The sequence below is a fragment of the Dipodomys merriami genome, unplaced genomic scaffold (genome assembly GCF_024711535.1).
Source record: "Dipodomys merriami isolate MVZ:Mamm:240054 unplaced genomic scaffold, mDipMer1.0.p SCAF_352, whole genome shotgun sequence".
Lineage (NCBI taxonomy): Eukaryota > Metazoa > Chordata > Mammalia > Rodentia > Heteromyidae > Dipodomys > Dipodomys merriami.
This window is the reverse complement of record NW_027205071.1, coordinates 345,829-417,917: the sequence shown is the minus strand read 5'-3', so window position 1 is coordinate 417,917 and position 72,089 is coordinate 345,829. Positions and strand designations below refer to the sequence as shown.

The following is a 72,089-nucleotide window of genomic DNA, read 5'->3' as shown; positions in this document are numbered from 1 at the left end:
ATGGAAACAAATAATTAAAATTAAATAGGAATTAAACGAATTAGCATTTTAAAAAAATCCATAGAAAGAATCCACAAAACAAATCGTTGGTTCTTCAAAAAAATTAAGTAAACTGAAACACCATTAGCAAATCTTATCAGAACAAGAAGAGAACACACCCAAATAAATAAATTCAGAGATGAGAATGGAAACATCACCACAGAAACAACAAGATTCAGAGCATTATAAGGGAATGCTTCTCAAACCTTTATATTAATAAGTTTGAGAACTTGGCATAAATGGACCTTTTCCTAGCAAATATGGAAATGCCAAAAATAAACTAAAATGAGATAAGCCATCTTAACAGGCCCATATCAAGGATTGAAACAGAAACAGCAATAAGAGTCCTCCCATCGAAGAAAAGCCCAGGATCAGATGGATTTACAGCAGAATTCTACAAGTCCTTCAAAGCAGAGCTTATACCAATACTCCTCCAACTTTTCAATGAAATTTAAAAGGAAAATTCACTACAGAACTCATTCTATGAATCCATAATAACCCTTATTCCAAAAACAGGCAGGGAGTCATTAAATAAAGAGAACTATAGGCCCATTTCTCTGATGAATATTGACACAAAACTTCTCCACAAAATTTTGGTCAATAAACTTCAAAAATTCATCCAAAAAATCATACATCACAATCTAACAGGTTTCATTTCAGGGATGCAAAGCTGGTTCAATATACACAATCAATTAATATAACTCAAACCACATGGTTATCTCAACAGATGGAGAAAAAGCATTTGACAAGATCCATCAAACCCTTTATGATGATGGGTCTGAAAAAATTAGGAATCCAGGAATCATTATTCAATACAAAGAAAGCTGTACATGACAAACCTACAGCCAGCATTATACTTAATGTTGGAAAAATAAAGCCATTTCCTCTTAACTCAAGAATGAGACAAGGATATCCATTCTCTCCACTTCTCTTCAACTTAGTATAAGAATGCCTAGCTACCGCAATAAGACAAGATGTAAACCCAAAGGGGTTCCAAATGGGGAAAGATGAAGTAAAACTATTTACAGATGACATGATTTTCTATTTAAAGAATCCAACTGCCTCCACTTCCAAATTACTGAAGCTGATTCAAAACTTTGGTAAAGAAGCAGGGTATAAAATTAACCCTCAATAAACAATGGCTTATCTTTATGACAACACTGAGTAAAGACTGGGTGAAATCAGGAAGGCAACTCCATTCAAAATAGCCACACAAAATTTAAAATACGTAGAAATTTACTTAATCAAAGAAGTGAAGAATTTTTATGACGAAAAGTTTACAAACCTGAAAAAGGAAATCAAAGCAGAACTTAGGAAGTGGAAAAACCTCCCATGCTCCTGGATTTGAAGGATCAACATCTTGAAAATGGCAATACCTCCCAAAGCTATATACAAATTCAATGCGATACCTATCAAAATTCCAACCTTATTCTTCCACGAAATAGAAAAGGAAATCCAAAAATTCATATGGAACAATAAACGACCCCGAATAACTAAAATGATCCTCAACAGAAAGATCACTGCAAGAGGAATATCAATACCAAATTTCAAACACTACTACAAAGCCATAGTAATCAAAAGAGCTTGGTACTGACACAAGAACAGACCTCAGGACCAATGGAATAGATTTGAAAACTCAGAAATGAACTCACAGACCTATAGCAACTTAATCCACGGTAAGGGAGCTAAAAAACTAGAATGGAAGTACGACAGCCTCTTCAGTAAATGGTGGAGGCAAAATTGGTTAACTACTTGTAAAAAGCTAAAGCTAGATCCTTATATATCACCCTTCAGCAGAATCAACTACAAATGGTTCAAAGACCTCGGGGTCAAAGCAGAAACTCTGAAAACATTACAGGACAGATTAGGAGCTACCCTAGGTCTCCTTAGCACAGGCCGAAATTTTCTTAATAGATACCCAGAAACACAACAATTCAAGTAAATGTTGTACAAATGGGATTACATGAAATTGCAGAGCTTCTGCATGGCAAAGAACCTAGCTAGAAAGATCAAGAGAAAGCCCACGGATTGGAAGATCTTCACTAGCCATACAACGGACAAGGGTCTCATATCTAAGATATATTTGGAACTCAAAAAATTGAATTCCCCAACAACACATCTTCAAAGAAACAACTGCCCAATAAATAAGTGAGCTAAAGTCTTTTTTTTTCTTTTTTTAAAATTGGTTTTTATTGTGAAAATACTGTAAAGAGTGGTTACAGTTACATGAACAAGGTAATGAGTACATTTCTTTTTCTTTTTTGGTTATTATTTTCTTTCTTTCTTTCTTTCTTCTTTCTTTCTTTTTGTTGTGAGAATACCGTACAGAGGATTTACAATTACATGGGCAAGATAACGGTTCCTTTCTTATCAAGCATTGTTGCCTCCTGTTTGTTTCTGCTTCCCATCCATTCCCATAGTCCCCCTACCTCCCCCAACCCGATTTTTACCCCACCCCAACTACCCCCCGCCAAAGTTGTAAAGTTTGTTTTTTGACATAACCACTAATGTCTCTCCCCCACGGTATAACCCATGCTTTCACTGTATTTGATGTTGGTATAATTTGTAGAGGGGAAAGACAAAAACTATCAACCTAAAGTCTTAAAGAGAAACTTCTGTAAAGAGAAAAGAAGGATGCCCAATTGACACATGAAGAAATACTCAACCTCCCTAGCCATAAAAGAAATTCAAACCAAAACAATATTGAGATACCACCTCACCCAGTTAGAATGGCTATATCAAGAACTCTAATAAGAACAGATGCTGCAGGGGATGTGGAGAGAAGGGAACCTTGCAGCATTCTTGGTGGGAGTGTAAACTTGTTCAACCACTTTGGAAAGTAGTATGGAGGTTCCTCAAAAGACTCCACATAGAGCTCACCTATGACCCAGCAATCCCACTTTTGGGCATTTACCCAAATGTTCACAAACAAAGCTATAAGCACTACCATGTTTATCGCAGATTTATTTACCAAAGGTAATATATGGAACCAACCCAGATGCCCCTCAGAAGATGAATGGATCAAGAAAACGTGGTATAAAAATGGAATTCTATGCCCCCATCAGAAAGAATGACATTGCCCCACTTGTTAGGAAGTGGAAAGACTTGGAAAAAATTGAATTAAGTGAATTAAGCCGGGCCCAAAGAAATGGAAGTCCCATGGTTTCCCTTATTTGCAGTAACTAATTTATGTCTAAGACCAGCAGAAATGGTCAGTTAAGTTGATGTTATGCGAAATGAACCCCAAGATAAGGATTCAATTTTTTTCTTTCTTGTGATTGTTCCTAACATACTATAAGATGATTTCTTTGTTGCTTTGTATATCCATCCCCCTCGGTATATCCCCTGCTTTCACTGTATTTGATGTTGGTATAATTTGTGGAGGTGTGTGAAAATAGAGATTGTTTAAATAGGGATACAGATGGACCCATTGGAACAATGAGATGTACAAGATTTTATTTCAAAAACTGAAATGTACAACTTTGCTGGGAGGGATGAGGGGGAGATGGGAAGGGTTGGAAAGGGGAAACAAAGGAGGAGGCAACAATGCTTAATAAGAAATGTACTCATTACCTTGCCCGTGTAATTGTAACCCCTATGTAAGGTACTTTCACAATTTAAAAAAAAGAGAGACAAAAAAATCACCTGTATGATTTCCTATGAAAAGAAAGCAGAATACAGTCTGTTCCTCAAGGAAATTGACCCATAACTGGCAGTAATATCACTTTCATAAATAATGTAAGAAGACAAGAACAAATTTCAACTCAAACTGCCTGATATAAAATTTACTTTGTCCCCTGTAAACAACCTTTCAATTCTATGTCTTGTTCCCAAAATGATTCGTATTTTATTTTTATCGTATTTTTTAATTAACATTAAGTAGTTGAATGGGAATTGCTGTTTGACAAAGCAGTTTATGAATAGTGTAAAGTGAGTTTTTTGTCTTTTTTCACTCCTGAGGTTTGAACTCTGGGTCTAGGCATTGTCCCTGAGCTCCTTTGGATGAACACCAGAACTCTATCACTTGAGGCACAGAAGCAATTTCAGATTTTTCTGATATTTAATTGGATATAAGAATCTCACAGACTTTCCTGCCAGCGTTGGCTTCAAACCTCCATCCTGAGCCTCCTGAGTATCTAGGAAAACAAGCATGAGCCTCTAGTGCCTGGCTTAATACGATGCATCTTTTTTATTTTTGGCTAATCCTGGGGCTTGAACTCAGGGCCTTGGCAATGTCCTTGCAATTCTTTTCCTCATGCTAGCACTCTACGACTTGTGTCATAGTGCCAATTCCAGCTTTTTTTGTTTATGTATTACTGAGGAATCAGACCCAGGGCTTCATACATTCAAAGCAAACAGTCTAACACTAAGACACATTTCATGGATAATACAATGCACCTTGAGGTTCATCATCCCTCATTCCTCCCAATCCTATTTCATCCCTCAGTTTACATAATTTTGCAGAATATTCACTGGTTAGCAATGTCACACATAGTCACTCAGAGGATATGTTACAGATAATATTTTATTGATAGTCTTATTCATCAACATACTAAACTCATTTATTACAGAATTCTCTGATTTTAAATTCTAAATTATCACTCAGGTTCACCCACTACTATCCTAAAATTTTTCCTAAAGTTAATGTAAATGCAATCTGAAATTCTTTGATAAAATACAATGATTCATAGAATGTCTAAAGTTGGACTATGAACATCACCTTCAGTTCTAGAACATTTTATCATCACTGCCTTCTCAAAATACTCCAATATTTAGTAGTAGTCACTTCCTGTCATCATTTTAAAATACCCTCTACTTGACCAACCATTACTTCATAATCTACCACTAGAGATGTGCCAATTTAAAAAGCTCATATAATTAGAAAACGTAGTCTAGGGCTGGGAAGAATGCTCAGTGGTAGAGCGCTTGCCTTGCATGCATGAGTCCCTGGGTTCGATTCCTCAGCACCACATAAGCAAAAAGAAAAAAGCTGAAAGTGGGGCTGTGGCTCAAGTGGTCGAGCACTAGCCTTGAGCTGAAGAGCTGAGGGATAGCGCCCAGGCCAGAGTTCAGGCCCCACGACTGGACCCCCCCCCCAAAAAAAAAGTACTTGTTAGATTCTTATCTCTATTTAACCACTAAAAATGGGAATTAGCTCTGTGCCTCAAGTTGTAGAATGCTGGCATTGAGCCTAAAACGGCTTAGCGATAATGCACAGGCCTTGCAAACAACGACAACAACAAAAATATATCACATTAATTTCACAAAAGCACCTTTTAAATGCTGTGAACATTTCTTAGAAACATGAATATATGTCCCTGAAAAATGTTGAGTTAAAAAGTATAGAATATTTAGGTTTATGTTAAAGACATGACTATTTAGTTTGTTTAAGATATTTAAGCTATATGATTAGGAATTAAGAATAATGATAATACATTGGGACTGGTTTTTTATTCTATTTTACTATAATAATAAAATTATATTTGTAATGATTATATAAAAATACTCTTGTTTGGTATTTGTGTTATATTAAATAATAAACATTCTTAATTGATTTCCATAGGGAAAAAATCATTTTCTTCATGGTATAAATTCTTTTGTAATTTCAAACAATTAAGAAAATTAGTCCAAGGCTGGTTTGCTCTCAGAGTATATTTGTTTTCTTGTTCTAGTTTTTATATGTTGGTAGAAATTAAAATTTAAAAAATTCAATGGATATTAGCATTCAGGAACAGATTCATAGGTACTAATATTGGAGTCGCTTAAGTGGAATTGTTTTATTTCATTTCATAGTTTCACAAATAAATCAAGATGATTATGTATTTTGTTTTTTTTCACTGCTATTGGCTCTTACATTGAGAATAATTTTTTTCCTAGCGAAGTAGAGAAAAGCAATTGGATTGACTAAGTAACATATGACTTTCATAAAATGCAGATGCATAGATTTGGGTCTCCTGTCATTTGCTAAAAGTTTCTTCCAGAAAAGGTTATCAATTACTTATTAGTGATGCATAATTCCTAGATATTGCAGTTATTACATCCAATTTTTGTTTGAGTAATCTCTGTATAAACTCAAAAAAAAAAAGACCAAAAAAACTCAAATTACACAGAAAACACATCTTTGTTTTAAACGCTGTAGTTTACAATGAATTTTTAGCCAACACTGAAAACATCTTTTTAGGTATTCTGCAATTTGTGTGAAGTATTTTTAACAATAGTTTTCTTTATTTGCTGACATGAAATTCACATGCAATATATAATCTCCTTTTATTGTATATATTTTAGTGCTTCGGAAGTAAATTGGACAATAATAGGTTTTCCAAGCATAATTTTAACAAACTTGCATTTCTTCAAATAGAAATGTTGTAAATTTTAGAACAGACATTAAAGTAGATATAAAATTCTGTTACAGGAATATTTCCAGCATACATCCTCTATAGGGTGTCTTTTCAAAATTGGTTTTTGGGGATTATTTCCAGTGTCTCACACATACTATTCAAGTGCACTGTCAATGAACTACATTCCCTGTCCAAACAAGTTTTTTACTTCTCTTTAATACATACATAGAAGTGTAATGGCTGGATCATCTACAATTGTCTTTGACCTTTTGAAGACTTGAATCTCGCTTGCTAAAATGATCACAGTATTATACAAATCATTCTCCTATATAGAGGTTATCAATTTCTCCACAAATGCATTACTATATTTTGTGTCATCTTTTTATATTAGGGTCATAGTAGTGAGTTTTCTTTTTCTTTTTTCTTAGATACTAAAGAGGAGCTTATTTCATATGCTCCTCCTATTGACTTAATTTACATAAGTTCTTTAAAGAATTATCATATCAGGAAAAATTTACATAGAATTAGAAGATATAAAAATACTTAAGATTCAGACTCATTGTAGCATTAACACTGTAGGATTAACAAATATGTTCCCTGTATCTGTTCGATATGTTTTAATTGGATATGTTTTAACTTTGGTTATAGTGTCCTTTGAATTATGAAAGGCTATCACTTGATACAATCCAGTTTATTCTTGCTTTCTTTAGCCACTAATGCTTTCCATGTCAAATTTTTAGAAACCTTTACTGATGCAATGTCATTTACATTTATGTTTTATAGGTTTTCACATCTCACATTTAGTTTGATAATCATTTTTTATTTTAAATTTTAGTATTAGGATGGAGGTAAGACAGGTGCCTGAGACTCATAACTGTAATCCTAGCTACTGAGAAGTCTGAGATCTGAAGATCACAGTTTAAAGCCATCCCGAGCAGGAACGTCCATGAGAATCTTATATCCAATAAACCACTAGAAAACCAGATCTGGTGCTGTGGCTCAAGCGGTAGGGCACTCACGTTGAGCTGAAGAGCACACGGACAGCCCCTAAGCCCAGAGTTCAAGCCCCATGAATGACAAAAAACAAAACAAAACAAAAAAGGATTGAGGTAGTAGTATAAGATCATTCTTTAAATCTTGAGAGACAATAGTGCAAATACACCGATTTTAGATTCTATTTTTAATTCATAAAGTCATAGGATAGATTTCAAAATCTATTGACCATAAAAATAAGAATTTTTTGACAAATCTGTTACATTCTTCTATGTGTCTGCTTTTGTACTAGAACTATTTTGTCTTCACTACTAACATGGTAATAAGATTCAAAGCTAGTATGAAGGTTCAAACTACACCATTTTACAAGGTTGTTCTGATTGACCTGTATTCCTTGAATTTACATACTAGTTTATTGAGCAGGTGGACCAATATTCTACAGAGATATCTAGATGTTTGATAGTCACTCATATTTGTACCTTGTACAAAACAAGACCCCAGATATTATATATAGAAAAATTTCTTTAGAGAATACATGAAACAACCAACTAAAATTAATTTAGGAATGAGTTAAGATTTAGATAATGCTGTAGCATAATAAATCTGAATGATAACAACTTGAGCTGTACAACAGACGAGAGTGAGAGGGGAAGGAATGATGGACCATGTAGGAGCTATATGTCATTGCTATTGTGTTTCAAAAAACAGAAAGACTTCAGAGAAGAGAAGGAGAAAACTAAAGTGTCGTGAGTCAAGTTTCCTTTTAATCCATCTAATAGTTTGGACCAAAAGTCAGCGAAAATGGGAAAAAATAAAATAGAAAATGAAGCATTGTATATACCTGTTACAAATGTAAGAATTTGTAATAAGAATATGATAATTCCCAAAGAAATAAGAGAAAGAAGAGTTAAACTCTAAAGGGAAAAGGAATGAAGAGAGAAAACAAGCAAAGTAAAACCTTTATCAATAACAAACACAAGAGTTTGGAAGTGGAAAGGCAGTGGGAATATTCTAAGTAACAATAACAATTGCTAGCGTGGATAGAATATGGAGCACATTTTATTGTATAATTTTGAAAAAACATACTAGGAATGAAAGTTTCAAAGTCATGATGTAAAACACTATTTGGATTATAATTAGGAAGCATAGCTCAGTGGTAAAACATTGGCCTAGCATGTGTGAAACAATGGTGTGATCTCCCAAACATTACAAAGTACACACAAAGCACACACATACAAAAACCACATAAACACACACATATACACCACATACACACATTTGGAATATTGATATAATTATATTAAACGGAGGAAATTATCACAGATAGTAAAAGTGTGTTAATATATGGAATCATGATATTGCACGTACTATTTACAAGTTTAGTAGAAATAAAATAGTCACAATATACTTGGATTTTAATAGATTAAGAAAACTGAAAATTAATAGGTGACATGAGAACCTTTAAAAATAAGTTGAAATAATAAACATTTGGAAACATGTATCCTTTTATTTTGACAAAAAATTGATGTTACTGATATTTTAACTCAAGATTTAGAATATGATAGCTAGGTGCTTTATATAACACTAGCGATGGTTATACCTCTAATCATTTCACTCTGAATAGTTTTATAATAAGGTCACAGCGTTTCTCAGTATCTCCCGAATTACAAATCCTATTTACACTTCCCACCATAGCTAGAAAATGGATGCCACAAATCACCATGCGGAGCTCAAACTTTTTTTTAATAGAAGTAAAAATATTTCCACAAAGTGACCAAGTAATGAAGCCTTTCTTAATAAAGTATGTACTTCTTGAAAATACAGTATTTGTTACCTGGACAAATATATTTGTAAGTGTAAGAAAAAATTATTTACAATTATTAATCATATAAAATTTAAGAAAATTTTTAATAGTCACATATTAAATATTATAAAAGCAAAATATATGTCTGAATAATTTACATGTGTAAATATCATGCAAAAATAAATTAACTAATCCTCTGAAAAAAAGAAATATCTTAAAGAAACAAAAGAAAACATTTAAGCCCAAAATTTGAAATTTAGAAAATAAAATGAAGTCTACACTTAATTAAGTGTAAACCCTCTGTATATCAATTTTATAATAAAAATGCATTAACAAAGAAAGCAAAAGAACCCATGGATCAATAGCAACAGCAAAATCATCAGTAGTTCTTGTTTTGAGTGTACAAAAGAATCGATGGAAGAGATAACAATGTTCCTTCCCTAAGAAATGTACTCATTACCTTACCTTATTTATGTAACTGTAACCCCTGTGTACATTACCATTAAAATAAAATTAAATTGAAATTAAAAATAAACCAAATAATATACCAGTTAAGAATTATTAGAAGCCATTGCTTAAAAACTTTGTAAAAAACTGCCTTAAGTACCCAAGGAATATATTTTGATGATACGATTTAAATACTTCAACCTCAGCAGAGAAGCAAAAATTTTAAAAACTGTTACAAAGTAAAGCAATAAATCAGAATAAATTACTATTAATAATAATCATAAGATTAATTTATAGTGGTAGTCAAAAATGTAAGAAATGAGGCAATATGCCATACATTTGAACTTAGTAAGTGAGAAAGAATTTTCTAGGTCTTTTTAAATTATCATAAGTTTAATTGAAACACTATTCTGTTACATCATATGATAATCAGATGAAGCTGATATTAGAGCAAAGAACAGATTGTACTAAATTCTTGAATGTTCATGTATATACTTATTTTGGTAGTGGGAAATTGTGGGTATTTCAACTTAGGGTATATTTTTCTTGCTAAGCTGGTGTCATATCAGTGGTTAATTTTAGGATAGGTGTTACCTTTCCACAAGAACATGCACCTAATCTGTCCTTTTAGCCTTCCCATCATCAGTGGCATCAGAGATGAATACCATCTTGTCTAACCTGCTACCTTGACTGGCCTGGGTCCGCAGTCTTTCCAATCTTAGTAACTAGATAGTGAAGGATGTTGGAAATGATCCAATGCACCCAGCTATAGAGTGAGAAGGAATTCCACTAACCTTTTGGCCTGGGTTCAGTTCTCAAGCCTCCTAAGTAGTTAAGAGTATCAATGGGAGCCCCTGGTGTCAAGCAGTAACAGTATTTTTAAAGCAATTAGACATATATGTGACTTAGGCTTGTGATTACCTCAGGAAAAGAATAAAAGAGCAGTGAAGCATAGAGGACATTCAGAATTTTAACTAGGTACTCAGAGGCTGAATAAGCTTAGCTAGCTTCTCAGGAGTATGAGATCTGATGACCACTGTTCAAAGCTAGTCCAATCATGAAAATACAAGAAATTATCTAAAAAAAGAAAAGAAGTGGCTGAAGTGGAAGACCACTATCCTTGCGTACAGATGCTTAGTAATAGTTCTTAGCCACTATCAAGCTTCAAGAATGATGAATGCATGCATGAGAACATGCACATTTGCGTTTGCATACTCGCATGGGCATGAACACACACACACACACTCACACACACACACACACACACACACACACACACACACACAAATGAGTATTTCAATGTGAAGTTCTTTATTCTTTTACTTTGCTGTACTTACAAAATTACAAAATCAGCTAAGGAACTATTTACATAAAATTCTTTATGTTTCTCTAAAATCTACTCTCTTTTTGGAAGCCTGCTTTTATTTGACCCAAAAGTAACTTATTCAGGAATTCAATTCATCACTCTGAATTTATAGTATTAGATGATTGTTTAGGTTCCTCCTAGCAATATGATTTTGTGAAATCCTGCATCAAGCAATATATTTCTTAAACTAAAAGGGAAGCCTCTGTCAAACAATTTATAATAAGTTTTTCTCCTCCTGGCATTCATCTGTATTTATATTATCTTCATACATTTAATGATCTGTCTGTGATGCCAAAGACTGCCTTGAAAGTAAAAACACCCTTCTCAGCCCTTAGCATTTGTGTACCATTCATAGATATGATGCTGTTTAAATGTTACTGAAATTGCTTTGGAATAAATAATATTCACCCTAATTATCTTGAGAAAGAAGAAATGGTTTCTCAGCACTATAGGTAAGAACTAGAAGGAAAGAAACAAAAGGAAAAGTGAGGAACAACTCAACACATAGATTCAAATGAAACAAAACAACCCAAGAAAACACAAATTAATTCAGTACTCAAGAACTTGCAGGAAATGAAAGATTTAAAAATAGTCAGCTATGACAAGCTTATGAAAATCCTGACTACATGGGAGTGCACTGTTGTGAGAACAGTGGCTAAAGCCCATACCAGAATGAAAGATCTGTACAAAATACCATGCACTTGTTATTCTAAATTCCAGGAAGAATAACATAAAGTGGAACGAGGCCAAGATCATACACAAGTAGGAAGCCAGTTTCTATCTGAAAATATAATCAGGATAATTTAGGGCTGGGCATAGGACAAAGTGGTAAGAACACCCAGTTAGTGGGCACAAGACACTGAATTCAAACTGTAATATTAGGTGTATTAAAGATAAAAGCTATGATTATAAATAATTGGAATAATTGTAACACTTGAGTATTTGAGTGGAGAAAAATCCATGAGAGTGATAGAATTAACCCACGTTCCAATGCTTTCTACTTTAGTGATAATGTTTATTGGTACTTCAGACAAAACACAGTTACCTTGCAAATGAGCATGGATGTGCATTTGGGTGATGGAAATATTCTCCTTTCACAGGTGTACATTAAATAGATTGTTTTGGGTAGATTGTAGTTCTTGAACTAAGAGCCTGGGTGATGTCCGTGAGCTTTTTTTCTCAAGGCTACCACTCTATTAGTTTGAGACACAGTTCCAATTCTGATTTTCTGTTGGTTGTTTGGAGATAAGAGGCTCATGGACTTTCCTGCCCAGGATGGCTTTAAACCATGTACATCAGATCTCAGTCTCCTGAGTAACCAGGATTCCAGGCATGAGCCGTTGATGTATTTAATAATTCAGTAATTGTATAGTTACAGAAGTTATAAATTATCATTGTAACCTGTGTTATATATGTGTATTTATATATCAATACATACGGATAGAAATATTTTAACATATTATTGTATCTACAGTAGATATATGAAATCATCCTTCATTATAAAATAAAATGGCAACAAAACTTAATAGGAGCAAAACAAAGGGAATTGTGACACGTTTCTTTTTGTTGAATAAATTATGAATCAGTTTGGGCAAACCATCTCTACTTTAACAAAATTTATAATTGCTATTAATTCCGATCCATCTATTTGCCCATATTGTGCATCCTCACACATGAGTGTCAAAAACAAAACACACTTTTTGCCTTTGTATTTAACTCATCTGTTATAATTTAGGCGATAGATGAAGTAATCAAATAAAGATTAAAATAATAATAAGTGAGGTTTTTAGTTAGAGTTGAAAAAGATTTTAAAAATGATAATAGCTAATTAAAATGCATATTTCTTATTTTACACTGTTGTTATGTCTCTAATTTCCACATTAGGAAAGTACATAGAAGGTTCTCACTAAATTATATGTACAATTATTAAAAATGTATTGAAAGAATATGGGCACAGTGTGGTTTTAGCTTATTGAGACCTGTATGGGGTAGTGTGTTTTTTCATCTTCATTACGTTGTAATGAAGATGAAGGGAGGGATGTACTTATTCTTTAAAACTGGCTAGAGGATTGCTCACAGAAAGATAGTGATGAATTCTTCCAAAAGGTTACAGTAAAATCACTTTCACAATCATATTCATTACTGTACTATTCACCATAACCAAGTTATGGAAACAGACAAGATGTCCTTTGGCAGAGGGATGGTTGGCAAAAGTGTGTCATATATACAGAATTGGATTGCACCTATCCATTATGGGGACTGTTACATTATTTGCAAAGAAATGGATAGATCTAAAAATATGTTAAGTAAACGAAGTCAGAGCCAGACACACAAAGGACCCATGTTCAATCTCATATTTGGAACCTAGAACTTTATACAAGTTTACAAAACAATAGTAACCAAATCATGCTATTTGCACAGGAGCATTTAAATGGTGTATTTTCTTATAAAATTGATCTTTTAATCCAACAAAATGAATACCGGGAAACTATCACTTTGAAGATGTGAGGGGAAGTCAAAGGGGAGGAATAAAGAGAGTTATGGAGTAAGAGTGAAGACATTATATTTAATGCAAATAATATGAAACTAGAAAAAATTGAAGTGTGGTGAGGTTTGGAAGGGCAGAGAAAAGTTATATAAAGATCCATTATAATTTAAAAAGTCATTTATTGAATGGAAATTCCCATGTACAACTAGTTAAGATAAGAAAAATATGATTAAAAACAATGGATGCATTTGATCTTAAACTGTGTTCTCTTAAACCATGAGTCAATATAATAGTTTCCTCCTCAGAAATTTTCTTTGAACTTTTTTTCCTCATAGTAACAGGAAAGTGATCAGTGCAATGAATATTAATACATGAAATTGCACATATAAAATCAACGTAAAAATGTTAGAATTCATCACATCGTAAAATAACAGGTAGAATGTACCAAATGCTAATTGATTGTTTTTCCAAGTACTTTACCTATTGTATCTAATTTAATCCTCACAATAATTGCATAAAGTGGAAGTACTTACATTTTTAATTCTCAGATGATGATATTGAAGTCTTCAGAGTTGTAATTACTACTACAACATTGCACATATTGTAAGTGTTAGCCTGAGGTTCATCTCCCACTGTCAATAAACCACATTCTATTTTATGACTAAAATACCAGCACTTAGTCTACAAATAATAGGAAAATTCCCCAGAATTATTGTGTACACTCATAATATTTCTCTTTAACATTGTTAGAAAATAGGGAACTGTAATATGAAAACTCAAAGTTCATATCAATGCATACCTCCCTGGTGAAATGAACTGCTAAAGTATAAGATTCATGATTTCTAGCTCAAAATAATTGAAATCATATTTTATCCCTTCACTCAACACTGCACTGCCTGGATCCTATCTCTGTTTAACACAGTCTTACTGAAAGAATGAACTCCCCAATTCCTGATGAAAACAGACTGCATGTCTTATGGACCAATCATTTCCACATTGTAGCTCAGCTAAATTGTTTATCATTTTAAATATTTTGATTGCTTTTTATATCCAATATTTTGAGAGAAAGGTACTACTTTAAAATGCAGTTAAAGCAAGACTGCTATAAAAATCACCTTTGACCCTAGATAAATATTTTACCTTTCCTATACCCAACAATGCACTCTGGCCTATCATTAATGTTAGGAACGAGAGGTTAAAAATCATAGACACCAAGACCTAAGCATGAATTAAAAACTTTCCAACTTCTGAATACAATTGGTTTAAAAAGACGTGAAGGGCTGGGAAGGTGGCTCAGCGGTAGAGCGCTAGATTTGCATGCATGAGGCCCTGGGTTTGATTCCTCAGCATCACACAAACAAAAAGAAACAAGCCGGAAGTGACGGTGTGGCTCAAGTGGTTGAGCACTAGCCTTGAGCTGAAGAGCTGAGGGACAACCCCCAGAGTTCAGGCCCCACTACCAGACTCCCTCCCCCCAAACAAAAGACATCAATACTACCACATTTTTCAAAATTTGTTATGATACTGAAGATTCAATTATAAACTATTATTATAAAAATAACTGAAGCACAGTGACACAAAAAATAATTTAACTGTATCATATACATTCAAAGACAGTGCTAATAGAAAACAAAATTATAAGGATGTTACCCAATTCACTTACATTATTTTATTCTATTTCTTTTAGTTTCGAAAAAACTGACTTTTAATAAAATGATGCAAAAAAAAAGCCTATATGCCCACTTACATTTTCAGCTCTTAACAATATTTGTTTCAGAAATATCTTTAGCTGTATAGTCAATGAACAAAATAATACTAATATTTAAAGGGTTTTCAGAAATTGCAAGACTCGCTCTGGGATATTATATTGGAAAAGATATTCAAAAAACATTATTTGTTAAAGTTGTGATAGTTACTCCCACAAAAAACTATTAATGAAGAAACTTTTGTATGTAAAAAACAACTACAAATGCATCCACAATCTGGAGGTGACACATGTTTTTTTGTTGATTTTTTTGAAATATATATCTAACAAGCAAAGCCACAATACTGATTTTCAGTCAATATGATGGGATATTCAAACCTAAAAAATATGGGGTTGATTATCTTAGTGTGAATAGATATGATCTTACAAAGAAAGTTACTTTCAACAGAAATCCGGAAAGAGTATATCCACCTTGAGTTTCACAGGAATAACCAGAGAGTAATAACTGTTTGGTCAAGTCAGTCAAAATCACTCCATGAGTATATCTTAAAAGTATGACCAATTTAAGAGGTCAAATACATATTTTGTACTGACAGTCATCTTATAGCAATAACTCATTACCTAGTTATATGTGTTTCTTTTTACCTAACATATACTAAGACCTGAAAATGATCTCTTATATCTAACTTAATTTTGTAAATGTTTTAATTATGATGATGTTATTATTTAACAAGTAAAATGTACAGAAGGGTGGTTCCACTGAAATGACAGGACAGAACACTGTTAAATAAAAAAAACTGCAACATAGCTCTTTTCAGCCTCTCTCTGTTCTTATTGGCAACCAACATTGCAACAACACACACACACACATATAAACACACATGTGTGCACATGTACACACACATATACACACATGCCAAATTCAGGGTTTATTGTTCAAATACAATATTAGTGATTAGGACAAATGATAATTTGCCTTATTACAAAATAATACATAATCCAGTCACCATGATTGTTACATTTTACCTGCCATTCCACACGTGACCACTTAATTTATTTTAGGTAATTAATTAGCTAATTCATTTCTTCATTAGTTTAGTACTAATATTAGAGCTTGAACTCAGGACCTGACTCTGTACCAGAATTTGTTCTTTGTTTTGTTTTAGTTTTCTCAAGGCTAGCATCTTACTGCTTGTACCAGAGCTCCATTTCTAGCTTTTGCTGGTTACTTTCAAACCAGAATCTAATGGACTTTTTTTTCTTGGTCTGGTTTCAAACCATAATTATCAGATTTCATCTTTCTGATTAGCTAGGATTAAAGACCTGAGCCACCCGTGTGGCTCCTACTTTTTCCTATACTTATCTAATGCACATACCCAGCTAATAATTTAAAACTGAGAGTATAGAAGCAAGATGTGCAGTGATTATATTGTCCTGCCAGAAACTCGTTAGTACTGTAAATTTCTTCTTAAGACCATACACAAAAATACTTAAGAAGAAATCTGATGAAGTGTGTGTTTATGTGTGTATGTGTGTGTGTGTGTGTGTGTGTGTGTGTGTGTGTGTGTGTGTGTGTGTGTGTGTGTGTGTGTGTGTGTGTGTGTTGTTGCAATATGTTCCACATATAAGCACTGTGCAGGGGTGTCCAGCCATTCACAGTAATTGAGTGCATATCTGCCATGAGCTACAAATTCATGGACAATGTCTCAGTGTCCACTCTCGGCTTCCCAATGAAGAGGGGTATACTCATCCTCATCCCTAGTATTCATATGAGTGGCCTTATTGGAAAGTGGCCTCTACACTATAGTAAGCTGCAAGGCATGCACTCTACCACTGAGTCACCTTCCCAGGCCAAGGATTAAGATACTTGTCTGTAATTTGGTCAAAGGTATGTTTCTTTATGTAGGCTACTAAAAATATATTTACTAATTTCAAGTAAATACATAAACTCTATTTCATCTCTTTAATCAAATAAAAAAATAAAATTGTTTGCTTTGTAAATTCATCAGAAACATGGATTTTCTGGCTAGCTAAGTCATTGCACATCGGTATCTCTCTTCCTCTCTCTCTTTCATGATTCTCACAGACAATATGGTTGCTCCATAATTATCCTAATCTATTTTGCTTTCATTTTTTTGGTTGCATCATTTCACTTTCTTCTCTGCCATTTCCCAAACCAGAACCACATAAACAGAACCATCCAGAAGTGGTTCTGTGGCTCAAGTGGTAGAGTGCTTGCCTTGATTTGAAGATCTCAAGGACGGTGCCCGCGCCCAGAGTTCAGGCCCCATAACTAATTTTTAAAAAAAGAATCTAATTCCTTGATAAATCTAGGAACAGATCTGACTGAAATCAGTTGAATCACACTTTTCCTGCACAATGAAGGAATAGGTTCAGGCTACGAAAGCAGCTAGAGAAGGCAGGCTGATTGTATCTATGACAAAACTTTGTGGAAAATGGTATCGAGGATTACTTACTAGTATTCCACTTGCACTGGAAGCATGATGCTGAACTGTTGATTGGTGATTCTGAACTATTGCTTTGATCATTATATTCTCCAAGAGGAAAAAATGAAACAATTGATATCAAAGGACTACTAACACATTTTGACTTGTCATTAAGCATCTTCAATCATCAAAATCAACAGAAGACAATAGACAGGCTTACTTTTTTAGATGAAAACAAATGTCTTTAAAAAAAACACGGAATTGGAAGATGGCAGAGGAGAAGATAGAAGCTAAACAAGCTCTAAAATAGAAAGCAGTTTTAGAGTTGCAGTGAATAGTCCTAAGCCAGAGAATCACATCAAGAATGCCTTCATAGGACAGAGAGTTAGGCCAGAGAGGGAAAATCCAGGCAAGGAGAAAGCTCTGAGCACTTGCCAGCAGCCGCTGCCTCGGAAGCAAAAGTGGCAGCAGTGGCCTCAGTCGCCATACCTAAATCACAGAGAGTCTGGGAAGAAGGAGCCAGACAGGGCGGGTGAGCAGATTCTACTCAACACCAGCAAGAACCGACAAGGAACAGACATCTTCAACCTGCAGTTTGCAGACCAGAGACAACCCAGGAACCAAGACTCAGCGTGAGTAGAAGCCTGACATCCTCACTCTCCAACTCAGGCCTTGGAAGAAATCTAGAGTCATTTAGCATGTCACAAGAAACTAACTGACCTGGCAGACTCAGCTCCACCCAGGGAAAAACACCCAGCTAGGGCACCAGCCCCAGGAGTGGCTTTCTTCACTGGATAATCAGAGCCATAGGCTGCTCCTCCCTTTAGCAGCCTTGATAATCAATTGAAATTCAGTAAACAGAAACTCTGAGAATGGCTCCAGGCTGAGTGCTGTGAGTTTCTCACAAACCAGCCCCTGGGAAAAGCTACTGTTTGCTGAGAGGCCTCAACTCTACCCAGAACCTAGCCTCATCGCAACATCTCAAAACATGAGGAAAAAGTCATATCCCTCTTTTGTGATACTCAAAGGAGATCTGCCTAACAATGAACTAACCTGGGAAGAGGATCACAAAACCCTGGGTAAGGCAGTGCATTTTTCTGCCTGTTCAAATTGACTTAATAAACTAACCAAAGAAGTGAAGGATCTCTATGATGAAAACTTTAAAAACTTTAAAAAGTTAATCAAAACAGAACTTAGAAAATGGCAAAAACTCCCATGCTCCGGGATTGGAAACATTAGCATCGTGAAAATGGCAATACTTTCCAAGGCTATCTACAAATTCAATGTGATACCTATCAAAATTCCAAACTTGTTCTTGAAGGAAATAGGAGTGGCAGTCCAAAAATTCATATGGAACAGTAAAAGACCCCAAATAGCAAAAACGCTCTTCAAAGGAAAGAACACTGCTGAAGGAATATCAATACCAAATTTCAAACTCTACTATAAAGCCATAGTAATCAAAACAGCTTGGTACTTGAACAAGAACAGACCTCAGGACCAATGGAATAGAATTGAGAACCCAGAAATGAACCTACACTCCTATAGCGAACTAATATTTCAAAAGACAACTAAAAAATTAGAATGGAAGAAAGACAGCCTCTTCAATAAATGGTGCTGGAAAAATTGGTTAACTACTTGTAGAAAACTAAAGCTAGAGCCTTATCTACCACCCTGCACCAGAATCAACTCCAAATGGATCAAAGACCTCGGAGTCAAAGCAGACACTCTGAAAACATTACAGGATGGAATAGGGGAAACCCTAGATCTCTTTGGCGCAGGCCTACATTTTCTTAATAGAGACCCAGAAACACAAGAAATCAAAGAAAGATTGAACAAATGGGATTGCATGAAGTTGCAGAGCTTCTGCATGGCAAAGGACATAGCCAGCAAGATCTATAGAAAGCCAACGGATTGGGAGAAGATCTTCACAAGCTATACAACGGACAAGGGTCTCATATCTAAAATATACTTGGAACTCAAAAAATTAAATCCCTCAAGAGCAAATCCTCAAAGAAACAAATGCCCAATAAATAAGTGGGCTAAAGACTTAAAGAGAAACTTCTCTGAAGAAGAAAGATGGATAGCCAATAGACACATGAAGAAATGCTCAACCTCCCTAGCCATAAAAGAAATGCAAATCAAAACAACATTGAGATACCACCTCACCCCAGTTAGAATGGCAAAAATCAAGAACTCTAACAACAACAGATGCTGGAGGGGGTGTGGACAGGAGGGAACCTTATTTCATTGATTGTGGGAGTGTAAACTTGTTCAACCACTTTGGAAATAGTATGGAGGTTCCTCAAAAGACTCCACATAGATCTCCCCTATGATACCCAGCAATCCCACTTTTGGGCATTTACCCAAATGTTTACAAACAAGACCACACTAAAGCTACCAGCACAACTATGTTTATTGCAGCATTATTTACCATAGCTAAGTTATTGAACCAACCCAGATGCCCCTCACTATATGATTGGATCAAGAAAATGTGATATATATACACAATGGAATTCTATGCCTCCATCAGAAGAATGACATTGCCCCATTTTTTAGGAAATGGAAAGACTTGGAAATAATTATATTAAGTGAAGTAATCCAAGCCCAAAGAAACATAGGTCCCATGGTTTCCCTTATTTGCAATATCTAGTATATGTATGAGTCAAGCAGAAAAGCTCAGATTAGGTGAAGTTAGGAAAATGAACCCTAAGATATGTATTTAAATGTTTATTTTTCTTTCATGCATTTGTTTTTAACGTATTTATAAGATTATTTCTTTGTTGCTTTGTATGTCCCTCCCCATAGTATAACCCCTGCTTTCACTGTATTTGATGTCAGTATCATTTGTGGAGGGAGAGGGGAAAAACAAGTCATTTAAATAAGGATACAAGTGGACCTGTTGCCACAATGAGAAGTACATGTTGTCACGTCGAAAATGAACTTTGCAACTTTAGTTGGGGGGGGGAAGGATTGGGTAGGGAGACTAGGGGAGACTGGGAAGGGATGGGAAATGTAAACAAAGGATGAGGCTACAATGCTTGATAAGAAATGTTATCACTATCTTCCCATGTAATTGTAAACCCTCTGTACAGTATTTTCACAATAAAAAAAAAGAAAAACAAAGCATTTAAGTAGTCATGCAAAGGACTTCTATTTTACTACTGCATTATACATTTTTTTCTAATGTTGAATACCAATAAATAATGGATGTATTAGAAAGCTCTTAAAGCTCATATATTGAATAGTAAGTTCTCTTACACTATATCATTGTATTTCCCAAATCATTTACATAGAAGGCATTGTTTCCTATTTTCTCATGCCTAGAATAAGCTGCACATGAAGATACCACTGGTCCTCATTTTCAGTCTGGGCATTTGAATACAGAGGAAAGTCTTTCCTCTGCTCTCTATCAATTCCCTACTCTCCAGTTAGAATAATTTAAAATAGTAAAAATGAAAAAACAGAAAATAAATCATGGTGAAAAAACATGCAGGAAATTCACCAGATTTTTCTGACCAGTTCAACCAACGTGAACTATTCAGGAAATACATGGACACCTCATTCCCACTGGTACTCAATGTCTCTTGTTAGGCAATTCTGATGAAGACCATCAACTAGATGAAAACGTGAGGAATGGTATCAATTGCAAGAAAATAATGGAGAAGAATGCAAGCAAATTTCTTCTTTGGGCTTACTGCAGTGCAGAGAATACTTTTCAAAAAGGCCACTCATATGAATACCAGGGATGAGGATAAGTATACCCCTCATCATCAGGAAGCCTAGAGTGGACATGTAGACATTGTCCATGAGTTGGTAGGTCAAGGCAGATATTCATGCAATAACTGTGAATGGTTTGGCACCCCTGCATAGTACTTATATATGGATTAATACCAGAATGGATTCTTTCTTAATTCATCATGATGCAGATACCAATCTCCAAACTAAAGGCCTCTTGACCCCCTTGCATCTTGCTGCTGGGAATAGAAATAGCAAGGATATGCTGTATCTCCTTCTGTTGAACCATTATTTCAAACCGGGTCTGAAGAACAACTTGGAAGAAACTGCAATTGTTATTGCCAAAAGGATAAGTATGTATCACTACCTCTTTGAAGTTATGGAAGGCTGTACAAATTATTCTCCTACGTAGTAATGGTTTGGTTAATTTCTTAAATTTCAAAAGTGCCATTCCATCTTTTGTGTCCCTACAAAATATTTTCATAATAAAAAGCAACAGCAATATCTTAATTTAAAAATTCATGGATTCCATGGTATTCTTCCATGTGAATTGCCTCACTTTGATGTCAAAATGTATTCAAGAGTTCTTTGTAAGCATCTATAATGATTTCTGCAGAGTTTGTGTTTTTTTTTTAATTTTACCTTATCTGTTGAAATGAATAGTATAGAAACTAAAGTTATTCCTGGTGCTTGTCTGAAAAAAAGTATATCAAAGTTTGTATAAAGTCCATAATCTATTTCATTATCTTCTAGATATAATACTTTAAAGTCTACATTTTTATAATATATAGGTTCATTAATAAATGTCTCCTTTCAGATTACATTCCATATAGAAAAAGTTAAGATTCCTTTTTTCCTAGGTCCTTATAGTATTTTATTTCTTTGGGATAAGATGATAATATTATCTAATTTCAAGTTTTGTAAAGGTTATGCTATGTAAGAGCCTTTGTAAAGTGAAGATTTAATACACTGATGTCAAACTAACCTTTAATTCTATGAATTACATGTATTGTTACACTTGTATTTTTGTAATCAACTTTTTAATAACTGCTTTTCATTTCTTTCATTTGAAGAATGAAAAATATGGAATAGTTCACGAATTTTTTATCATCCTTCTGCAAGTGCCATGTTAATCTCTGTATTGTTGTCATTTGGTTAGGCCTGCTGCTGAAGCTGTAGTATCCTCTAAATTTAAGTAGTTAATGATGCAATCTTTATACAGGCATATATCCTTGGTTGCCTATTTGTAACAAGGAGCCCTTATTGTTCCTAAAATGCTATTGATCTTATTTCTCTAAATTTCTGTGTATAGTGGGAAAAACTTACATTGTTTGGTCGATTGCTCACATTTGCAATTTTTGTCAATGACTATTTTGTTGTTTTCATTTTAAATTTGATCATATTTTGAAGTCTTTATAGCTAAGTCCAAAGGTGATGCTTTTTCAAGTACTCACTAATCAACTGAGTTAGCTTTGTGGAGCTAATGGATTCAAAGGAAGTCTTGCTTAAGAGCTACTTCTAAACTTCTGCAGCTTAAAAGTTCGCAAAGAAGTCTCACTGGCACAAATGTCTTCCTGACACTTTACCCTTCTCCCATGTAGAAACAAACCAACCAGAATATCTTACCCTGACAGCATAGATTGTCTTACTGGAACAAAACTAATCTTAGTTACAAGGGTATATAGAGCGATTAACAGTTCAGACCGAATTGTTCAGAATAGAAGGTATTTTATCAAAATACAATTGTTTATTATACCTATCATTTCAAAAGTAGCTAAAGCCAAGAAGGTGAAAAAATTGTTCGTATGCATGATTACCTAATATCCTGGTCTGTCTACCATCCAACCAGGCAGGAACTTACACTACTGACTTTCTATCACCAAATATTTCCATAAAACTTGGAGAAGTCCATAGGTTTCTCCTCGATATTAGGCTTAAATTATTAATGTTTTAATCACAGTATTTCCTCTTGCCTCCAGGCTTACAAATGGTAAAGTTTTAGGTCTAACTCTACCAAAAACTGAGGTAGAGATAATGGAATAATACTTTAAAACAGAGTTGCCATTGATACCCTAACCACAACAGAACAATGCATAACAATTTCCTATATTATAAGTACTTATATATTTTATATTTCTATGTGCTGATCTTAAATTTCTAGAATTGCTAGAATTAATTGATAATTTGACAAATAAATTGAAATTTATTCCCATAAACAAATTGGAATATAAATACTTAGGTTTAGAATATATATTAGAATAAAAAGTATCAAAGCAATGTCTTCGTTATAAACTTGTGATACCTTCTAAGTGTTCTAGGTCTTCTGAATTCACATTGTAAAAAAAAAACCAGTATTGTTTTCCTCTAATCTATAAGATATTTTACACTGCTGCTGTGTTTATTGTGTTAACTCGCTGGACCCAAAGTGTTTTTCTCCATATTTTTGAAGCATTCTTACTGATTATACCCAAATTTTGCTGATATGATGTGTAAAAACTATTATTCTTCTGTAGCACCCACAGGTTTGAGGATACCAAGTCCCAGTTATTTCATCATCATATAACAAGGGCAAGACTTCTGACTTTGGCCCATGCAACATGCTAACGGAAAGTAATTGAAGACCCATCTCAATTTCTAATTTCCTATAATATTTCAGGGCCCCAATTCCTTGTAGGAATTAGTAGTAAGCAATTGTGAAATGTAAGGCAACTTAAAATGAAAGATGAGATCACAAAATATAAGAGAATGTACTGTAGTTCAAACTTTCAATTTACAGATGACCAGCCCATATGAGTAAACAAATTCACAAATGTCACAAATTATTTTTATACCCTTCTCCTAATGATAAATGAAAGATTTCAGTCCAGCGTAAGTAGGCCAAAAATAATTACTGGAATGATAGATCCATAATTGTTCTACCAAGGCTAGGAAATCTTGACTTAGAAGTCAAATATAATTTAGAAAATCATTAACTGAGAAGATCCTTAGTGCTTCAAAACACTGGTACTTCAAGAAAACTTAGTTCTGTATTATAAAAATGTTGTCATTCTCAAACCAATGATAACCTACATTTAATCTTCTGAAAGTATATTCCTTTTCCAATAAACTTTTAAAAATGTTATTCACCAAAATAACACTTGACAAGTAGATAATAGTGACATTAAAAGTGTTTCAAGTGTAGGAATCAAGTTACAATAGAGATGATTTATTTACCCAGCATAAATGCCAAGTAAGTTCAACCATTCATTAAAGTGTAGAAATAGTATCTCCCACCATTTGCGTTGCTCAGTAGGTGCCTTCCAGAAATGTGTTAAATAGATCAGCCTTCCATGATTCAAACCCAAATATTAGCTAATAAAGTAAATTTCTTCACATAAGAACGTACATTTTAAAGTCACTAATAGTTGCCTTATCATGTGTTGCCTTATCATATGGTTTCCCTATCTGTCTAACATAGTAAGGAATATGACTTTAAGTTTTGCATATGGTTAATCATCAGAGATGTGACAAACATAAAATCTGTCTTCTATTTCTATCATATTCCTCTACTGTAGTAAAAATTAGTTTTTTTCTTTTTCCAAAACTTAGAGGTAGTAGAAAATATCATCCCATGTAAAATAAAATAATCACACACCATTGTACAAAGCCATTTATAAAAGCTGGTAGTTAGGTATAAATTCTAAACGATTTTTAAACTTTCTTGTTGACTAAAGATTAATCTTCCAAAAAGATGAGAATAAAATCATATCTAGGTGCTTCACGTCTCCAGTCTTGCAAATTGTTATTGCAGTTCAAGTACATGCAGGATTGAAACTCCATGGAATGTAGGAATGTATATAAACCTTTCAAATTCTAAACAGTTTAACAGAATGACTATCAGGAAGTTGAAACCAGAAAGGAATTATTATAAAGACATAAAATGAATGAAAAATGGAAAATGGGCAAGTACAGTTAGAATACTAATGTACACAAGTAATAAAGGAAGTTGTAAATCTGAAATAAATCTTGGAGAAAGGGTTGGTTCAGATTGATAGAAGGAATGACTCTGAACCAGGAGCATTTGATGGACATATTTAATTGTAACACACTTGCACAACCTTTTGAAATTCAGTTAAAAACACAACTACAAATAAAAACACACAATAATCACAACCAAACAACAATCTCTATAGTGTATGTATATGACCTCACAATATTTTAAGCAGTTAATGAAGGGCAGTCTTTGGAAAAGCAAACAAAGCTGTTCAAAGAATGCAGTTCGGGGTAGGGAAGAATTTTGAACAGATATAAATAGATTGTCAAAGGTTATAAATCATTTACAGGTGCTGCAAATATTTTCTTCTGTGAGTATTCTTTGTCTGAAGTGGTTACTCCAGTCCTCAGCCACACTTGATAGCTTGTGAATATAGAATGGAAGAAACAAGATCAAGAACCCATTACACCACTGGAGAGAAAACAGTCCTCTATGGTTTCTCTCATTTCTCTTCACTACTCTTTTCTCATACTTTTAATAAAGTGAAGTGATTTTGAATTATATCTTTCCTTCTTTTTCAGAGAATTACTGTTTGGTAATTAAATGACAATTCACAAATTTTGATGTCTTTTTTGTTTTTAAAGAACTTTGAATTTAAATTCCACTGCAACCTTGTTTCACACAGTGAGAGTCCATTTCCTGGGTAAGGACAATTCTCAAGGGAACCTAAAGGATTTACTGCAAGGTTTGTGAGATTTGTTTGTTTAGTGTGAAAATAAGCCATATTCACCCACATTGCTCCCTCTCAGCTAAGTCTCCATGGATTTCTTTGCATGAAAGCCTATTTTCCCAGGTAACTTTAAATTTTCTTGATAGGCTAAGTTGTTAAAAAGTTTGAACAATTAAAATTTACCTTTCATAAAATTTAAAACTCTTTTGAAATTCTTTTATCAGAATCGCGAATTCACCAATCCTAATTCCACCTTTACCATCAAAAACAGTTCGCATGTGTTTTCATGATATAGTGTCCATGAAACTATTATTTTCCAGTGGCTTTGTTATGCGTATATATGACCATATAAGTTGATGCTGAGCAAAATGAACTCCAAGATATGGAGAGATATTTATTTGTGGTTGTTGTTTTTGATGTACTACGTGATTTCTATTTTCTTTGAGATTTTCTCCTATGGTTTATCCCCTGCTGTGTTTGATTTTGATACCCTGTGTATTGTGTATACATTTACCTTAATTTGGGAAGGGGACAGGAACAACAAAATGGTGAAATAAAGGACAAAGGGCAAACCAATGCAATAGCAATACTCACAAGACAATAAGTTGGAAATGTACATTACAACTTGTGAGGGATATTGGGGTGAAGGAAAAATTGTGAGAAAAATTAGAGAGGGCATAACAAGTTTGAAAAGTTATGTATTCACTACCTTACAATGGCTGTAACCCCACAACACATCATTTTCACATTAAAATTAAATTATAAAATAAGCTGATGAAATAAAATTTCACTGTTTTGGTATTGTAAATATTATTCTTTATGTAGTATTTTTTAAAAAATAAGTATTATTTGGAATCTAATTTGAATTATTTACCTCTTCTTTATCAGAGGGTAATCAACTTGAATGATTTCCAACTAGATAATTTTTTCACAATATACTTGTCAATATTTTGAAAATAGAATAAATTTAGTACTTTCTTATAGTAAAACAGAAAACAGTTTAATTCTATGGAAACCTATAACTTTTAAAAATAAATAAGTTGTTAAGAGGACAGAATGTATGTGTTCTTCAAAATTCCTATGATTAATAACTACTCATTTTCAAATTCTGAACATTCCGTACCTGAGAGAGAGAGATTCAAAATTTACCTGTTTGCATGTTTTGTAATTCTGCAACAGATGCATTTTCCAATGGGGTGTTACAGACTGAGAAGTAAACAGAAAAAGAGCCACATTCTGGTATAGGATAAAACTATGAAGCATGTTATAATTAATTCTTCAAGCGTAGCAGTTCGTTCTCAGATTAAGCTATTATTTCTATGACCATCAATCACAAGATTTATGCCATAAAGTCATCCTAGAGCAACAGTTTCCAACTTGTAGGGTGCACCTCAAAATTCCCTTAATTCCCATCAAGAATAGCTAATCTCCATTGTGAGAATACACTGCACCTCTGCTAATGTGATGCCCTCCGTGTTCTGGAAAGAACACCACAATAAACTGTGTTGCATCATTTTTCCTCCACTGATATTCTTGCAAATATTATTTATATTCATACTTTTTTAACTATCATACATAATCAGGATGCTAAGGTTGGAAGATTACAGTTCAAAGCCCACTGAACTAGGCCCTGAGAGGAGACTCGAGCTGGGACAGCTTCTTTACAGTTTTTGTTTTTGTTTTAGGGATTATAGAAAAAGAACAAAATCCTTGGCTTCAACCAGCCCAGTTCTTGGAATGAAAAGAATGCCTCTAGGTCCCCCTCCCCTTAAGAACTTAACCCATGTTTGTTCTGTTAAGGACTAACCAGTTAAACAGATAGCCAGTAATCCAGCTCATCCTGGCATGCTGGCTACATCCCGAGTTTACTATATACAGTCTGCCTTTTTCACATACTTATGTTAAACTCCACTAAACTCCTTTGTGTATATTTACCTCAAGCTCCGCTTTATCATTGAATTCGTGAGTCATTTAAACCAAAAGTGATAGGCTGGTTTAAACAGCCATTATGTGACAAAGTGTAACTTCATTGGCCACCTGCATGTGGTCTGGTATGACTGCAATCGTTTGGGTGCATGAAAATCTCATTGGTCGCCTACTTGACCAGGCTTCACCTTGTGATTTTTGCCTTTAAAAACCTAAGCACGTGGGCCACTAGGGGTCGCAGTATCAGCTCCTGAGCCTGTGCTGCGGCCCTGGCTGGTCAGTGTAGGAACCTTCTCAATAAAGTTGCTTCTTTAATAACAACTTTGTTGCGGTGGGCTCAGTCACTCCGGACGACTAGGTGGGCTTGCCTGCCTGTGTAGGGGTCTTCCTACTACACCACTCAGGCAGGAAGGTTCCCTAGATTCTTTTCTCCAATAAAATTCTCAGCAAAAGCCAGACAAAAGTGAGCTGAGGTTGAAGTGGTAGGGCACGAGCCTTGAGAATAAACAGGCTCAGAGAGAGTGTCCAGTCCCAGAGTTCAAGCCCTAGGAAAAACCAATAAAACAAAAACAAAAATAAAACAAATCCCAAATCTAGCATTTTTCTCATTGTGTACAGAGGCACGTAATTAAGGAAATTGCTTCCTATGTTACATACAGGTTGAAGAAAGAAGATGTCACACAATTATTCTCTTCATACCATGTTATACCAAAGCCTCAAAAAATTACCCTTTTTCTAAATGTATAAATTAATTTCATCCATTTGTTGGCAACTCTGTCTACATTATTCACATTATCATTTTATACATGAGCTGTTGGAATTATCTATTAACTGAGTTCTAATTATAGAAACGACTTGTACATCTCATTGTTGCAATGGGTCCACCTGTAACCCTAGTTAAACAATTTGTTTTTAGAGAATATGTCCAGCAAAGAATCCACAACTTAACTCTACAAAAGTAGGTGCACTGAATCATTTTGGAATTAATTTTGTTTTCTTGGGAATTTTATCTTGTCGTTCCTTTTGGGTAAACTTAAAGTCATATTTCACTTTTTTATTGGTTGTGGGGCTTGAACTCTGATCCTGGGCACTGTCCCTCAGGTCTTCAGTTCAAGTTGAGCGCACTACCACTTTAGCTACAGCACCACTTCCGATTTTCTGGTGGTTAATTGAAGATTAGGGTCTCATGGACTTTCCTGACAAGGCTGGGTTTGAACCACAATCCTCTGGTCTCAACCTCCTGAGCAATTTGATTACAGGTGTAAACCACCAGCACCCATTTCATATTTGCATTTATGTGCACTGAATGACACTGTATAGGCAAAGAATGGAAATTTTAACCAAATGATGACATTGCAGCTTTTCAGAAAAATTGAGGTAGCAGTAAATATGTCCTCCTTTTCCATTTTGTTACATTAATGAGTCATGAGCTATGGGACTCTTACATTAGCATCCTGTGACATCTGTATAGGTGTATTTATAATCAGAAAATGTTCATAGAGAAATATAGAAAGACTAAGACTTTTAGAAAACAAAGGAGATAAGGTGTGAAAGAACAGCATAGAAGGAGATACATTTATCACGCAGAGATTAAGAACTAGCCTAAGAGACTTAGAAAAGCCTAGGTGACAACTAGTTCTTCAATAACCAAAAATGGTTCTCTAGACCAGTTTCTGGTATACATTAGTTACTATCGTTTATTCCTTCCATCTGGAGTTATTCCTTATTTTCTTTCACAACTATTAATTAGCCTCTGCCTTTATGGTGCCAAAACTGACCAAAAAGATTTCAAAATCACACTTAGACAATTTTTCACTTCGTGATTAGCAGTGATGGCAGAAAATCTTGGAATCCTTGAATTTCCAGAATTAATCTTCAGCTGACATCTAAGCACACTCCTGCCATTAATTGCTGTGACTTAAAGAACAAAATTTTTTCAACACAGTATCGTAACATAGGTATAGTACATGAATTAGGGTCTATTTTCAGGTGTCAGTATGGAAGGAGCAATTATATATTTCAAGTATGCATTCTTTATTTTCCATTTAATAATTTTTTTTGGCCAGTCCAGGGGCTTAAACTCAAGGGTAAGTAATTATTCCTGAGCTATTTTTTTCTCAAGGCTAGTGCTCTACCACTTGCATTCCTTCCAGTGTTTTTCTTTTTTATGTATTACTGAGGAATTGAACCCAGGGTTTCATGCATGCTAGTCAATCACTGTATCATGAAGCCACATTCCCAGAGCCCTAAATGACTTTCTTAATTAGGCATTACATTTACATTCCATAACTATGTATCATAAGTTTAGCCAGGTGCTAGAAAATCATGTAGAAAGCAATACAATACAATAAGTCCAGTAAGCTGGATGGAAAATATATTTAATGGTCTAGCCAGGGCACAGTGGGGCTTACCTCAGGGAGCTGTTTCAAAAGTCTGAGCGAAATAGCTCCTGACCCACAGCCCACCTCCAGAATGAGAGGGTCACCTTGGATTCCAGCCACATGATAATGCTAGGCCCCCTTCTCCAGTACCCATTCAACCAGTTCTTGTGAAAGAGAGAGAGAAAAGTCAGAATTACAATATGTCGGGTGCCGATGGCTCAGAACTCTAATCCTAACTACACAGGAGGCTGAGATATGAGGATCATGGTTCATAGCCAGCCCCGGCAGGAACGTCTATGAGACTATTATTTCCAAAGAACCACCAGAAAACAAGAAGTGGTGTTGTGGGCTCAAGTGGTAGAGCACTAGCTTTTTTCTGAGGAGCTCAAGAACAGCGCCCATGCCTAGGCTTCAAGCCACACAACTGACAAGAAGTGGACTACCTGTCACAAGAAGTGGATTGAATAGCCTCCATTTTCCTAGGGAGGATGGTAGTGAAGTCATGCCGAACTTCCTGTGAAGTTGAAGTCATAAGTACTTCCCCTGGCTTCTCTGTACCTCGGCTTCCCCAGCTGCAAATCTCAGCACAGTGAAGCATCCCCTTCCTCATGGGGATAGGGTGATGATGAGAGAAATGTTTTGTTTCATAATCCCCACCTGTTGCACAATTAATAACTGGCCCCACCTGAACCCTTTCCGGGTATCTTCCTATCATTTGCTCACAGAATTGCTGAGAAACTTCTCTGAAGGCCTCTCCCTCTGTGCCAAGCCCTGCTCCAGGGTTCCTTCTGTTTAAATCCCTTGTTTCCTCAAAACTATTCTGTGAGGAGAATGAGGTCTGATGGTTGCGGCCCTACCCAGAGCTTCACCTCTGATCAAGAATGGGCTGCTGTGGACTAAAATTTTGGGATAATCCATCTAAATTGATAACTGAGCATGGCGCTACTTGTCTACCATCCCAACTACACGGGACCAGGCGTGGTGGAGCATACCTGTCCCAGATAGGAGGACCTCGATCCAGTCCAGCCAGAGCATATATTGAGTATCTGCTTCAGAAATGCCCAAGACAGAAAGGTGGCTCCTCAGAGCCAGGGAGAGGAAACAAGCAGGTGGTCATGGTGCCCCCAGAGGGGTGTCTGACCCCGGGTAGTGGTGATTTGGGGGCAGCCATTCACCTGTGCTGCTGGGAGAAGGTGCTGGAGGCTGCTCCAGGTGGGTCAAGCAGCAATGGCATCGGCATTGCAAACACATAGTAAGAGCAGAGAACCAGGGCCAGGGACCAGGTCAGGGCTTTAGGCGGGCTTGCAGTGCACCATTGGCTGAGGTTTGAAATCCCACACCTTGAGAAGGGGGGAAGGAAGCCGGGGTGAGGGCAGGCATCTCAATTTCCTACTCCAAAGTCGCTTGAGTCTCTTCTTCACCACTCAGCCACCTCTCCCTTCCTCAACTGCTTTTGAGTGTTGTAAACTAACAGAGGGAATCCCGGGTGCTACTGGGCAGGATGGAATGTGGGCGTAGCTACCATTCTTGTATCCCATTGGTCAGAAAGAACCATGAAAGAATGGGAGTGTGGCCAGAATCCTGTGGTGAAAGCAGCATGGACGGAGACACGAAGAATTTCCCAGGGACCAATGTCCAATTTAGTTGGAGACGAGAGGGTGATCTGTTTTAGCTGGATGGCTGCACAGATTGTTGTGTCTGTCTGTGTGTTGCCAGAACTGGACCTTGAACTCAGGATCTGGGCACAGTCTGTGAGCTGCTTTTTCTCAAGGCTCGCCCTCCACACTGGAACCCAGGGCTTCTGGCTTTGTTGACACTGAAGTTGGACAGGCGACTCAAGGACATTCCTGCCTAAGATGAGTTTGAACATGATCCTCCCATCACAGGTTGTAAGTATCAAGAAGGACTGCTGAGAGCCACGGTTGCCTGCCTAATCATTGGTCTTGCTGATATTCTTGGACAGACTGGTGAGTACCCTATCCCTAGGTTGAAGTGGTGGGAGCTGGAGCCCACAGTTGGAATCCTGGTCCTGCCACCTCCAAATGGCAGGAGATCCTAAGGAACTCATTCCTATCCATATGAATACCAATGGAATGTGATGTATGTCATGATTGAATGGACAGTTCTTGAATGATTCTAGGATAAAATTATACACAATTATATTATAGGACACTGATTGATTTTAGTTAATTCTTTATTAAGCATTTAAAAATCACATTCATAAAATGGAGGCATAATGAAATATTGAAGAATTGGGTCTCACATACTGCAAAGGTGCCATTTTTCTGCCAGGACTGGGATTGGAACTCATGGTCTTGGTAACTCTGTTGCAGTGTGTGGGAATGGGAAGCTGGCCTCCTTGAAGTCAAGAAATTCAGGTCTGCTCCTTGGGCCTGAAATAGATCCCCACCACTAGAAAACATCCTATTCATGTACAATTTACATATATGATTTACATATATATATTTATATGTTGACTCTATATTGCATTCAGTGTAGTTATTTTATTTTTTTGTTTTATTCATGTACTGACCTGTTATTTTATTGACTATTATTGAGCATAAAACATTGATTACATTGATTACACGGGATATATGTCTGCATATGTATTCCACTTCATACCTGACACCCAGGACTTTCACAGAAAAGGAAAAAATGTCACCATCATCTTCTTACTCCACGATTCATTTTTGGGAGTGCTGGCATCTGAACTCAAGGCATACAACCTATAAAGCCCAATTCATGAATGGGTCTTAGCATGCCATCCTGGGGCAAATTGAGCTGACAGGCTGTTCCCAGGACCTCAGATCAAGCACCAAGGGTTACCAAAATAAGAAAAGATTGACATGCAGATGGAAGTACGCTAATAAATATATATCTTTATAGAGTGTCAGAGATGCCTTTACATTATTAATTATATAGACCACATTCTTACCAATTCCTGGGTATTAATACTCCGTCCATGTAATTAATGTAATTTAATTAATTAATTGTATTCATCCTTAAATTATTAATGAAATCAGTGTTCTGATATTATTGTGTTCCTTTAAGTAATAATATTCTTTCAAAGCTTAATATTAAATGAAAGCTTAATATTAAATGAAACCAATAAGCATCCTGAAATGAAGCTGTCTAATTTTATAGGAACATCATTTATGATCAATTCATTCAACCATGACATTGACAACATTCCATTGTTAATCTTATGAATGGCAACCATTTTCTTAGTATCTCATGCCATTGGTTGGTGTCAGGATGGGGATTCCAAATCAGGGCCTATGTAGCAATGCAAGGTGAAGTACCCTTTGCATCAGTGTCATTCAGACCCATGAGGGTCACCATGCAAAGGAAGAAAACAGAAAAAGGCCCTATTTTTTCTGTGCATTGCTTTCCCTGCAAGGCCTGGCGGTCTAGGATCCCAGGAGGAGCTGTAGATCTAGTGGTTGCACCCCAGGGTAGGGTGATCAAAGCTGAGGCAGAGTTGCAACGACCTGAGTTCAAGCGCCGTATTGAGAAAAATAAAATATAAACATTTAGCTCCCTGACTTGCAATTCACGCTGCTTATTCTTCCAGGCTTTGGATTTGAACTCAGGATCTGGGTAAATCTGGAGCAATGTGGATGAAGTGGAAGATCACCATACTTGAAGATAAGAAACTCATGCCTGTTCACTAGTCCTGAATTCAAGCCCCAGTCCTGGAAACATACTATTTAGATACATTGTAAAGATAGGATTTATACGTACCTATAGATGCTCAGTCCATACATGTTTGGTGTGGTTGTTCTTGTATTTTTTGTTTTATTCATTTATTTATCATTGATTGTACTGTGATAAAACCCCTTTCATTTATTACATTGATGACATCTCATCACAGAGCATCTAGATTTATAGAAACATTCTCCATCATACCAGGATTCTCAGAGTCACCAGGATATTCAGAGAAAAGAAAACAAGTTTTACACTTGGCTTCTTACTCCACGATCCACTTGTTGGTAGTGCTGGGATCTTAACTGAGGGTTTAGTAGGACCAATTGACCAATAAGTCAAGGTGATCACACTATCCTGTGAGCAAATAATGACCTACGCCATTCCCAGGATCTGACATTGATCAATAGGGTGGTCCACTATATTCATAAGTTCATAATTTAAACATACGATCTATATTGACATACTTGTGTGTACAGCATCTTGTGTCCAGTGAACTTCTTCTCCTTATTTTGTATCTACTTCATGAAGGTATTGTGTATTTTACTAAGTATTGTGACAGGATGACATTTATGACAACCTGTTCCCATGGTTATAGGGTTGCCTATGAATTCCCCTTCCTAGTTGATATTCAGAACTTTCACGGGAGAGGAAAACGTGTGCAACAACTGGCTTCTGACATCAGGATGAATCTTTTGTTAGTGCTGGGATTTGAACTCAGGTTTGTATAGCTCTGTTGCACTGAGGGAGAAGGGGAAGCTCACCATCCTTGAAGACTAGAATGTCAGGCCTGGTCCAGGGCCTGATTTAAACCCCAGCACTCGACAAAATAGCAAGCCCACCTTTTTTAAACATAGGATCTCTCTACCTACAGGTGTGGTATGCATCTTGCATTCAGTGTAGTTATTCTTTTTATTATTTGACTTATTCATGGATGTATTGTGTATGTTATTGAGTATGGTGACAGATATAACTGCGCTGACATGGATGACAACGTGTTTCCATGGCTATAGAGTTGCTTATATAGCATTTTCCATTCTCAATGAGACCCAGGACATTCACGGAACAGGAAAACATGTGCAACCCTAAGCTTTTCACATCAGAATGAATCTTTGGCAGTGCTGTAATTTGAACTCAAGGCCTAGCAGGCCCAATTGGTGAATGGGTCATGGTGAGTACATGACCCTGTAAGCCACTAAGGAGGTAGGCCATTCCGGGGACCTGAGATGGAGTCCTGGTGGGGGCCAATATTGTCATAAATTCATAATTAAACAAAGGATCTATATTTCCAAACATGGGTGGCAACATATTGCGTTTGGTGTAGTCATTCTCTCTTTATTTTGTGTCTTATTCATTGATGTATTGTGTATTTTCTTGAGTATAGGTTGACAGATATAACTGTGGTGAACTGGATGACAACCTATTCCCATAAGTATAGAGTTGCCTATACCTTCTCTATCCTAGCTGAGACCCAGAATTTGCACAGCACATGAAAACAGCACATGAAAACAGGTGCACAACTGGCTTCTCCAATCAGGGTGAATTTTTGGCAGTGCTGGGATGTGAACTCAAGGCCTAGGAGGCCCAACTGCCCAATGGGTCCAGTTGATCACACCAGACTGTGAGCCAGGAAGCAGCTGGGCTGTTCCCAGGAACTGAGATTGAGCCCCAGGGAGACCAAAATAGTCCTCAATGCAACATTGAAATATGGGATGTAAATTCACATCCGTGAGTGTACTGCATCATATATTAATTGTAGTTATTGTCTTTATTTTGTATGCTATTCATGGATATATTGTGTATTTTCTTGAGTATATGATGACAGGTATAACTCAGCTGACATGTATAACAACTTATTTCCCTGACCACACGGTGGCCCATGCATTCTCCATCCTAGCTGAGACCCAGGATTTGCACAGGAAAGGAAAACAGTGGCAACTATTTGCTTGTGACATCAAGATGAATCTTTTGGCGGGTCTGGGATCTGAACTCGGGCCTAGCAGGCCTAATAGGTGAATGGGTCCACATGAGCTCACCAGCCTGTGAGCCATGAAGAAGCTAGGCATTCCCAGTACAAAGAAATAATCTTATAAATATGTTAGAAACAATTGCAAGAAAGAAAAAAACCATTTAAATATTTATATTGGGGTGAATTTCACCTATTATATTGATCTGGTTTAATCAATTCTCTGCCTTCACTACCAGATTATTTGAAGAATACATAAGATAATTGCAATGAGAAGTGATTTAGAGAATTAATTCATATGGTTTACTTTTAATTTTTGAGGTAAATACTTGGATTCAAATTCAGAGCCTTGCATTTGCCAGGCAGGCATCTGACCACTTGAACCATGCCATATCCAGCTATTTTTTTCTTTGATTGTTTTTGAGAAAGAATCTTGTATTTGTTTATTCCTAGGCTACATGGATAGGGAACTTCCTAGTTTTATGTTCAAAATAGGTAGGATGACAGCCACACCTTGGCACACCCAGCTTTTATTGATTGAGATGGAGGTCTCTTGTATGTTTTCCAGGTTGACGTTGAACTGCAACTATGGACATTTCCATTTTCAGAGTAGCTAGGATTATAGGTATAAACCACCTCATTTGACTTATTATATATGTTTACGAAAATTCTGAGAGTATGAGAAAATCCTCTAGAGTTACTAACCATATCCAGATTCTAGGTGATACACTAATGATGATTCTGTCAAAAACTTTTTGACATTATTCTGACAAACTTTATTTATTTATTTATTTATTTTTGCAAAATACCATACAGAGGGGTTACAATTACATGGGCAAGGTAATGAGTACATTTCTTATCAAGCATTGTTGCCTCCTCCTGTTTCCCCTTCTCATCCTTTCCCATCTCCCCTCTCCACCCCTGCAACACCCTGCCCCTGGCAAAAGTTAAGTTCCTTATTGGACATTGTTGCTACCGCCTCGACCAGCAAGGAAGACGCGACACCGGACTCTTCTCTCTGCAGTTTATTCAGGACCTTTGAGTAATCTTCTGACCCCAACCCTGGGGAGAATTCCCCACAGCCTTAAGTACCCGCTGGGTAGCCAACCCTGATACGCCACGTGGGAACCAACAATAGGTTCAGGTGTGTGGAAGCAAGCCAGATTCTTTGCCTTAGCCATATAAGGAGTTGTTTACCACGAGAGCACTCGCCATCGAGAAGGCGGAGGGCGGAAGCTGGCGCCATCTTCCAGGTGCGGCCCCTAGCAGCTCTCTACAGTTCCCCCTTTTTTGTTTAAAGAACACAGATGAGAACAGAGGTCTGATCCCTGTTGTGCAATGCAAGGACTGCATACAAGCCTTCTCCCAGAGGGTACCTTCTCTAGGGATGACTCAGCCTGTCCATTGATTCGTTTTTCACAAGGACGGGAAAAGGCGAATCGAACCCGTGTGCAATCGAACATGCTCTCCTCGAGGGCAAAACTCATGCCTCTCGACTGCAGTACTTTGGCTTTGCAATCTGTGTTCATTGTTTTAGGGTGGCAAGCCACGCTTGGGGGGACTGACCTGCTCCAATGACTGTAAAGGCTTGGTTAATCATGGCTGCACTGCAACGCTGAGAACCTCTAATTTGGCAAATGCACCACAGACATACCAAGGAGGCTAACACCAGGAGGCCTGTCAGGGCCTCCCAAACCCGCCCCCTCCTTGAGATGATTCATAGCAACTGAGATCCAAGAAGATAAGCCCTCCGCCAATCCTGCATCCATTCAGGTCGAGTTCACCATGACGATGGCAACCCTGAGCTGTTCCATCAGGCTGTCGAACTCCCCAGTTCAATTACCTAAAAGATAACTAGACAACTGTTTAGACAAATTTGCAGCATTTTTTAAATAGTTTTTTTTTTTTTTCTGGGCCTGAATTCTGGGCCTGGCCGCTGTCCCTCAGCTCTTCAGCTCAAGGCTAGCGCTCTACCACTTGAGCCACAGTGCCACTTCCGGCTTTTTTCTTTTTGCTTATGTGGTGTTGAGGAATTGAACCCAGGGCCTCAGGCATGCAAAGCAAGCACTCTACCACTGAGCCACCTTCCCAGCCCCTCTTCTTCTGGGTTAATTGCACCACAGCAGCAGCTAATCCAGCATTAGTTAGTGGTCCGCCCAGCTCTCTGCAAACTCTCATCCATGCTTCTAGTCCCCTATTCTTATATGGGGTTATGGCGGCTCTGCATTCCTTAGTGCACTGCTCGTAAACAAGCTGTTTAATTAATGGCATGGCTGTGTCTGGGTCACCAAAAATTCTGCCAGCGGCCTCGACCATACGGGCAACAAAGTCCGAAAACGGCTCCATAGAGCCCTACAGGATTTTGGTGAGATTGCCACTCACCTCACCTTTATTTGGTAAGGCCTTCCATGCCTTTATGCCAATTTTATTGATTTGTTCATAAACTTGAACCTGGTAGCCTATCTGCTGATTGGCGAATCTCCCCTTTCCAAGCAGCATATCTCTGTCCCAAGCTGGGTTTCCCCCAGCCTGATTGGCCGCAGCCTCTTCACTAGCAAATTCAATCAAAAAGGCCTTCCAATCTAAATACTGACCTGGGCTCAAACAAGCTCGTGCGAGCCCACTCCAATCACCGGGTGTCATGCAATGTCTGTTTAGGGCCTCCACCTGGGCTACAGTAAAGGAGGCTGTGATTCCGTAAGTCCTCACAGACTCAGCTAAAGATTTTATAACCTTAAAATCTAAAGGTTCATGATACCGCTGTCCCTGTGGATCCTGAAATATTGGACAGGCTAGATGTAACTCGGTTCTGACCGCTTTCCACACACCTGGGCTGAAAGAACAGCCAAGGCTGCCACTTCTGGGGTACTCCGCATAGAGCGGAGGGGCCGAAGGTGTGGGGCGGTGCACGGAGGGCGTGCATTCGTCTTTATCTGGGTCCTCTCTCTCCTTCCCTTTCCTCCTCTTACTTATCTTTGTTTTTTCTATTTGTTCTATGAGTGATTGTAGTTCCTCTGAGTCTGTAGACTCAGAGGTCTCTAGTTCGGCAAAATCGGGGTATAACCCCCCCCTGCTCTCCTCCTTTTCGCTGTCTGCCCTTTCCGATCTTTCTTCCTGCAGCATTTCTAAGGCGGCCTGACCATTCTCTACTGCCTCACTGCAACGCTGGTCCTCGAGACAGCCTCTTATCAGTTTCCATATTGGTCTCACTCCTCTCTTAAGCATTCCTTGTTCAGAGGCAAAATCTAGGTCCCTCCCTAGTTTCTCCCAAGAGGCCACCGTGAGGCTTCCGGAGACAGCGAACCACGGGGCAACGATGTCACATTCATTCAAAAATCTCTCTAAAGTACTTTTTTTTATTTTTAACTTTTTTGAGTGCAGTAGCTCATTGAGAGCCAAAAAAAATTGGGTGCGAAGAAGAAGAGCCCATGTTTTAAACATTTAAAGCTGGTAAAAAGACTTTACTTTCACTTTTGGCTACTCTATTGACTAGCCCCGGGTTCTCACTCTCTCTTTATCTACTGAGAAGAGCAAAAATCCCCCTGCTCTTGTCACAGATTCCCCATTTACCTGGGAACTTACCGGTGCACCACCCTGACCGCAGAGAGTTCTGAGTCCTCGTTGGGGTTATGGCTGAGTTCCCCGTACGGGCCACCACGTGTCGCTACCGCCTCGACCAGCAAGGAAGACGCGACACTGGACTCTTCTCTCTGCAGTTTATTCAGGACCTTTGAGTAATCTTCTGACCCCAACCCTGGGGAGAATTCCCCACAGCCTTAAGTACCCACTGGGTAGCCAACGCTGATACGCCACGTGAGAACCACCAATAGGTTCAGGTGTGTGGAAGCAAGCCAGATTCTTTGCCTTAGCCCTATAAGGAGTTGTTTACCATGAGAGCACTCGCCATCAGGAAGGCGGAGGGCGGAAGCTGGTGCTATCTTCCAGGTGCGGCCTCTCACAGCTCTCTACAGGACATAATGATTTGTATAGCACATTGTTGCAATGGGTCCAATGTATCCCTATTTAAAGGTTGGTTTTGCCCATTGCCTCAACAAATTATACCAACATCAAATAAAATGGAAGCAGGGGTTATACCATGGGGGAGGGACATATAAAGCAACAAAGAAATAATCTTATAAATATGTTAGAAACAATTGCAAGGAAGAAAAAAAAACATTTCAATACTTATCTTGGGGTTCATTACACCTAACATGAACTTAACTTACATTTTCTGCTTGTCTCAAAAATATACTAGTTATTGCAAATAAAGGAAACCATGGGAACTATATTTTTGGACCTGGCTTGATTCACTTAATTTTTTCCAAGTCTTTCTACTTCCTATCAAATGGGGCAATGTCATTCTTTCTGATAGAGGCATAGAATTCCATTGTGTGTATCTACCACATTTTTTTAGATCCATTCATCTAATGAGGGGCATCTGGATTGGTTCCATATCTTACCTATGGTAAATAATGTTGCAATAAACATAGTTGTGCTGGTAGTTTTAGTATGGTCTTGTTTGTGATCGTTTGGGTAAATGCCCAAAAGTGGGATTGCGGGGAAATAGGGGAGCTCTATGTGGAGTCTTTGGAGGAAACTCCATACTACTTTCCAAAGTGGTTGAACAAGTTTACACGCCCACCAACAATGCACTAAGATTCCTTTCTGTCCCCATCTCTTCCAGTATCTGTTGTTATTAGAGTTCTTGATTATAGCCATTCTAACTGGGCTGAGGTTGTACCTCAATGTTGGGTTGATTTGAACTTCTTTTATAGCTAGAGAGTTTGAACTTTTCTTCATATGTCTATTCGCCATCCTTCTTTCCTCTTCAGAGAAGTTTCCCTTTAAGTTTTAGCCCACTTATTTATTGGTCAGTTGTTTCTCTGAGGATTTGTTGTTGGGGTATTTAATTTTTTGAGTTCCAGGTATATTTTAGATATGAGACACTTGTCTGTTGTATGGCTAGTGAAGGTGTTCTCCCAAACCGTGGGCTTTCTATCGATCTTGCTAGCTATGTTCTTTGCCTTGCAGAAGCTCTGGAATTTCATGCAATCCCATTTGTCCAACCTTTCTTTGATTTGCTGTGTTTCTGGGTCTCTATTAAGAAAATTTCGGCCTGTGCCAAGGAGTTCTAAGTTTTCTCCTATTCCATCCTATAATGTTTTCAGAGTGTCTGCTTTGACTCTGAGGTCTTTGATCCATTTGGAGTGGTTTCTGGTGCAGGGTGATATATAAGGATCCAGCTTTAGTTATCTACAATTGATTAACCAATTTTGCCAGCAACATTTACTGAAGAGGCTGTTTTTCTTCCATTCTAATTATTTCGGTTTTTCATCGAAGATTAGATGGCTATATATCTGTAGATTCAATTCTATTCCATTGGACCTGAGGTCTGTTCTTGTGCCATTACCGAGTTGTTTTGATTACTAGCACAGTTTGAAATTTTGCATTGCTATTCCTCCACTTTTCTTTCTGTTAGTGATCTTTTATGCTATTCAGGGTCTTTTCTTGTTCCCTATGAATTTTTGGATTGTCTCTTCTATTCCTTGAAGAATGAAATAGGGATATTGTTAGGTATTGCATTGAATTTGTAGATATGCTCCTGTTAAAATGTTTTAACTCATCTTGTTTTAGTTTCGGCATGTCGATATTTGCTATGAAAAGGTCCATTTCTGCCAAGGTCTCAAACTTATTAGCATAGTTTTGATAAGTATTCCCTTTTACTTTTCTTAATCTTGGTTATTGCTCTGGTGATGTTTCCATTTTAATCTCTGAGTTTATTTATTTGGGTGAGTTTTCTTCTTTTTCTGATAAGATTTGCTAAGGGTCTTCCAAATGTGTTAATTTTTTCTAAGACCTAACTCTTTGTTTTGTTGATGCTCTCTATGGTTTTCTTGGATCCTAATTCAATTAATTCTGATTTAATTTTAATTATTTCTTTCCATCTCAATGATTAGGGTTTATCTTGCTGCTCTTTTTCAAGAAGGTTCAGATGTCTCATTAAATTTTTGGTTTTAGATCTCTCCAATTAGTTGATGTAGATACTCAAAGCTATAAACTCGCCTCTGCCTACTGCCTTTGCTCTGTCCCAGAAGAGCTGGTAATTTGTGTGCTCATTTTTGTTGAATATCGTGAACATTTGAATTTCCTTTCTAAACTCTTCCCTGAATCACTGGTGATTCAACAGTGTGTTGTTCAGCCTCCATATGTTACAGGACTTTCTTTGGTGGTTTTTGGTGTTGAGGTCTAATTTTTTTCCCTTGTGATGTGAGCGAATGTAAGGTACAACTTCAATGTTTCTGAATTTGGACATGAATGCTTTGTGACCTGAAATGTGGTCTATTTTGGAAAATATTCTATGTTCTGCAGAGAAAAACTTGTATTCTGATGCTGCTGGGTGAAATATTCAATAGGTGTCTGTTAAATCTAGTTGATATATGCTGTTGTTTAGATCAGCAGTTTTAGACTTGAGCTGAAGAGCTGAGGAACAGCGCCCAGGCCCAGAGTTCAGGCCCCACAACCGACCAAAAAAATCCCTCTGCCACATCTGCCTTGCTTGCTTTGACTTCCCTCATGTTGGCATACTAGGAGGCCAGCATAAGTTGAAGCTCCAGAAACCTTTTGGATAGGAAAAGAAACCAATGCATGAGAAGTGAGGGTGTTTTAGAACAGATTTGGAGCTGAACACAGCCAGGAGGGCTCATGGCTTCAGCCTCTGCTGTCTTTTGAATCGTTGCCCAGTTACCAGCTATAAGTTTTTGCTCCAAAATCAATGTGGCAAAGTCTGCAATTCTTATTGACTCATCCCCATACACAGACCTAGTTAGGCATCCAGAATGACTTAAAATATAGATTTCCTAAATCAGAGAAATCTGTACCAGAGTAAATGGGCAGAAAGAATTTAATTTAATCAGGTTCAATTCATTTTTATTTGCTTATAGTTTAACTGAGAGAACAATATCAAACTAACCAAGCTTTCACAAAATCAAAATATCCAAGCAACTACATTTTACAGGAAGTAAATATTCACAGCACTAATCCGAATTTCTGAAGAGGTGGTGCTCTCAGAAAATAAGGAATTAGGGTTCAGGACACATGTCAGACACATTTCACAACAGCATCAAAATTAAATTCATTACCACAGGTGGCAAATGTTGCTTACTCTCAGCATGTAAGTACATGCCATTTTTTTCTGGTCCTTACTAAAAAAGATGGAAGAGTTTGATTTCCCTTCTCAATTTCAATGTTCAAATTCACATTTTCTTCTAAGGGAGTCATTTATCTCACACACCTGACAATACAGAATATGTCTTCAAACCAGTGTCTTCTGGGCATCTGGGAGCAAAATAGGAAGAATAAAACAGGCTACAGGAAGCTTGATTGTTCAGGAACAAATCATGTTTGTACTTCTGCTTTTTCTATTTAATTGTGAAAATACCGTACAGAAAGGTTACAATTACCTTAGCAAGGTAATTAGTACATTTCTTTTCAAGCATTGTTGCCATGAAAAGACGTGATGGCACAGCTAAGCTAATTTGGGAGTGCTTGTCCTTTCCAGCACCCAGGTGGGAAGATGGTTAGTTGGGAGGGGAGAAAGGTCTTAGAGTTTCAGAAAAAGGCAAAAGAATTGTGCATGGATTTTCTTCTCAAAAAAAAAAAAACCTTTAAATAAGATACATTATTCTCTTCACACACAAAAAAAAACCATACAGTAGTCCCCTTCACTGTAATTTCCCCTTCTGTAGTTAGTTACATGTGCTGAACTGTGCTCTGAAAAGATTACACGGTAAAACATCTCATATTTTGAAAGTAACCACATTCACATAATACCTTTTTTTGGGGGGTGGGGGGGTTCTTTTGGAGATAAAGTTTCACTGTATATCTCTTTGATTACTTTCCTGCCTAGGCTTCTGTTTCCTGGAATTACAGGTATGCACTTCCACATCCATTTCACATTACTTGATTTTTTTACAGTATATTGTTACAATTTTTCTATTTTTATTAGTTACTGTTATTATTGTCTTACTGTACCCAATTTATAACTGAAGCTTTATTGTAGCTATATTTGTCTGGGTAAAAGCATAAAATAGTCATCTTGGTATTTACAGTGTTGCTTCCAGAACTGATTGAGTATACTAAAATCAGCATAGGCTCTAATCCCATATAGAAAATAGCATAGTATGTCATACAAAGTAAGTTACACTTTAAATCACGTCAAGGTTATATATATTACCAACATACATGTAACAGTATGTAAATAGTTGCTCTTTTGAATGTTTGGGGAACAAGTTTTTTCCTGAATATTTTAAATTTCTGGTTGATTGAACACCTAGATGTGGAAATTCTGGATACTGAGGGTTAACTCCATAAAGTACTTCATTGATTATAGGTATCAACTTGAAATGTATATCCAGAGGCTAAACAGGAACTACTGTAAAGATCAAAATGAAACTTGAAACACTTATTTTGCCACAATTATTCATTAAATAAAATGTGGATAAACATGATTCTGTACCTTTTCCTCCTCCTCCTCCTCTTCCTCCTCCTCCTCCTCCTCTTCCTCCTCCTCTTCCTCCTCCTCCTCCTCCTCTTCCTCCTCCTCCTCCTCCTCCTCTTCCTCCTCCTCCTCTTGTTCTTCTTGTTCTTCTTGTTCTTCTTCTTGTTCTTCTTCTTGTTCTTCTTCTTGTTCTTCTTCTTGTTCTTGTTCTTGTTCTTGTTCTTGTTCTTCTTCTTGTTCTTGTTCTTGTTCTTGTTCTTCTTCTTCTTCTTCTTCTTCTTCTTTCTTCTTCTTCTTCTTCTTCTTCTTCTTCTTCTTCTTCTTCTTCTTCTTCTTCTTCTTCTTCTTCTTCTTCTTCTTCTTCTTCTTCTTCTTCTTCTTGTTCTTGTTCTTGTTCTTGTTCTTGTTCTTGTTCTTGTTCTTGTTCTTGTTCTTGTTCTTCTTCTTCTTCTTCTTCTTCTTTCTTCTTCTTCTTCTTCTTCTTCTTCTTCTTCTTCTTCTTCTTCTTCTTCTTCTTCTTCTTCTTCTTCTTCTTCTTCTTCTTCTTCTTCCTCTTCCTCCTCCTCCTCCTCCTCCTCCTCCTCCTCCTCCTCCTCCTCTTCTTCTTCTTCTTCCTCCTCCTCTTCTTCTTCATGCTGAAGTTCCAGCACAGGGCATTGCATATGCTAGGCTTGGTCACTTACACAGTTGTACATCCCAACCCTCTAGAGCTTCTAAAAAGCTAGTTTGAGCATTTCACAATGTTTAATAATCAACACAAATTTTCATTTTCCTTTCTAGGCTCCCGAGCAGGGAAAAGTGGGATGGGGGAATAAATGGGATAGTCACTAGGGAAAATTTTGCTGATTATCATATTTTTGTTCATATGCCATTTAAAAATATATCACCATATAATTTAAATCATGTTTTTATTATTTCTTCATAGGAACGAAGATCAACTAATTTTTTTTTATGTATAAAGTTCACAATGCTGTCTCTATAAGAATCTTTTAAAAAATTCTTTTGACATGACTTCTACAATCTCCAAAGAGGTAAAACTTAAGTCTATATATTAAATATTCTAATCGTCATATTAAATAATTAAGAAGGGCAAATCAATAGAAACAATGAAAACTATGTCAAAGATAATGAACAGGACAATTACCGATCAAACAAATGCTTATCATCTTTGAGAACAACAGTCTGAGAATGTGCAGAATTACTGACAGGACAATGTTTGAATTAAAAGGAAAGTGGAAAACCCTTAAAATATTGAAAGAAAAAGATGCGCCAATATGTCATGCCTGTAATCCTAGATGCTCAGGACGCTCATTAATGGCAAAAGAAAAGCAAGAATAAACTAGATAACATCAGATGAACAACTTTAATAATTCAAAGGCCACTATAACAGAAGTGAAAATATATCCAACAGATACAGGGAACATATTTGTTAATACTACAATGATCCTGTGTCTTAAGTATTTTTATATCTTATAATTCTCTCTCCATATATATTTTTTGGGGTCCAGTCATGGGGTTTGAACTCTGTGCCTGGATGCTGTCCATCAGCTCTTCAGCTCAACGCTAGTGCTCTACCACTTGAGCCATAGCGCTACTTGTGGATTTTTTCTTTTCGCTTATGTGGTGCTGAGGAATTGAACTCAGGGCCTCAAGCATGCAAGGTAAGCACTCTACCACTGAGCCACCTTCCCAGCCCTAATTCTATATATTTCTGAATAGTATATTTCTTTTTTTTAATTGTGGAAATACTGTACAGAGATCTTACAATTACATGAGCAAAGTAATGAGTACATTTTTTATCAAGCATTTTTGCATCGTCCTCTGTCTCCCTTTCACATCCATTCTCATCCCCCCACCACGTGTCCCCCTATCTTCCCCCCAGGCCAAAGTTGTAAAGTTAATTTTTCAACATAACGACTTGTATAGCTCATTGTTGCTATGGGTCCATCTGTATCCCTATTTAAACTATTAGTTTCTTCCCTTCCCCTCCACAAATTATACCAACATCAAATACAGTGAAAACAGGGGTTATATTGTGGGGATCGGACATACAAACCAACAAAGAAATCATCTTATGAATGTTAGAAACAATCACAAGAAAGAGAGAAAAAACATTTGAATACTTATATTGGGGTTCATTTCACCTAATATCAACTTATCTGACCGTTTCTGCTTGTCTCACAAATATACCTTATTGCAAATAAGGGAAACCATGAGACCTATGTTTCATTGGGCCTGGCTTACTTCACTTAAATAAATTTTTCCAGTCTTTCCATTTCCTAATAAATGGGGCAATGTCATTCTTTCTGATAGAGGCATAGAATTCCATTGTGTATATATACCACAGTTTCTTAATCCATTCATCTACTGAGGGGCATCTGGGTTGCTACCATATCTTATCTATGATAAATAATGCTGCAATAAACATTGTCGTGCTGGTAGCTTTAAAATAATCATGTTTGTATCATTCAGGTAAATGCTCAAAAGTGGGATTGCTGGGAAATAGCGGAGCTCTATGTGGAGTCTTTTGAGGAATCTCCATACTATATTCCAATGTGGTTGAACAAGTTTACACACCCACCAACAATGCACTAGGGTTCCATTCTGCCCACATATCATACAGAATCTGTTGTTAGAGTTCTTGATTGTAGCCATACTCACTGGGGTGAGGTGGAATCTGAATGTTGTTTTGATTTGCATTTCTTTTATAGCTAGGGAGGTTGAGCATTCCTTCATGTGTCTATTGGCCATTCTTCTTTCCTCTTCAGAGAAGTTTCTCTTTAAGTCTTTAGCCCACTTACTTATTGGGCAGTTGTTTCTGTGAAGATTTGTTGTTAAGGGATTTAATTTTTTGAGTTTCAGGTATATTTTAGATATGGGACCCTTGTCCATTGTATGGCTAGTGAAGATCTTCTCCTAATTCTTATGCTTTCTATTGAAATGGCTAGCTTCATCCTTTGCCATGCAGAAACTCTGCAATTTCATGCAATCCCATTTGTCCAAACTTTCTTTGATTTGTTGTGCTTCTGGGTCTCTTTAAAGAAAAATTTGACCTGTGCCAAGGAGACTTAGAGTTTCTCCAATTCCATTCTGTAATGTTTTCAGAATGTCTGCTTGGACTACAGGTCTTTGATCCATTTGGAGTTGATACTGGTGCAGGGTGATATATAAGGATCTAGCTTTAGTTTTCTACAAGTAGTTAAACAATTTGGCCATCACCATTTCCTGAAGAGGCTGTCTTTCTTCCATTTTAATTTTTTAGCTCCCTTATCGCAGTTTAGATGGCTATAGGTCTGTAGGTTCATTTCTGCATTTTCAATTATATTCCTTTGTTCCTGAAGTCTGTTCGTGTGTCAGTATCAAGCTGTTTTGATTACTGGGGTGTTGGAGTAGAGTTTGAAATTTGGTATTCATTTTCCTCCAGCACTTTTTTTTCTGCTTTTGATGATTTTTGCTATTCGGGGTCTTTTATTGTTCCGAATGAATTTTTGGAATGCCTCTTCTACTTCCTTCAAGAATGAGGTTGGAATATTGATAGGGGTCACATTGAAGTTGTAGATAGCCTTTGCAAGTATTGCCATTTTCACGATGTTGATCCTTCCAATCCAGGAGCATGGGAGGTTTTTCCACTTTCTAATTTCTGTTTTGATTTCCTTTTTTAGATTTTTAAAGTTTTCATCAGCCAGGCACTGATTGCTCGTGCCTGTAATCCTAGCTACTCAGGAGGCTGTGATCTGAGGATCATGGTTAAAAGCTAGCCAGGGCAGGAATGTCTGTGAGACTCTTATCTCCAATAAACCACTAGAAAACCGGAAGTGGTGCTGTGCTTCAAGTGATAGAGCTCTCGCCTGGTGCTGAAGAGCCATGGGACAGCACCCAGGCCCACAGTTCAAGACCCGTGACTGACAAAAAATAAAAAAGTTTCATCATAAAGATTCTTCACTTTTTGCTTAATTCCTAGGCTTTTTATTGGGGGGGGGTTATCATAGATGGAGTTGTTTTCCTTGTTTGAGCCACACTTTTCTCATTGTTGGATTAGAGAAAAGCCATTGTCTTTTAGGGTTAATTTTATAACTGGCTACTTTGCCAAGTTTTGAATCATTATGAGTAATTTGGGAGTGGAGTCCATGGGATACTTTATATACAAGATCATGACATCTGCAAAGAGGGAGAGTTTTACTTCATCTTTCCCTATTTGGATCGATTTTATGTTTGCATCTTGTCTTATTGTTGTAGCTTGGCATTCTAATACTAAATTGAAAAAAAGTGGAGAGAGTGGACATCCTTGTCCTCTTCTTTTTTTATTGTGAAAATACCGTACACAGGGGTTACAATTACATGGGCAAAACAATGAATACATTTCTTATCAAGAATTGTAGCATCCTCCTTTGTTTTTTTTCCCCATCCCTTCACATCCTTCCCCCGCGTCCACCCAATCCTCCCCCTGCTCACCAAAGTTGTAAATTTTGTTTTTGACATAACGACTTGTACATCTAATTGTTGTAATGCAATGGGTCCACCTGTATCCCTATTTAAATTATTTGATTTTCCCCTTCCCTCCACAAATTATAACATCATCAAATACAGTGAAAGCAGGGGTTATACTGTCGGGTAGGGACATACAAAGCAACCAAGAAATAATCTTGCAAATGTGTTAGAAATAATCGAATAAAAGAAAAAAAAACACTTGAATACATATCTTAGGATTCATTTCCCTAACATTAAATTATCTGATCTTTTATGCTTTACTCAGACATACACCAGATATTGCTAATAAGGTAAACAATGGGACCTATGTTTTGTGGGGGCCTGGCTTACTCACTTAATATAATTTTTTTTCCAAGCCCTTCCATTTCCTAACAAATGGGGCAATGTCATTCTTTCTGATGGAGGCATAGAATTCCATTGTGTATATATACCACATTTTCTTGATCCATTCATCTACTGAGAGGCAACTGGGTTGGTTCCGTATCTTACCTGTAGTAAATAATGCTGCAATAAACATAGTCGTGATGGTAACTTTGGACTTGTTTGTGAACATTTGGTTAATGATGCACAGGCCGTAATTTTCTTAATAGAGACCCAGAAACACAACAGATCAAAAAAATGTTGGATAAATGGAATTGCATGAAATTGCAGAGCTTCTGCATGGCAAAGATCATAGCTAGCAAGATCAATAGAAAGACCACGAATTGGGAGATGATCTTCACTAGCCATACAACGGACAAGGGTCTCATATCTAAAATATACCTGGAACTCAAAAAGAAATAAATCCCCCAACAACAAATCTTCAAAGAAACAGCTGCCTAATAAGTAAGTGGGCTAAAGACTTAAAGAGAAACTTCTCTGAAGAGGAAAGAAGGATGGCCAATAGACACATGAAGAAATGCTCAACCTCCCTAGCCATGAAAAAATGCAACTCAAAACAACATTGAGATACCACCTCACTCCAGTTAGAATGGCTAAAATCAAGACCTCTAATAACAACAAATGCTGGAAGGGATGTGGATAGAAGGGAACCTTACTGCAATGTTGGTGGGAGTGTAAACTTTTTCAACCACTTTGGAAAGTAGTATGGAATTTCCTGAAAAGGCTCCACATAGAGCTCCCCTATGAACCAGCAATCCGTTGTCCCCTTCTTGATTTAAGAGGAAATGGCTTTAGGTTTTCACCATTAAGTATAATGATAGCTGTAGGTTTGTCATATAAAGCCTTTATTCTATTGAGGAATGATCCCTGGATTCCTAATTTTTCCAGAGCCTTCATCATAAAGGGTTTGTTGGATGTTGTCAAATGCTTTTTCTCAAACAATTGAGATAACCATGTGGTTCTTATTCGTTTTCTTGTTGTTGCGATATATTAATTGATTTGTGTATATTGAACCAACTTTGCATCCCTGAAATCAATCCTGTTTGATTGTGGTGTATTCTTTTTTGGATGAATTGTTGAAGTCGATTGACCAAAATTTTGTTGAGAAGTTTTGCATCAATGTTCATCAAAGAAATGTGTTTAAAGTTCTCTTTTTTTATGATTCCCTGCCTGGTTTGGGGGATGAGGGTTTTGATGGCCTCATTGAATAAGTTCTGTAGTGCACGTTCTCTTTCAATTACATTGAAGAGTTGGAATAGTATTGGTGTGAGCTCTGCTTTGAAGGCCTTGTAGAATTCTGATGTAAATCTTTCTGGTCTTGGGCTTTTTTTAGATGGGACTTCTCTTATTGCTGTTTCTATCTCAATGTTTGATATGTGCCTGTTAAAATGGTTTAACTCATCTTGCTTTAGTTTCGGCATGTCAATATTTGCTATGAAAAGGTCGATTTCTGTCAAGTTCTCAAACTTACTAGCATAGTTTTGAGAAGTATTCCCTTTTAATGTTCTGAATCCTGGTTGTTTCTCTGGTGATGTTTCCATTCTCATCTCTGAGTTTATTTATTTGGGTGAGTTTTTTTTCTTTTTCTGATAAGATTTGTTAAGGATCTGTCAATTTTGTTAATTTTTTCAAAGAATCAACTCTTGGTATTGTTGATTCCATTTTTTTTGGTTCTAATTCATTTAATTCTGATTTAATTTTAATTATTTCTTTCCATCTACTGCGTTGGCATTTATCTTGCTGTTCTTTTTCAAGGAGGTTCAGATGTGTCATTAAATTGTTGGCTTCATATCTCTCCAACTTGCCTCTGAGTACTGCCTTTTCTGTGTCCCAGAGGAGCTGGTAATTTGTGTGTTCGTTTTGTTGAAGATCATGAACACTTGAATTTCCTTTCTAATCTCTTATGCGACTTACTCGTGATTCAACAGTATGTTGCTCAGCATCCATGTGTTACAGGACTTTCTTTGGTGGTTTTGGCTTTGGATTCTAATTTTATTTCCTGTGGTCTGAGAGAATGCAAGGCATAATTTCAATGAATTTGGACTTTTGTTTTGTGACCTAAAATGTGGTCAGTTTTTGAAAATATTCTATGTGCTGCTGTTGAAAATATTCTATGTGCTGATACTGCTGGGTGAAATATTCGTTAGATGTCTTTTAAATCTAGTTAATCTTTGCAGTTGTTTAGATCTGCAGTTTGTTGAGTTTTTGCTGAGTTGATCTATGTACTGTGGATAGTGGTGTGTTAAAGTTCCCAACAATTAATGTCTTTGGATCTATGTGAGCTTTAAGGGAAGTATTGTTTCTTGGATAAATTTGTGTGCTCCGTTGTTTGGCAAATAGATATTTAGAATTGTAATATCCTCCTAAAGGAGCATACCCTTAATTAATATGTAGCGACCTTCTTTTTCTCTTCTCACTAATTTTAATTTGAAGCCTTTTTTATCTGATATTAGGATTGCAACTCCCACCTGTATATGGGGGACATTTGCTTGGTATATTTTGTTCCAGTCTTTCACTTTCAAAATATGTTTGTTTTTATGGGCAAGGTGTGACTCCTGAAGGCAGCAGATAGAAGGATTTTGCTTTTTAATCCAACTAGACAGTCTATGTCGCTTAATTGGAAAGTTAAGTCCTGTAATGTTGAGAGATGGGACTGAGAAGTATTTTTTTATTTGGAAAATGCCATACAGATCGTTTACAATTACATGGACAAGATAATGAGTACATTTCTTATCAAGCATTGTTACCTCCTCCTTTGTTTCCCCTTCCCATCCCTTCCCTTACCCCCATTACCTAATCCCCTCCCCCCACCAAAGTTGTAAAGTTCATTTTTCAGCATAACGACTTGTACATTTCATTGTTGCAATGGTTCCACCTGTATTCCTATTTAAACGATTAGTTTTTTCCCTTCCCCTGTACAAATTATACTAACATCAAATACAGTGAAATCTGAGTTATTTTTGTTATGTTAAAAAACGAACTTTACAACTTTGGCCCGGGAATGGGGGAGGGAGGGTGTGGGGATCAGTGTATGGGGAGATGAAAGGGATTGAAGGGGAAACAAAGGAGGAGGCAACAATGCTTGAAAAGAAATATACTCAATACCTTGCCATTGTAATTGCAACTCCTTGGTACGGTATTTTCACAATAAAAAAAACTTCAAAAAATATTTATCCCTTAATATAATTCAAATACCAATCAAGAGTAATTTTATATAATCATTACAATTGTCATTTTATTACTATCATAAAACAGAATAAAATACCAGTCCCAATTATTACCTACATATCATTAGTCTTAATTCCTAATCATTATCTAAATATCTTAAACAATCTAAATAGTCATGTCTTTAATATAGACATAAATATTCTATCCTTTTTACTTAACATTTTCCAGGGGCATATATTCATGTTTCATTTTTTAAATTTTTTATTTTATTTTTATTTTTGTGAACATACTGTGCAGAGAGGTTACAATTACATGGGCAAGATAATGAGTACATTTCTTATCAAACATTGCAGCTTCCTCCTTTGTTTACCCTTCACATCCCTTCCTAGCCTTCCCTCACCCCCCCCACTCAATTCTCCCCCCCCCACCAAAATTGTAAAGTTCGTTTTCCATATGACAACTTGTACTTCTCTTTGTTGCAAGGGGCCACCTGGATCCTTAAACGACTTGTTTTTCCCCATCTCCTCCACAATTTATACCGACATCAAATATAGTGAAAGCAGGGGTTATACTGTGGGGGAGGGACATATAAAGCAACAAAGAAATAATCTAATAAATGCGTTAGAAACAAATGCATGAAAGAAAAAAAAACATTTAAATACATATCTAAGGGTTCATTTTCCTTGCATCACACTAAATCTACCAGCACAACTATGTTTATTGCAGCATTATTTACCATAGCTAAGATATGGAACCAACCCAGATACCCCTCAGTAGATGAATGGATCAAGAAAATGTGGTATATATACACAATGGAATTCTAAGCCTCCATCAGAAAGAATGACATTCCCCCATTTATTAGGAAATGGAAAGGCTTAGAAAAATTATAATAAGTGAAGTAAGCCACGCCCAAAGTAACATGGGTCCCATTGTTTCCCTTATTTGCAATATCTAGTATATGTATGAGTCAAGCAGAAAAGGTCAGATAATATATTCATGTTTCTAAGAAATGTTCACAGCAGTTAAAAATACTTTTGTGAAATTAATGTGATTCATGTTGTTGTTGTTGTTGTTTGTAAGGCCTGGACATTGTCCCTAAGCCTTTTTGTGCTCATGGCCAGCACTGTAGTACTTGAAGCAAAGGGCTAATTGCTGTTTTTGAGTGGTTAATTGGAGACAAGAATCTAACATGAACTTTTCTGTCGGGGCTAGATGTGAAAACAGCTGCTAGATCTCAGCAGCCAGAGGAGCTAGAATTATAGGTGTGAGTTACTGGCACTTGGTTTGATGATTTTTTTAATTTTGATTATGTTTGAAGATGTTTGTTTCACTCTAATGCACACAATTCTATACATAAATATATATATATATATATATATATATATACATATGTATGATGACAAATTCCCTCTAAAAATGTATAAATTTCCACACATAACATTTATACACACACACACATACACACACACACACACACACACACACACACAAACACACACATATTTCTGAATATATAGGCTCCCTCAAAAACTTTTATGCTACTATTTTTTACCCTTTTCATGTCAAAGATATATAGTCTATTTTTCCAAAATTTTTCTAGAGTAAAGTGACTAATATTTCAATAGAAAGTAGAATATATTATTTTCAAGGTAATTTTAGATATACACATGATCTTGTAGTAATATTTATAGTATATTACTTGAAAAAGTTGTGTTCAAACCCTTAAATATTTGTGTGTAATGACAGGGAGAGAGGAAGTTAATTCATACTGGTTAGGAATGTGCAATACTTCAAAAATCGGTTCAATAATTTGTTATAAGCACATAGTCAAGCTACCTGATATGGCTTAGTTTTTTTATTTCTTTATTTATTCAAAATTTTAACATGAATGCATGCACAGTGGTAATATTAAAATTATTAATCAAAATACAAATAATACAAAATCATAGACACATACCAGGCTTTCAATAATTAGCACTTATTATGCTAATAATAATTTTGTTGAAGATGATGGTGACCAGAGTGACCCTGATAATGACAATGTTATGATTGAAAAGGAAAAATTTTTAGACATCTTTGAAGCTAGATTTCCCACATTGAATACATAATAATAAACAGAGTTGGATTACATACAATAAGAATAACAAGAGGAGAGTTTCAATATCAAGAAATACAATCACATAATCAGGTGAGGCAGTAAATCCATATGTGGTTTTTGCAGTCTCTCTAATGTCTATTCACTCTTCTTGTTGGTATTGTTTGCTTATAAATAAAATCGTTTATTTCCACATGTTTATTATCCCACATAGATAAAATATAATAATCTGAGTGCTTTGTTATCAAATGTTCTTGTTTTTTCTAGCCTTGGGAACTTAGGAGAAACCCTTTCACCACCCACATAGCCAGTTGCTTAGTTATATATCCTTAGAAGGTAACAACACATACCTCAAGCATGCTTCACTCAGTAGGCAGAAATCCTTATTCAGTTTTAGTTTCTTTCCAGTTCACTGAAGAAAATCTATGTATAAATTTATGAAGAACACTTGGCAACACATACAGCAATAAGAAAATTTTGATGGACTAAGATTAGTTTTCAACCTAGTGTGATTAGTTCAAGTAACATTCTCATCTAGATACTATTCAATAACGAATGTTTTCCAGTGATATGTTGAGTATGTTCTTCAATGCAACTGTAGACACATGACCCAATTTACATAATACCACTTACATATCTGTAGTTGCCTTCAAAGGACACAGCCCTTAGAGCCAGGAGGTAAAATATATTTTTATTTCTGCATGAAACAATTTGTGACTTTATACCAACAAACTGAATTTGACTCTTTCCTTATTTGTAAACTAGGGTGGAAAATGTAAGGACTCGTCACTTTTCCTTTTTCTTGCTCTAGGAGTAAGCAAATGTATTCTTCAATATTTCTGGTAGATTACATCCATTTATAGATGAGAAATGTAAGGCCAACAGTCAATGTAGTGAGTAAATAATGATACTAGAATTTGTGTCTGAGCTCTTCCCTCTGCATACTTACAAGGAGCAGTAATTTGTTGATGGAGAGGACCAATATGTAAAGACAATGGGGAAAAAACATACTTTGTAAATAGCTGTTTAAGACTAGGTGACCAGTGATGAGTACATGAAACAGACTTGTGTCAGGGGCATAAAAAGGAGTACATAGAAATCATATTAGTGCTGGGCGCCAGTGGCTCATGTCTGTAATCCTATCTACTCAGGAGGCTGAGATCTGAGGATCACGGTTCAAAGCCCGCCAGGGCAGAAAAGTCCATGAGACTCTGATCTCCAATGAAAACCACTAGAAAACTCGAAAATAATGCTGTAGCTCAAGAGGTAGAGTGCTCTCCTTGAGCTGAAGAGCACAGGGACAGCACACAGGCCCAGAGTTCCAGCTCCATGACCAACCAAAAAAAAGAGAAAGAAATCAAATTAGTAACAGAAACTAAGAAAATCTTGATCGTTCATCTTATATAATGGGTGGAGTAGAAGGGTAAGAAGAAATCTAAAGGGTTCTACATCTATGACCAGGCAAATGTGTTAGTGATATTCTTGGCGATAAGGATTACAGGTGAAAATGATGGATTTAGGGGAAAAAACTCTCTGATAATTCTAAAGTTTATATTAAACAGATGCAAAGATAGGTCTGTTTAGATATCATCAAAATATCCATGACCATGAATATGAAAAAGAATGATAAAATTGGGGACATTATTAAAAGGAAGAGGAAAAGAAAAGTTATGACATAAGTGTAGCATTGTGAGCACCAGTGTGGACAAGATTGGAAGAAAGAGATAAGGAAACAAGAAAGTAATAAAAACAGATTTACAGAAGTGAAGAAAGGAAAGAATTTGCAGGAAGAAAAGGTCAAAACTGTTACAGAGACATTGAAGGAAATATGCTATTTGGTTTTGAAAACTAAAAGGACATAGACAAGTTTTTTTTTTTTTTTTTTTTTTTTTTAGGGGCAAGGGGTCCGGTCATGGGACCTGAACTCTGGGCCTGGGCACTGTTCCTCAGCTCTTCAGCTCAAGGCTAGTGATCTAACACTTGAGTCACAGCGCCACTACCGGTTTTTTCTTTTTTGCTTATGTGGTGCTGAGAAATCGAACCCAGGGCCTTAGGCATGCAAGGGAAGTACTCTACCACTGAGCCAACTTCCTAGCCTGATAGACAAGTTCAATAAGAACAGTGTTTTGGTGAACTGGTAGAGATGTAAGTCATATTGATGAAATTTTGTGATATGAATGTGAAGCCATAAAATTCCAGATCCATGAATTCAACAAATCCTGTTGATTTTAAATGTTAGGAACAAATGCTTTTATCCTGACCTTAGAAGTATTATACAGATGTAACTGTCATGAACTTTACTTAGATATATTCTGTGAATATTTTTGAAGACTGTTTAACCAGGAGATTATGGTTGAACTATAGCACAGACAAGCCTAATTTGCCCTACAGTTCCAATGAGTGATCCATGTATCTACATCAGTTTGGAATTTTATTGAAATATTGTTAGCTATGTTTGGTTATCTTTTCAGACTATTCATTATAAACATAGGACAATACCACCAAGTAAAGTTTGAACATTCAGTTTTACTGATGTTACTGAACACTCTGCAAATTGATTCTTCTTTAGAATAGAAAATGCCTCAATAGCCATTGATATGTCATAACTGTCATATACTCTATTTAAATATAATTCTTGTTAGGGATATCTCCATGCTGAAATAACCCTCTCAATGAACCTGCCACAAATTCTTATATGTAGGAAGTGCTCTTATAAACTTCAAGCTTTTATTGAATGGAAGAGTTCAGACATTACCCTCACCACAACAACTAAATGCCTAAAAAGATAAGACATTTTGTTTTACTACCTTTCTTTTATTTTCTGATACACATATGCATTTAGGGAAGGATTCTGATGTAACAATAATACAATGGTGACTTGTAATAACACAACATCTAGGATCTAGTGTTAATTCAGTTACTTACTAATTAGCTCCAAAGTGTGTGGATATTTTTATTTCTCCTGGGTAAACTAATGAGCTCCAAGAAAATATCCCTAAGGAGCCTTTCAATTCAGATATCACTGTTTGTCTCAAAATGCCTTAAATTCTACACCCTCTAATGTGGGCATAGAGTTATACTGTGGAACTTTTCTCCTCAGAGAGTGAGTACTACCCTATTGGTTAACATGGACAAAGTACCTTCATACATAGACTGGGTGTTTGCAAACAAGAAGTGGTATTTGAACAATGTTTTTAGCAGTTTGCACAGAAGAAATGGAAATAGAGCAACTGTGAAATCAAAAGGAACATGCAAAAAGACAAAGGTACAAAGTAGAATGTGCCAAGGAAATGCTGATGTGCAATTTCAAATAATGTGCTCAGGTGTGAGGGTGTGTTCAAAGTATAGCATCAGAGAATATACTTGGATATCTTGAGAAAAAAACTGCATTAAACTATTCTGGGATTATCATACAAGTACAAACTCGTTACACTGACTCTCTAATCAGTCACAACATCATTAATTTAGGGAGTATTTTCCAAGAGCATACTGAGAAAAAGAGGACTCATCACAATTATTGTTCAGGTTGATGTAACGACAATCACATAAAGTTTCTTAGAAGTCTTCATATATTTTGGAGCATTAAAGTGGTAAAAACCCAAGTAAATATTTTGCATGTATCTAAATTAAGTGGGACATATTATATTGGTGTCTCTTTAACTTGGATGTTATATTGTACTCTAAGTTGGGACAATGATCTGCTTTCAGTTATTTTCTTCTCTTCCCCTTCTTTTGCCCTTCCACTTAATGAGACATACTTGAGCTTGCATTTTTAAATCGTTCAAAATTATATGAATTTCTCCATACTTCTCGCAGCCTCCTATATCTTTCTCAAGGGAATATCTTTTCACTACCATTTTTTATCCCATATGATATTGGATATCTTCTTGACTAATTCAGTGCAAGATACACATTAGACTCATACATATATCTCAACACTTGTACCACCATAAAATCCTATCTTACTTAGAAATCATGATTTCAGTATGTCTGGGGAGGGGACATCTGTCATTTTTGAATGACCATAATTGTTACTTACATGCAAGCATGTTTTAAACCAATATGCCTCTCAGTAGATGAATGAATAGGCATGTCCATTGCGGTGCTGTGGCCTGTGGCATGGACGAGGAAGAAAAATGGTTGGCTACCCTTTGTTATTAATCCTGGGCCCCGGGGCTGGCCTGACGGAGAGTTTCCCTGCATAGGATAAGTATTTTTATAGTTATCCTTTATTGTCTATTTTTGGTCTACACACTCTTGCCTAGTGCTTTCCTTTTTTACATTTAGGGCAAATTCCTGTTCCTCTCTTGTTAACATCAGTAGCGTTTTTACAATTCTTCTTTATATGTCCCATTTGACCACATCCAAAACATTTTAGATTAGCGGGTTTGGTTTGTAAAGCATGCAAGGTAGTGGGCATAGTTTCAGCACAAACAACTGCATAAGCCGGGATTCAGATGTAATGTCTTTACACGCCCTTAAATATGTATTTACATCCCCAGATTCTTTAATAGGCAATAGGGCTCATCTACAGTCCTCATTAACATTCTCACAAGCCAACATGCCCAGTAGTTGTTGCTGTGCAGCCTCTCCCACAACAGTAAGTTCCAAGGTCAGTTTCAATCATGATAAAAATTCAACATAGGTTTTATTAAGTTTTTGAATTACTTTTGTCCAGGAGCCATAATGCTCTCCTACCAGCCGAATCCTCTCCCATGCCTCAATACCTATGTCTCGTAACTACTCATGGATCTCTTCAGGAGAGTTCACTTGCATATTAGCAACTGCATATTTTTCTGTTCTACTCAACATGGGAAAGGTTATGACCTATAGGCGCGGATTATTGCTCTGTGCATTTTGTCTAGTCCTTTCTGTACATAACTCAGTAAACCACATTTGCCATTGTAGGTATTCAGGATCCTTAATTAGGCTCTACAAAGCAACTTTCAATCCTCGAGAGCAAAATTATTGTAATGTCGGGCAAGCCCATTAAACAATTCCTTACCATAATGAGACTGAGGACCATACAACGTCACTGCCTTCTTAAGTTTACCAATATCATTGACAACAACACCTTCATATTTGACTGGTTGAGCTAAATCATTCATAGGGGCTGATCAAATTACAGGATAAGAAAAAATATGCATTTCATCATCAAACTCACTGTCTAAGCCTTCTGTTTTGTGAGGGAGTGACACGGTAAAAATTGCTTCGGCCAGCAGAGGAGCAGAAGGCTGTTTTACTTTCACTTTCTCAGATTCTCTTTCACTCTGCTAATTTCTAACTCCATATGTTGTAATCTTGATAAAATCAATTCCATTTGCTCAGACATTCTATTTACGCTTTCAGATTGTTCTTTTTCAGGCTTCTTTACTTCTTGTTTTTTCTGTTAATTGTGATGCATCCTTATCTATTACGTCCTTAACCTCAGAGTCCAATTGTAAATCTACAATAGAAGGGGTGGCCTCTTTTCTCATTTAAAGCTTTAAAAAGGGTATGTAAAATAGCCCAAATGGACCAAAATCTAACGGGAATCCTTTCCCCTTCTCAAACAGCTCTTTCTACATTATATTTTACTCATTTCCAATTATCAACATCTAATGTCCCTTCAATGGGGAACCAAGGATTCCATTCCCTAACTACATTAATACACATTTCTATGTCAAAAGAAGAAATAGTTATACCATAAGCAGCAAGTAAATGTTTTAGCATATGTAAGTACGGAGTAGACTTAACTTGTCCCATCACCCTGTAATTAAAAAAGTACTTACCTGTATATACCTTCCTGAATTCAACACTTCAGGGTCCCTGTTTGGGTGCCAGTTGGCAACGTCTAAGGCATTGGGGTCCCTGGGTAAGGGTCACAAAATCACCAGGATACAGGGGATACAGAGTGCAAACAGCAATTGCCACTGCATGCTGTGCTTTATTGCTAGTGGGTATTTAAAGACAAGCAAGTATTATATTTGCCAAGATTTAGTCAGGAAATATTCACACAAAGAATTTCAACAGATACAATTTTGCTTAAACTATGAGACAATGTCTTTGTATATTTTTATCTAAACTATTTTAGAGCAAGTTCAAACCACTTCCCTGTACTCAGGAAAATGCTTGACTAGCTGTTCCTCTATGCTTATGTAAGCAGAAGAGCTACTTCCTCAGCTCCCAGGAACCTGACAGGAGCTTTGAGATAGGGAGAGAGAACATATTCCCTCTCTAACTTGGCATGCCAAGAGCTTTCCACATACACAAATACAGTCCTCAGATAATCCTGAGGCCGGAGCCTGCATCATTCTGCCCCTCCAACACAGACCATGAGGTTTCACACAGATTGTCTCACCAACTCTTCTATTGATTTAAGCAAAACAAAGCAAAGCAAAGCATACAAAATAGACTTTATGGTTAATTAAGCTGCTATTAAAAATTCTAGGCAGAACTATACTGTTAAATGATGAGTTAGTAAATATGGTTTGTAGATACTTATCTCACATGTGTCACAAAAATAACCATGGATTCATAACTAGAAACTCTGAAGTGTACAGTATATTAATTAGGTGAGTTTCATTCGGTACCCAATGAAGAGAACACCACACGGTATTCATTCAGGTAAAGTAGTTTATTTACTGAACTGCTGCCAATGCCATATATGGTGGAAAGCCATGTAAAAAAATGGGGGACCCAACCTGGGAGAAGTATGTATCTATGTAAAGGACCAGATGAGGTGTGGCAGTTTGAGGGAAACTCTGGCGACACTGGATCTGGATGTGACTTCAAGTTCTGGAACTCACCTCTGGTCAGATGGAAAGTGTGACCAGAGGCTGACCAGGTTGTGACTTAACAGGATGGTGAGGTGGCTAACTCCAGGTGTGCCAGATACTAGGCAACACATGAAGGGTTGAAACTTAGCCAAGAAGTGTGAAGGTGTCTGAATAGGGTCTGCATGGCCTGGGGCAGACCTAACACCAAATACAGGTAGTACCTCTGACATATGACTCCTGACTCCAAACAATTCATTCTCAATCATTTTCTTTCTTTCTTTCTTTCTTTCTTTTCTTTCTTTCTTTCTTTCTTTCTTTCTTTCTATCTTTCTTTCTTTCTATCTTTCTTTCTTTCTTTCTTCCTTCCTTCCTTCCTTCCTTCCTTCCTTCCTTCCTTCCTTCCTTCCTTCCTTCCTTTCTTCCTTTCTTTCTTTCTTCCTTTCTTCCTTTCTTTCTTTCTTTCTTTCTTTCTTTCTTTCTTTCTTTCTTTCTTTCTTTCTTTCTATCTTTCTTTCTTTCCTTCTTTCCATCTTTCCTTCTTTCCTTCTTTCTTTCTTTCTTTCTTTCTTTCTTTCTTTCTTTCTTTCTTTCTTTCTTTCTTTCTTTCTTTCTTTCTTTCTTTTTTTCTTTCTTCCTTCCTTCCTTCCTTCCTTCCTTCCTTTCTTTTCTCCCTTCCCCTCTCTCACTTTTATTTTTTTGGTCGGTCATGGGGTTTGAACTGTGGGCTTGGGCACTGTCCCTCAGCTCTTGAGCTCAAGGTGAGCTCTCTACTGCTTGAGCCACAGCGCCACTTCTGGTTTTTGGGTGGTTTATTGGAGATAAGGGTTTCACGGACTTTCCTGCCCAGGCTGGCTTTGAATCGCAATCCTCAGATCTCAGCCTTCTGAGTAGCTAGGACTACAGGTGTGAGCCACCAGTGCCCAGCTCTCTCTCTCTATCTCTCCCCTCTTTCACTCACGCTCCCTCTCTTCCCTACTTCAGTATTCTCAACTCTCAAATAATGAACACTTGCTGAGTTGAACTCACAGGCTGGGAGAGCAGCTTAATTGGCATATGTGAAATTTATTTAATGTTTCCTTACACCTCTACCACAGGTCACTGGAATCAAATAATGAACACTCAGCAGCATAGCATCTTAAGCCATTTGTAGGAGGAAAGCAAGCATGCTCACTGCCTTCTGTGAGGTCGACCCTAGGAAGGTGGGGCAGACTCCTCCCTCATCTTGCTAAAACTCAGCCCAGTTTCTGCATCAGTAGAGGTTACTGCCTACAAGTGTCCCAGTTACCCAAGTGACACAAGTACTAGGCAGAGGCTTAGCCTCTTGTGGTTCTGAGATTAATGGCATGATTCAACATGATCCACTAGTTTGTTGTGATTGGGACTTCTAGAATTTTTGGTTAGACTATGTTCAAATTGTGATCTATTTATTTCTGATTGCTAACCATGATTATAGATGTGAACCAGCACATCAGACCATTCAAAGTTCTTTATCCCACATGGAAGACGTGAAGTTTATTTTACCAAATGACATACAAGTTGACAGACATAAAAGTAAGTCCTTAATTCTGGTCAAGATGTGTTATTAATGTGAAACAAAATTACTTAGCAAAATATCTGACTACTGTGATTATACTTTCAAACTTACCCTAAACTTTAATATCAAATCACCTATATTAGCCAATGATTCGCTCAAATTACCTGTAATCATTTATGTCTGTCCTATCTTCTAGAAGTATGGAGAACTGGAGCTCACACAATTAACTAAAGTGGTAGAATTTGAGAGGATCACAGTTCTAAATCAGTCTAGGAAGGAAAGTATCAGCCATATCAACCTACTAGGTGGGTATATTGGAATGCAATCATGATCCCTGATTTTGGGGCTTGGTGTAAAAATTGCTACTCTATGAGTAAAGTAAATTAAACAAGAAAGGATTGGTGGAGTGACTCCAGTGGTGGAATACTTGTCTGGCAAACACAACATCAAAACTCAAATCAACTTACTAAAGATAAAATAAGAAAAGGAAAAAAAGAACAACTCATACTGAGCATGCGTTCAATGTAAAGATTTACACTACATTATTGTAGTTATTAATACCATCATTTCTAGGAGCACACACATTTTGTGTGAAGACTAAATGAAAAAAATGACACCCTATATATAAAGCTTTGGTAAAACACGAGTCTAACTCACAATGGTGAACACTTAAGATTGCATGTGCAGTGGTGTTGCAGGGATGTTAAGGTTTATGGAAGTCCATGAACTTGACATGATGAAATTACCTAACCATACATAACCATACAATTAACTGGACAGATACAGTTGATATATATATTACACACACATGTATGTATATATTAAGTGACATATAAATAAAATGAAAAATTTATAAGGAATAGAGCTAGATGCCATGTCTGACTCAAGCAGAAAAGGTCAGATAAGTTGGTGTTAGGGAAATGAACTCTAAGGTATGTATTCAAAAATTTTACTTTCATTCCATTTTTTCTAGTACATTTATAAGTTTAATTTTGTTGCTTTTTATGTCCCTCCCCCATGATATAATCCCTGCTTTCACTATATTTTATGTTGTTATAATTTATGGAGGGGAAGGGAAAGAAAATCATTTAAATAGGGATTACAGGTGGACCCATTGCAACAATGAGACGTACAAGTCCTATGTCTAAAATGAACTTTACAACTTTGTTAGCGGGAGGTGGAGGGTCGGGTAGGCTGATGGGGAGAGGATGGGATGGGAAGGGGAATAAAAGGAGGAGGCTACAATGCTTGATAAGATATGTACTCATTATCTTGCCCATGTAATTTTAACCCCTCTGTACAGTATTTTCACTATAAAAAATATGAAGAAAAAGAATCAGCTGCTGTGGACTAAAAGTTTGCGATAATCCTTCTAAATTAATGACTGCACATGTTGTTACATGTCTACCATCCCAACTCCAGAGGACCAGGGCTGGTGAAGGATACCTGTCACAGATAGGAAGACCTCGAATAGGCCAGCAAGAGCTTATATTGAGGCTCTGTTTCAGAAATTCCCAAGACAGAAAGGTGGCTCCTCAGAGCCAGTGAGAGGACACAAGTCGTGGGTCATGGGGCCCTCAGAGGGGTGTCTGACCCGGGGTAGGGGTGGTTTGGGGGCAGCCACTCACCTGTGCTGCTGGGAGAATTTGCTTTAGGATGCTCCAGGTCGAGCGAGCAGTGATGGCAGTGGCATTGCAGACACATGGCCTCAGAGCAAAGAACCTGGGCCAGGGAGCAGGTTGGGGCTCTATGCGGCCTGGCAAGGTGCCATTGCCTGATGTTTGAAATTCCGCACCTTGGGAAGGAGGGAAAGAAGCCAGGGTGAGGGCAGGCATCTCAATTTCCTTCTATATTCCAAAGTTGCCTGGAGTCTCTTCCTCACCACTCAGCCATCTCTACCTTCCTTAATTGCTGGTAGTGGTGTAAACTAACAGAAGGAATCCTGGTGCTACCAGGCAGCATGGAATGTGGGCGTGACCACCATTCTTGTATCTCATTGGTCAGAAAGAACTATGAAAGAATGGGGGTGTGGCCAGAATCCTGTGATGCAAGCAGCATGGGCACAGTCAAGAAATAGCAGCTCCCCCAGCCCTTTTCTCAGGGAACAATGTCCAATTCAGTTGGATACAAGAGGGTGACCTCATTTAGCTGGATGGTTTCACAGATTGTTGTGTATGTCTGTTTGTTCCCATTCCCAGTCCTTGTACTCAGGATATGTGCACAGTCTGTGAGCTGCTTTTGATCAAGGTTGGCCTTCCACACTAGAGCCACAGTGATTCTGGCTTTGTTGGCACTGAAGTTGGACTTCTTGCCTAGGGTGTCTTCGACTATGATCCTCCCATCACAGCCTTGTAAGTATCAAGGAGGACTGCTGAGAGCCACTGGTGCCTGCCTAATCATTGGTCTTGTTGATGTTCTTGGACAGACTGGTGAGTTCCCTATCCTCGGGTTTAAGTGGTGGGAGCTGTAGCCCACAGTTGGAATCTTCGTCCTGCCACCTCCAAATGGAAGGAGATCCTAAGCAACATATTCCTGTCCATATGATTACCAATGGAATATGATGAATGTCATGATTGAAAGAGCAGTTCTTGAATGATTCTAGGATAAAATTATACACAATTATGTTATAGGACACTGATCGATGTTAGTTAATATTTTATGAGGCATTTAAACAATCACATTAATAAAATGGAGGAATAATGAAATACCTTAGAATTACTATGCTATTACATACTATAAAGGTGCCATTTTTCTGCCAAGACTGAGACTGGAACTGGTCTTGTTAACTCTGTTGCACTGTGTGGGAAGGGGAAACTGGACTCCTAGAAGTCAAGAAATTCATGTCTATTCTTTAGGCCTGAAATAGATCCCCACCACTAGAAAACATCTTATTCATGTACAATTTACATATATGATTTATATTTATATACATATGTTGACTCCATATTGCATTCAGTGCAGTTATTTTATTTTTTGTTTTATTCATGTATTGACCATTTATTTTGACTATTATGCACATAAAACATTGATTACATTGATTACATAAGATAGAGGTCTGCATATGTATTCCACTTCATACCTGACACCCAGGACTTTCACAGAAAAGGAAAACGTGTGTCACCATCAAGTTCTTACTCCACAATTCATTTTTGGGGAGTGCTGGCATCTGACCTCATGGCCTACAAGCCTACAAGGCCCAATTCATGAATGGTTGAGTGTCAGCACGCCATCCTGGGGCAAATTGAGCTGACAGGCTGTTGCCAGGACCTGAGCTCAAGCCCCAGGGGTTAAAAAAATAAGAACACATTGACATGCAGATGGAAGTATGCTAAAAAATATGTGTTTTTACAGAGTATCGGAGATGTCTATACATTATTCAGTTATATAGACTATATTCTTACCAATTCCTGGATATTAGTCATGCGTCCATGTAATTAGTGTTATTGTTTTCATCCTTATACTATTAATGAAATCAATCAGTGTCCTGAAATTATTGTGTTCCTGTAAGTAATAATATTCATTTTATGCTTCATAAATATTAAATAAAATCAATTAGCTTCCTGAAATGTTGCTGTCTAATTTTATAGGAGCATCATTCTTGATCAACTCATCGAACCTTGACATTGATAATATTCCATTGTACTTCCTATGGATGGGAACCATTTTCTTAGTATCTCCTGCCATTGGTTGGTGTTAGGAGGGGGATTCAAAATCAGGGCCTATGTTGCCATGTGGGCCTATGGCTTCCCAGCTAGTCTGCCAGCCTTCAGCATTGCAAGGTGAAGTACCCTTTGCAAGTGTCATTCAGACCCATGAGGGTCTCCATGCAAAGGAAGAAAACTTAAAAAGGCCACATTTTTCTGTGAATTGCTTTCCCTGAAAGACCTGGGGGTCTAGGATCCCAGAAGCAGCTGTAGATCTAGTGGCTGCACCTGGCCGAGGGTGATCGAAGCTGAGACGGAGTTGCCACAACCTGACTTCAAGCACCATACTGAGAAAAGTAAAATAAAAAATTTAGCTCCCTGACTTGCAATTCACACAGTTTATTCTTACAGGCTTTGGATTTGAACTCAGGATCTGGGTAAATCTTGAGCAATGTGGATGAAGGGGAAGATCACTGTACTTGAAGATAAGAAAGTCAGGCCTCTTCACTAGTTTTAAATTCAAGCCCCAGCCCTGGAAACATACTATATATATTGTAAAGATAGGATTTATACTTACCTATAGATGTTCAGTCCATACATGTTTGGTGGGGTTGTTCCTTGAAATTTTTCTTTTATTCATTTATTTACCATTGATTGTACTATGATGAAACCCATTCCGTTTATTACATTGATGACATCCTATCACAGAACATCTAGATTTGTACAAATGTTCTTCAACATGCCAGGAGTCTCAGGATCACCCAGGATATTCAGAGAAAAGGAAAACAAGTTTCACACTTGGCTTCTTACTCTACAACCCACTTGGTAGTGCTGGTATCTGAACTCAGGGCCTAGTAGGACCATTTGTCCAATAAGTCAAGGTGAACACACCAACCTGTGAACTATGGAGCTAGGCCATTCCCAGGATCGGACATTGATCCCCAAGGTGGTCCACTATAGTCATAAATTCATAATTTACACATACAATCTATATTGACATTCATGTGTCAACAGCGTCTTGTGTTTAGTGAACTTCTCCTTATTTTGTCTCTATTTCATGGAGGTATTGTGTATTTTACTAAATATGGTGACAGGTATAACTTTGCTGACATGGATGACAACCTGTTCCTATGGTTATAGGGTTGCCTATGAATTCCCCTTCTTGGTTAAGACTCAGGACTTTCACAGGAAAGGAAAGGGTGTGCAACAACTGGCCTCTGACATCAGGAATAATTTTTTGTCAGTGCTGGGATTTGAACTCAGGTCTGGGTATCTCTGTTGCACTTTGGGGGAAGGGGAAGCTCACCATCCTTGAAGACTAGAATTTCAGGCCTGGTCTAGGGCCTGATATGAAGCCCCAGCACTGGACAAAATCGCAAGCCTACCTTTTTTAAACATAGGATCTCTCTTTACCTACAGGAGTGGTATGCATCTTGCATTCAGTGTAGATATTCTTTTTATTTTCTGTCTTATTCATTGATGTATTGTGCATTTTATTGAATATGGTGACAGACATAACTGTGCTGACATGGATGACAACCTATTCCCATGGCTATAGATTTGCTTATATAACATTCTCCATCCTCGATGAGACCCAGGATATTCACAGAACAGGAAAACATATGCAACCTTGGTTTTCTCACATCAGAATGAATCTTTTGGCAGTGCTGGAATTTGAACTCATGGCCTATCAGGCCCAATTGGTGAATGGGTCATGTTTAGCACAGCAGCCTGTTAGCCTCTAAGGAGCTAGGCCATTCCTGGGACCTGAGATTGAGCCCTGGTGGGTGGGCAATATAGTCATAAATTCATAATTAAACAAAGGATCTATATTTCCAAACATGGGTGGGCTGCATCTTGCGTTTGGTGTGGTCATCCTGGCTGAGACCCAGAATTTGCACAGCAAAGGAAGACAGGTGCAATGACTGGCTTCTCACATCAGGGTGAATTTTTGCCAGTGCTGGGATTCGAACTCGGGGCCTAGGTGGCCCAACTGCCCAAACGGTCCACATGATCACACCAGACTGTGAGCCACTAAGGAGATGGGCTCTTCCCAGGAACTGAGTTAAAGCCACAGGGAGGCAAAAATAGTCCTCAATGCATCATTGAAACATGGGGTGTATATTCACATCCGTGTGCGGACTGCATCATGCATTGAGTGTACTTATTGTGTATATTTTGTATGCTATTGATGGATGTATTGTGTATTTTCTTACGTATATGATGACAGGTATAACTGGACTGACATGGATAACAAGTTATTCCTATGACCACAGGGTGAACCATGCATTCTGTATCCTAGCTGAGACCCAAGACTTGCACAGGAAAGGAAAATAGATGCAACAATTGACTTCTGACACCAAGATGAATCTTTTAGCAGGGCTGGGATTTGAACTCGGGGCCTACCAGGCACAATTGGTGAATGGGTCCACATGAGCACACCAGCCTGTGAGCGACGAAGAGCTAGGCGTTCCCAGTACCTGAGTTTGAGCCCCCCTGGGGGGAGAGTGGGGAGCACAATAGTCATCCATTCAAAAGCTGAAGGTAGAATGCAAATAAGTACATATTTGTATAGAGTAGGATTCTGGTGACCTGTGATGGAATCCAATCTGTGAGTACCTATTTTCTGATGCATCCATTTCATGTATATGATGATTATTGTCATGCTTCATCAACTCTTCTTTACAAATAATCTATACCCCATGAGTCTTATGTATCCTTTCCTACTCACATCATGCATGAACTACTTATTCAAGGATGAGATCTTTCGCATGCCATGGCTCTTCCTAGGTCCAGAAATGAGTATCTCAGGATCTCCCGCCATTCCCTCCTCCTAGGGGGACTGAATTCAAGCCTTAGTCCTGGAAAAAATACTTCTTATATACATTTTAATGATAGGATTTATACTTACGTTCAGATGTTCAGTCCATATTGTGTTTGGTGCGTTTATAAATTTTATTTCTCATTTTATTCATTTATTTACCATTTAATGTATTGACTCTGATGACACCTCTACCATTTATTACATTGTTTACATCCTATCACAAAGAATCTAGATTGTAGATGTGTTTTCCATCATGCTTGGCAATGTGAGGATCTGAACTCAGTGCCTAGCAGGCCCAATTCATGAATGGGTGAGTTTAAGCATGGGAGTCTCTAGCCAATGAAGCTGTCAAGTGGTTCCCAGGCACTGAGATCGACCCCCATGTTTGGCCAAAACAGTGATACATGGATAGGCAGACGGTGGTATACAAATAAATGTATATTGTTAAAGAGTGCCAGAGCCATCTATCTATGATTGAATGACACCTACTATATTCCTACCAACTTTTAGGTATTTATTATACCACCATTGAAGGAATATTATTCTTTTTATGCTTAATAAACTATACGTTAATCAGCATTCTAGGACTATTGCATCCAATTTTAGACTAGACGGATGCATGAACTACTCATTCAATTGGTATTCCCATGCATAGGGATGAGTCTCTTGTGATCTCCTGCCATTGGTGTCAGGACTGGGATTTGAACCCAGGGCTTATGTTGAAAGTTTGGCTTATGGCTTCACTGATAGCTTACCAGAATCAGCAATTGCAGGTCAGGTCTACTTTGTAGCCATGTTATTCAGGCCCAGGATGGTCACCATGCCCCCCAAAATCGTAAAATGCCAGTCTTCTGCAGATCAACACTTTTTGTGCTTTCCAGCTTTTTTTTCTTCCTGCAAGCCCTCTGGCCTAGGATCTCAGGATCGGCTATGGGTCTGGAGACTGCACCACAGCCTAGGGAGATCCAAGCTGAGGAAGTGTTTCCACGACCTGAGTTCAAGTCCCATGGATGGCTAATAAATAAATAAATAAATAAATAAATAAATAAATAAATAAATAAATAAATAAATAAAATATTAATTATTTAACTAAATAAAAAAAATAAAGCTCCCTGGTTTGGAATTTCTGCCAGTTTTCTTTCCTAGTCTGGGATTTGAACTCAGGGTGTTGGTAAATTTGTAGCAATGTGAGGTAAGAGTTGCCACAACTTGAGTTCAAACCCCGTGCCAACCAAAAAAGAAAAATTAAGTCACTGACCTCGGCAGGGTGAAGTAGTTGTGGAGATGGGAGGGAAGGGATGGTAGGGGGAAAACAAAGAAAGAATCAACAATGCTCAATAGGAAATATACTCATTACCTTGCTCCTGTAACTGTAACCCCTCTGTAAAACACATTTGCAATAAAAAAAAGTACAAAAAATGAGACACAATGTCATTCTCAGAGAAGCACTTTAGAGGTAAGGAAAGGATGTCTGAATAGCTGTACAAATTCCACACTGCTTTATTTTAATGTTCAGTATGGAACTGAGTAAACATAACTGCTTCCATTAAAAAAAAGAAGTCACTGTCTTGGAACTGGGGCCAGTATTTCTGCCACTGCTAGGATTTGAGATCACTGTCCAGGTTACTCTTTTATACCATGGGTGAAGGCGAAGCTCACTGTCCTTCACGAAAAGAAATTCAGGCTAGAGTTCTCAGGGCCTGAATGAAGGCTATGCAATGGAAAAAAATGTTTCTATACATGTTTAATATATGATATAGACATACATATGTATGTTAATTTCATATTATGATTTTTATTATTGATTTTGTATTTTGTTTTTCTTTTATTCATTTATTGATTGATTATTTTATTTAGTATTGTTATACACATAATATTTATTACAATTTGCACATCTATAATAAAATTCTATACAATAATTTAGGATGTTGACACATTTTTATTAATATTTTATTAAGTGTTGAAACATATTACAAAATTAAATGGAAGCATTTGTCACAGTCTTCACATGTTTAGAGTCTCTCCCAAGTATGAGCTTTATACAATCTTTGGACATCTTCCTATTGGTATTTCTTTAAATGATTTATAGTCAGAAACCTTTTCCTGAGGATAGGCAATAAGGGATAAAATTGTAAGAGTGGGGCTAGAAATGTGGCTTAGTGGTAAAGAGCTCACTTAGCATGCATGAATGCCAGGGTTTAATCCTCAGTACCACATACTCAGAAAAAGCCAGAAGCTGTGGTGTGGCCCAAGTGGCTAATCTTGAGAAAAAGGAGCTCAGAGACAGTACCCAGGCCCTAAGATCAATCCCAAGGACTGCCAAAAACAATAGACGAAACGTCAGTGGCTCACACATGGAACTCTAGCTTCTCAGGAGGCTGAGACTTGAAAACCAAAGTTCAAAGACAGCCTAATCAAGGAAAGCCTGTTAGACTCTTATCTCCAGTGAACCTCGAAAAGACCCCATGTGGCACTGTGGCTCAAGTGGTTGAGTGTTCGCCTTGACCTGAGGGTCTAAAGGACAGTGCCCAGGCTTGAGTTCAAGACAAACAATTGGAAAAAATGTGAGGGTTAATCAAGATACTTTTCCTATTCGCTAATTATGAGAACATCCTTTGCAAAATGAACACTAATGTATACCAGAATTGGAGTCAGAG

The 72,089-nt window shown here is 37.1% G+C and overlaps 1 long non-coding RNA gene and 1 pseudogene across 1 annotated transcript; both read right to left on the bottom strand.

The window, feature by feature from the left end:
- Window positions 1–22,439: 22,439 nt before the first annotated feature.
- LOC138804031 (U6 spliceosomal RNA) lies at window positions 22,440–22,538 on the bottom strand (annotated as a pseudogene).
- A 17,421-nt stretch (window positions 22,539–39,959) lies between these two features.
- On the bottom strand, window positions 39,960–64,903 carry LOC138804029 (uncharacterized). Its single transcript, XR_011365132.1, has 3 exons — window positions 64,593–64,903; window positions 55,023–55,095; window positions 39,960–40,008 (listed from the first exon to the last, which is right to left on the bottom strand). It is a non-coding gene; the product is annotated as an uncharacterized lncRNA (long non-coding RNA).
- Window positions 64,904–72,089: the final 7,186 nt, after the last annotated feature.